We start from the raw sequence: 60,948 nt of genomic DNA, 5'->3' as shown, positions 1-60,948 counted from the left end.
GTGTGTGTGTGTGTGTGTGTGTCGTGTCCGCTGGATGCCTGGGATTAACAGCAAAACAATAACTCATGCTAGATGTTAATTTGTACTTTTCCACATTGATACTCAATAAATAAACCTGGGAAATGAGGAACTGCCTGACTCGACTGATGAAATTGTAAAACGACTTGTTTGCAGATTGTATATCGCTCGCTTACTGCTTTTTATCTCTCCAAGTACAATAATAAACATTCTCCACAAAGGAGAAGTAAAAGGGGGAGGTCCCATATTTAAACCTCGACCTATCTCACCATCCTTTCACATTACTTCATCAGCAATAATAATCCAATAATATAGTATATAGCAATATTAAAACACACCAGGGTCCATTTGACTGTATTATGAGTACTTTTCTTTCTATAACCTCATACTTGTACATTTTGATGTCCATTGACTCGTGTGTTTGAGAGTTATGTGGTGAATTAGCAAATTATTTGTGCTTTGTGTGTGGTGACATATGAGGATCATGTTCTGAGATCCCAAACAGCTGTCTGAGACAAAGTTCACAGTGAAACGTTGTCACAGGGGGCTCTCAAAATAACCGCCCTAGTTATTCCACTTTGTACCGACTAGACAGGCTGAACTAAAAAAAAAAGAAGCACAGAACATTCTCTGCACTTATCAAAAGAACGTTTCCACACAGGTCTGTGAATCCAGTGGTAACTTTTATTCAAACTTCAACTTAATGACAAAAGACGATGTTACAGTGATTTGACAGACATAAAAGAGCTCGTGAACACAATCGAACGTGTTTGTCTCACAGCGAGGCAGCATGATGAAACAGAATCAACGCATCCTACGCAAAAAAAACAACAAATCACAGCAAAAAGGTACAGAACATGCCCGATTTCCTAAAACAACAAACGTGCTTGTTATTTCGAACACCACATAGTTATTCAAAATTAGACAAAAATGATGTAGAAGTTAGAAACTTTTTTTGTGTGTCAATGATAACATGACAGTAGCAAAGGGATATTAACAGGGTAGTATCATTAGAGTGAGGTGTGCAGTGTATTCAAATGTAACTTTGCACAAGTACTTATAAATGCAGCTTTTAATTACCAAAACCCTGATGGTCTCATAGATACAAATGCAAATAAATAAGTCAATAAATAAAGTCTTTTTAAACTTACATCAGGAAGCCTTCGGTTTTTGTTTTCACAGTTGTTTGTCGTGAAGTATGAAACTTACTGGACTTTCCAATGTTTTCACTTTCCACCTAAAGATTCTTATTTCCTTTATGGCCTTATTTGACTTTAATCGTGGTCTTCCTGATTACACGTGCTTTCTGTGTGTCACTTCACATCAAACTGCTCAAGTGCATCCACAGATAATCACTCCATCCTCCGCCCGTTCCCCGACCGTCCTCTCTCTGCGGCTTTACTTCCCCACTAACCAAAAACCCTCTGGCCTGGTTTCTCAGTGGCAGGCCCACACGCCATCCAGCTGCTGTCTCTACCACCAGAACTGAAGACCGTCATAGGAGATGGCTACAATAATACGACAAAATAGAGTAGTGCTACAATACTAAGAAGGAAAATAATTCCTTCATTCAGAGAGCTTACCGCAGCACTCGAGGCCGAAGCGCATTAAGAGCTATTTGTGTCAGAGTTGCTTTACGCTGTAAGTGCATTGATTGTTTCCGTTTGGCAGCCATGTACCAGCAGGCTTTTTGTGGTACCTCAAGCCACCTTAAAGTGTTTCTGTTTTCTGAAGGCAGTGAGATGAAGGCAGATCTGAGCAGCTGTCCCTTTAAGCCTGATAATAAACAACAGAGACGAAAAATGCAATTTTGTCAATGTAATTTTCTTGTGATTCAACCACCGCCGTTAGTCTTTGTAAACACAACATAACATGGCTCAATTGTGCATTTTCCAATCGGATGTTTGTCACATGACTTTTGTCAGTGCTGGCATGTCGTTTACATCAGTCGGTGGCTTATAGAAAGAAGGAAAAAGCGGGATTGAAGCTCAGAGCTCCATTGAGCTTGAAACTTAAACTCTCCTGTCTGTCGTGTGCAAATGAAGCGTCTATGCAGCAGAACTGTAGTCAGATTTGCTCAAAATGTGATTCGGCCTCTCTAGCAACCCAGCTCATTGACGACATCGCTTCCCTAACAACCCCTGATCTCAGCTAAAATATATTCCTCAGGTCAAAGTAAAAAAATCTACCACCAAGCCCTCAACCCTAACATGATGACCGTCACAGGAAAACATTCAGACAAATACATTCAAAGCTTGACCTCCCAAACCTCAAACAAGCGCTTCGCCGACATACTTCCTGCCACCGCAGGCCGAACTCCGCAGCACACCAAGCTCCGATCCCTCGTCCCAAAATCTCCACCTACACCTCACACCTTGAAAAAACACAAAACCTAAAACTAAATCCAAATCCTCCTTGTCCTGGAGCGGTGGTCTAGGAGCTGATGATCTGACCTGACCAGGTCTCGTGCTTGGTGACTGGATTCAGGTGAGTGAGCACCACCTCCACGGCCTGGATCTTCTGGTTCTTGGGAGGGATGGGGCACACCTTGTACGTGACCTCGTCCCCTTCCATAGGCACGTACTCTCCATCAATGCTGTCCAAGAAACACAGACACCAGATGATCTCACCTACACACAGAAGGCCAACTTCCACAAAGACAAGTCGATGTCGTGAACAAAACAAATCCACTCACTCGGAGATGTGGACGAAGATGTCCTCTCCTCCGTGGGAGGGGCGAATGAATCCATGACCCTGAGACCTGGAGAAGTTTTTACACACCCCTTTATATACCGGACTTGATTTGGCTCGCACTGTCCTGCAGAGAAAGAGCGACATACATGGAATCAGAGGGAGAGAGCGGAACGTCTAGGATTAGTTTGAAGCTTTTGTATCTCCGGATTCTGGTTGTGGGCATTTATGAACTCTTAAACTATCACACGTAAATGTAATTGAACACCATTTTATTTTTTAAAGGATATAATGGCTTGCATCTCCACTCACGCTGAGTATGTGCGGGTGCGCTTGGTGGGCAGCGGGCTGGGCAGCTCTCCGGGCTGCGGCGGTTTCCTCTCCCTCTCCCAAACCCGACTGCCCTCCCTCAGGAAGGGGAAGGAGAGCTGCAGGGGGGTTCGCGGGGAGGTGAGCGGCAGTGGGCGGTCTGCCGTCGAGGAGGCAGCGGGGTCTGACATCTTGACTGGTTACAGGTTCTTTTTTTCTATTTCAGGTCTCCTCCGATGGAGCACAGGGAAGAGGAGCGAGGAGGGTTACGCCTCCGGCATGGCAAAGAGTGTGTGAGAGGGCGGAGGAGACGTTCAGAGGGGAGGACTTATAGGTGGAGCAACGATACCCTGCAATGAAGGAGCAAGGGAGGAAAGGAAGAGAATTATTGTATTAATTAATGTATTAATTAACAGTTGAACTGTGTGCTTGGTGCTTGTCTCATTTATTACCTGTCCTGTCTTACTGTCACACACTCCCCTCTTCCCAAACGCCTGCAGTAACTCAAAGAGATAAGTGAATTATTACACCGGAAACGTAGAGAATGTGGTGATGAAAGCTTTCTGTAGGCTTTCTGTTGGTTCGACCGAAGGTTTAGTGAATACAAAAAAGGGAAAACTGGCTCCCTTCAATCATCGCGGGAGGAATTAGAAATGCGCTTCGGGTCAGATGGTTTTTTTTTGCCAACACACACACACAAGCTCCTTTATAGTGGCTGTCCACTGCAATCTCCAAATATGGTGACTTTGAACATTCCAGATCAACAGAAGGATTAAATGCTCCTTCATAAGTTCAGACAAATCTCTTCCTTCAGAAATAAATAAACCATTCAAAAAAATGCATTTTCATAAAGCTGAAGTAGTTGATTGACAAATAATGTATGTGGATGACACCCTAATTGAGAGTCGAACTCAAAATACAGCTTGTCACCTGACTGCTTTGCACTCAATGCACTTTGAGACACGTCAGTGCATCTTGTACAGTCGATTTCATCACTGTGTGAATGTTGGTGCGAAATAGTGAGCCTGGAAAAGACGCCTGTGCTGCTTTTGAATTCAAAGGTTTTCAGACAGACTTGTTGAAAGTGAATCAATGAATCAGAAACCGACCCAGACGTGAGCTCTGAAAATAACTAATAGCTGATTTCCACCAGTGTAGAAGTGTTTCAGGGTGTTTTTTTTGTTTTTTTCATGAAAAACAAGCCGTACAAACAGCTGGAAGCTGCTGTGAGAGAAACGAGACTCAAAGCAACTTGATTTCCGAGCGCCAGACTGCTCTGGCTTTGAAAAGGTCCCAAGATTATGTCAATAACAATCCTGGCCCCCGGAGGGCCTCGGCTCAGCTCGGCTCATCACACTCTATTAAAAATTCCCCACTCGCACAAGACTGACATCCATTACAGGGCCGCTCTCTGCTGTGTGTAATCAAGCAACAAGCTGCTCTCTGAAGCGATTCCGACCAGTACAATACAGATGTGGGTGGATGTGTTATTGGGGTTATGAGCAGCCACATGTTAGGATTGATGTCACATCTACGGGCTGAATGTTTGACAAAGACTGATGAATTCAGTGTGTGTCAGACTGAATCCCACAGGCTCCATTCAATATCACACTCTGTCAGTCTAAATATAGCATGTGTGTGTGTGTGTGTGTGTGTGTGTGTGTGTGTGCGCGAGAGGTGGGACCTGTCTTTCATGCTGGACAGCGGGGTCACAAGCTGGAGGCTTTAAAGCTTCCCGAGGCCCCTGATGCTTCCTGCATTGGGACGTGTACACACTTCATATCGTCAGTGCAATCCTTCACTTTCCCTCCGTGTTGTTTTCAGAAATCGAACCCTCGTCTGTCTCCTCATTGGTTCAGCCTCCACCTGCTGGGCTGCAATGATTCTCAGTGAACGCGACTGTCAGCTGATGACTCGTATCTAATTGTAAGATTTGTCCCCCCCCCTCTCTTTATTGAGGTTGGCTTCAGGCTCGTCCAAATAGTACAAGTGTCCAAAGGTCCCCAGCATTACCACAGGAGATCTTTAATCTCTCCAGTTTACGAGATCATTTGGAAGAACGTTTCTGCAAATGGCTGATGATTGATAAGCAGGGCTTTTATCCTCCTGGTATCATGCAGAGTAACGATGAACACATCTGCCATCATGGTGGCACTGGGGAGAGGACTGACAACATGACTGATGGATGACAAGGCATACATATGTAGCCTAAATCATTCAGCAACCTGCCTGGTTGAGCTCCTATTTCATTGGACTTCCTCAGTGAGTCTGCACTGCTTCCGTGTCAGATGAGTTTGTTTTTTTAAAACATTGTAATCGGGAGGGTGAGAGACAAACAAACAAAAACAAAAAAAAGAGGTCAGACTGGACTTGGGAACGGAAGAGCGCTTTGAAAAGACAGACAAAAGGCCAAAAGCAGCTCCCTGTGAAACCAGGGCACTGTGGCTGTCTGTGCTCCTCTCTGCATCAGCATGGGAGGCACGTCGACTCCTCCACACACACACACACACACACACACACACACACACACACGCACACACACATACACCCCCCCCCCCACACACACACACACACACACAGCCTGTCTTTAAACTTTAAATTAGCCTTATTGCTTTGTTTTATGGTATAATTAGTTTGAAAGTGAAAGTGAGGCCGGCAGATCCTAAATAATTCACCACAAAATAAAACCCCTGCAGGCGGGTTGTTTCCAGAACATTCTCATGCTGTGGCAGCTTGATGCTCAACTGATGCCAAAAAAAAGGTGACGCCAAAAAATGCGCCTCGACATGAATATGGGCTAGAAGAATCCATTTAAAAAAAAAAAAAAAAAAAGAGATGACGGGTGAGATTGTAAATCTGCGCTCAGAGTTACAGACCGACACCCCGACATTTCACCACAATGCTGCCTTGAACCGACGTCCGTCTGACGGACAGAGAGAATAAAAGGCTTGGATGTGAGCCACGCTACAAATCACCCACAAAAAAACAACAACCCATCTCGACCGAGCGATTACTTACCGTAAAAAGCGCCGATCAGCTGTCGGTCAGACGCGATGTGTTGGCCCCGTGTTTTCGAAGGCGCTACCAGCTCAATTGTGTTGTTACATCCGGTGAAAGCTGCGAGGAGCATGTGGAGAATAAAGTCAGAGGATCTTGGTATGGATGCGGCGCACACAGGCGGGATGAAAAGAGCAGCAAATGAAAAGAAGGCAGTGGAGACGGGGCGGGGGTTACTACGCTATGAACAACAGCGGGCTTCAGCACAACACAATCAACTCTTTGTTCTCCTCGTGGATGGGAACGCTTCTTAATGCCTTTTTTTTTTTATTAGACCATTGAGATTTAAATTAACGTTGAATGGACTGTATTCGATTTACTTATATTGTGCTCTATGCTCAATGTCTAGTATAATTTCTGAATTTTTTTCACTGTTGGCTTATACATATTATTATGCATTTTTCAATTATTATTATTATTATTATTAGCCTCCCGCTCAATTAACTGTAAAAAAAAAAAGTCTGATCCATGCAGTGCACCAGCACTGATGAACCCACATTACTCCAAACCATTTTACTTGTTTGCTGAAAAACAAGGATTTGCAAATGCTGTCCTGACGAAACAAAAAAAGGTGAGCATGAACACAACTGGACCCAACAGTCGAGAAATGCCGCCCTGCTCCAGGACTGGCAGTCACTGCTCATGCTTATTGGAAGGCCTCGACGATTACCAGGGGCCATGCCCCTGGTAATCGTGTACACAGGCCGCGTGCATCTTCTCGCCTTGCTCACTGCACCAGTGAGCAAGGTTGCAACCAGTGATTTACAAACCTGTAGCTCTGCCTGCTGAAGTGCATGTAGTTTGACACTAGATGGCGACAGAGACTGTGCAGGGGATGTGTGTAGTTTATTTGCCTATATGCCTATATATATATATACTTTATTTTATCTTTCTTTAAGTTAAACGCTGTACATATTTTATTGGAGACACAGTATTGGGTATGATATATGCGGACTTGCGTGGCGGTATTACCTCATGTTACAAAATAATAATAGTAAAATGGTCGTAAAGGTGTTGTGAAGGAAGTGGGTCTTTGCGTCCCACGTAGAGGAGGGTTTTCCGGTTAAAGTTTCCTTTGTGACTCGGAAGTGTTGGTGGTATGCCAGCGCCGTGTATCCCTGCAGACACAACACAAAAGTGGCGACCATGAAAAGTAAGCGTAAATGCACACAGTAAACACGTAGCGTCACGGCATTAGCTAACGTTAGCTGAACAGCGGACCGCTGGCTAGTGGCAACGCTAGTGCTTGGCAGATATGGCATGCTAACGGTAGCTATAGCTAACTCGGTGTGTCTGACTGTCTGCAGTCAGCGGGGATGTAGCCAGCACCAACAATAAGGACGCCATCCATTCTGCAGTTGGTAACAGTCATGCTCGTTGTGTCGTGTGTGTGCAATTGTAAACAGTAGCCTCACTTTAACTTGGGTTTAGACTGTTCAGGTTAACTCCCACCCAGACAGGCTAACAATAGCTTAGCTAGCTTGTCTGTGTTTTGGACAGTGACAGCAGTAGGCTGCTGCCCCATGGCATCTGTGGAGAGGCCTCCTGCAACGTGGATTCGTCTCGCCCCCATTATCAGCAACGTTACGCATTTTACTTTTTAACTTCATGTACTCCACGAGGGCCTTTTTGCACATTATACTCTGATACTGCCACTTAGCATCATAATCCGTTGAATACGGGACCAGAGTAGAGAAAAAGGGGTTTTGCAGCGGAAAGATATCCGTTATTCTCTATTAATTATTTTCTTTATTATTTGTCTTCAACAGAACCGTTCAAAGCTCCGTCCTGCTGAAATGGGAAAACGCCCCTTCAAGATTGAGTAAAACAGGTAAGCAACAACCCACGTTCCCAGGTGGGGGAACAACGCGTCCTCGTTACCTTTGAGTGTTGCTAACTGAACGGGTACGGTACTTCTTGGCGGTAGTTTTCCTGTGTCTGTCAGGACGTGTGCCTCTGTGTTTACTTGGGAAATAGTGATTCATATCTGAAAGGCTAGTGGGGGCAAGTAGAGAGGAATGCTGGAGTCTACAGAAAGAGCAACAGTGCACGGTGCGTGTTTGAACAGCAGCCCTCCTCTGGGAAAGTAAGGATGAGGCAACTGCTTCGTCTCAGTGCGATCAAATGTGTTTTTATAGAAGTATATGTCAATATAGGAGTATTGTGGTGTCATTGTGTGTGTCACACTAATGTTTTTTATTGTATAAAACTGATCAGAATTTCTGAAGACCGGAAATAAGCATCTCAAAGTGATGTGTTGCGCTATAATTTCTCGCTGTCAAATCGCGGTATCTTGCACCGTTAATACGCACACAGTTTGTCCCGCTGGAGTTGTGAGTAATGCATTGTCCAGTGTTGGACAAGGTACTGGCTTGCCTAATTTCTCTGCAGAAATGGTTTGCAGCTGTCTGACCCTTAATTCTTGATCGAATGCAGGATTTTAGTGCCGCTGAAGTTCACCGGCATGCTATTTCCTTCCCTTTCTAAACCAGTTTCCTGGTTTGTTTTTCTCCGTCTGAGTGGAAAGGCTTGTGACTCCCTTAGCTAGGCTTGTTTTGGTTTATTAACATCTGTAACATGTGATTTCAAAGTGGTAATAATTCCAATCAGGCTGAAATGTACACGCTAAACTCATTTCTGCACATTCATGTCATGGCAGGTTGGTTGCGAAGTCTTTCACCACAGGATGTCAGGGGAGGGGGACGAACGATTTCTATGACATGTTGTCTAATATTACAGTTGTTTTGTTATCAGAATCTTATCTTTATAATCTATCAAGATCTATTTCATTCCGTACAGAATCACTCTCAAATACGTACGACAATATGACACCTCATTAGTTGAGGAAGAACAATTTTATGACTCAAACCAGTTCACAGGGGTATTGCGTATTGAACCTCAATACTTGTTTTGTCCTTCGTGTAGCATCGAGTACAAAATGGTATCAAGTTGGTACGATATCAGATGTCGAGAACTGTTTGAAATCATAAAGTTTCCAACTGTAAGTTGCGTATTATTCAGGGTACAGTTCTTATATGGCTATATTAAACTTTGTCTTTTTTGTTGAGTAAAAACAAAAAGAGCTTTTTAATAAAAACGTCACTAGTATCCAAAAAGGTCGATGATGTTTTTAATGTGACATGATCAAACTCACAGACACGCCGAGCGCGTGGCGCGTCATGTGGTTAGTGCGCCGCTATTCAGACGGTTGATTGTGAGCGACAACAGTGACGTCTCAGACAACGCTGCCTCATTGTTGTCAGGCTCGCTGTGCAGTAACGGCAGAACCCCCATCACAACCCCACGGCTTGAAAACACACATTATGCAGAGAGATTTCAACACACACAAGCCAGCAGCAGGCCTGCCTTTTGTAAATCACAATTAGCAATGTGCTGCCCAAGTTACTGGGCCTGTTCTGGGCCTGGTCAGAGGAGTGCTCAAACTCAACCTCAGTTGTCTCCAATGAGGAAATGTGTTGATTTCGTCGATGCGACACAGAACAGACACAAACATGCACATCTTTTATAGCTTCCTTTATTGGAAGACCTTTAGCTCCGAGGGTGAGCTGTCACACGGTTTAAATGTATGGAAATCACCCTGAGGTTGTTAAGAAGTAGAAGAAGAACAACAAACCATAAACAGTTGCTGCCTTTCTAAAGCAGCGGCCACAGCAACAGTTTTAAAAGCGCAAACATGCAAATTCTTCCCTGATGGCTGATTTAATCAGGCGACTCTGTTTAATACAGCAGGTGTAAATAAATTAGACCTTTTCCCCCGCCGCGCTAGTCTAAGCTCGGACAGGTACCTGCCCGTCTGAAGCGCGGCGCTGTTGACACATTCTGGGGATAAACTGCATTGCAACACATCTCAAAAGTCTGACACATTTGGTGTCATTTTCATGTTTCGTAAGTAGGGCTGGGCGTTTAATCAGAAATTAAACGCATGTTATTGCTCAACAGCTTCCTTTCCTCTGAATTAATACCAGGCCTTTCTCACAGAAGACATTTTGACTTGTCACAGCAGTAAAAGCACGTTAAATGAACGATGGCTGAATTCCATTTAGCTGCTTCAGCTTCAGGGTCCTGCTGCTGTGCATGCTGGGTCACCCTCACGGTACATAGAAAGGAGCCGATGTAAATGTTGTTCGTGACTCCTGTGCTCTCCTGCTGTGACGAGGCAAAACTGTGTGCTGTGATCGGGCCGATTCTGGGAAGGCTATTATGTAAAACCGATATTTAGTTATGGAAATCTGTGTTTGACACGTACACAAAGCTCGATCAGTCTTTCAGTCTGTCTTTTTAGTAACAGTAGAGCACAGTTTTATTGCCTTGAACATCAGTCCATGTATGATTTTGCAGATACGTCGGATAGTAACAGCGGAAGATATCATTGTTAATATTGGGATAATATGGCGGTGGCTTTGTCTTTATATATTTGTGAAATGTGCTGCTGTGTGACCGTCAACATTGAAACTTAGTCTGAACAGTAAACCCCCATTCCAACTTTCAACTCTGCTTTAAACTCAACCTCAGTTGTCCACAATGAGGAAATGTGTTGATTTCGTAGAAACAGACACAAACATGCACATCTTTCATAGCTCCCTTTATTGGAAAAGCCTCTAGCTCTGAGGCTGAGCTGTCACACGGTTTAAATGTATGGAAATCACCCTGAGGTTGTTAAGAAGAAGAAAAACAATCCGTAAACAGAGGTCTGCCTTTCTGAAGCAGCGGCCACAGCAACAGTTGTAAAAGCTCAAACATGCAAATTCTTCGCCGATGGCTGATTTAATCCTCTGGTCTACAGTCCTGCAGAGAGCTGCTCGCTTTCCTCGGACTAGCCTGTAGTCTTGTTGCAGCCTGTAAATTACCCCAAGTATCATTTATCTATATTGTTTTTATTTCATGGCTTTCCGGATACATAACACCAATGACTAGGACTTCAGAAAATAGACCCACGGGCATGTTTACTAAACGTTAACACATTTTACACGTAAAAGTTCAGTAGTCCTGCGCAAACTGACTCAGGTGTGGTGGGGCCACATTGCTCAAGCAAAAAGTAAAATCTGAGACTTAATTTTCTAGGTCCATCTATGTATTTCATGCCTGCGCATAGAAATGTATAGAAAGACACAATGAGAATACCACAGGATGTCTGTGAAGTGATGCTGTGATGACTTGATGTTTTGCATCAAAGACGAACACCAGCCAGCCAGCTTCTACGCTCCATAGCTGGATCATAAGCTTTTATTGTTTATTTTTGTCAGAGAGCCAGTTCATAAAATTCATAATTCCAGTCCATTCCTGGCAGTAGTTGTCTTAATATGAATGAATGAATGAAATTTATTTATAGAGCGCTTTTCACAGACATGACATCACAAAGTGCTTAACAGCAGAAATTTAAAAACATAAAAAACCACAATGTGACCCTAGGGTCAATAAATTCCATACACAGAATAAAATAAAAAAAATAATAATAATATCACACTTTTGATTCGTCCTTGAACATTAATTAATGTCCTATTTTATTTGCCACAGGTCTCTCTCCGTCACCCTGGCATCGCTACACCCACAGACAGGGCAGCAGCTGAGTCCGGGTAGCATGGAAGTCTCCGGGGCGCCGGGCCTGGTCCCGAGCCCTCAGAGCGAGGCGGTGACCACCGAGCTTCAGGAGCTGTCCCTTCAGCCCGGACCCGTCCCAGCCCGGCCTCTGCAGGAGAGAAAGAACGGTGAGTCCTGTGTATTCATCGACTTTACTCTGCGCTCTTGAATTTAGGGTGGGGGGGGAGGACCACTTATCTGAGAGGCAGAAGTTAAATGTCAGATGTGTCTGGACGTCTTGTTCACTGTTCAAGAAACACCAGACATGGAGATTCAAGTGCTCAGCTGTGTGTGTGGGAAGAAGGGAGTGAAGAAGCTGCTGTACCTAATTGGCTTGCTCCTCTGCTCCGACCTCTCGTTACAGTAGATTAGACCGGGCTGCACCGTTGCTGTGTAGACTTAAGACTCTGGTTTGTGCCTGCAGGTAGCTCAGAGCTGCAGAAGCCTCCTTTTGGTTTGAATCATGGTGGAAACGCTGACTTTGCTGCAATCATGTATTTGGTTTGTTTTAGGTCCACACAACCAAACACAAGTGAATCAGAGTGTATGAATGAATCCAGTATTTGTAAATTGAGCTTAATATCCTGGAGTAACAGCTGAATATGCATGGGCCCACAGAGCTGAACCGATTAATCAGTTTAGTCGAGCAGCTATAACTATTTAGCGACACCACATTAATTGTTTAAGTCTTTTTTGCAGTTGCAGTTCGTCTATGGTTTGTGTTCTCATGTTGTTTGTTTCCCAAGCACAACTAATTGCTGGGTTGCAGATGTGAATATCTGTCTCCGTTTATACCGGTACCCATAAAACCTGATTCAAGGTTGTTTCCTCTTTGTCATTTCTAAAGACGAGGTTGGTAAAGATCAAGACGAGCAGCTTCAGTCGACTTGGTGCAGCTATGGAGTAGCTCGTGAGATCAAATGGCATATTTCTCTCCTGACCTAGTTCTACTAAACTGGTGGGAATGCACCCTCAGGTTTAAGCCAAAACTAAGGCGTAGTATTGCACGCATGTAAAAGTAGTTACACATTGGCATGAACTAGGTCAATAACACAAAGCTTCCAAATGTTACTTCCACACATGTGTAGCAGTTGCGTACTCTCCGTTGCGTTGTGTTTAATTCAGGACACGATATCTTTTGATGGCTCCAACCAGACGTTTCTTCATCGGACAGAATATAGCTGGTAAAAGACAGAACAGCTTCAGTGACTCTCATCGACAACGTTGTGGTCACAAGCTCCGGGACACTGTTAAATCAAAAGGGACAAATACTTAAGCTAACTGTGGTTAGCATGTTACTCATGCTAAATGCTAAATCAGTTAAAACCATTTGCTCTAGAAATTATAAATTAAAACAATTATACGAACAAAAAGGGACTTCTAGACATCTCTATATATATATATCTCTCTACATATATATGTATATATATATGTACATCAGACATCGAATGAGATGTTTCACAACGGAGCTTGTCACAGGTCAACCTACCATGAAAACAGCTTCAGACTAGTTCATGAAAGCTGGGCGCACCACTAGAGTCTGCAAGCAGCCAGCAGAGGGCGCTGTTACACACAACCCACTTGTCTCCATGGGGAACTAATGATACGTTGTAAATGATATTTAAACAAGGAAATAATATGAAAATGATAAGGATTAGCAATAACTTAAATAATATAGTAATACTAGCAACCAATGGCCAGTGATGGCAAGTGGAATCATTAACTCTGTTACACATGCACGCACCTTGCTTTGTCAGAATAGTCGGCCACATTGTCCATTGTGCCTAGCTGGGCGTTGGCCTCTCGGTTTCATGGAGTCCCAGTAGGTTGACCTGCTGCTCGTCAGACGGGGTTGGACCAGTAAATGATTTACCATCTTTAAGAGGACCCAGCAGTGGCAGACCGTCGTACAACACAAATCAACGTTGGTAAAAGAATCTGAGACGCAGTACAGCTAGCTTTAACCACAGCCTACGATGGGATGGACACAAACACACGGGAGACTTTCTATATTTCACACGAATATTTCAAGTTCCGTCATTTCAGAAGTGTTGTCATGGTCCTGTGACGAGCAGTTCACCTCACAGAGACGACGCACACAAAGACGGGGACTCTCCCACTCAGCCCAAGGCCACCACTCCCGGATTTTAACAACCCCTGCTCTTGTTGGCCGACACGTTTCATTATGCTAGCCAGAAGCAGACGTGTTGCTGCAGGCACTCCTGCAGCCGGTCGCACATGAAGATGCTTTTCAGCGCGCTGGCGAGATGCGTTGCATGTGACTACATGTTCGTTTCCACGTGCATGCATTTGTGCTAAGGGCAAGAGAATGCAATGCCCACATAGTGACGCTTATCTAAGCTTAATCTCTGACACCAGGTTATGCAATGAGTTTACTGCACAGGGTTGCTTCCTCAGTCACGGACCAGCGCAGGGAGATTCATTGATAAACACATGTGTGTGTTTGTATATGTAGAGGTTCCATGTTTTTCAGGATGAGGATCAGACAGATGTTCATACACACGTGTGTGTGTGTGTGTGAGTGAAAGAGAGTCAGCTTCAAGACATTAAAAGGCTGACATAACAGAACGGCCATAAAAGCAATTTACATTCCCCGTCATGTGCTCCCATCACAAAGTTGCCTCTGAACTGTTCCAGAGCAAACCGAGGCGGCCACGCTACGTTAACGTCACCGAGAGAAGCGAGAGTGGGAGTGTGGGCCGCAGCAGCAGCAGGAGGAAAGGGAAGAAGAGAGGAGGGGGGAGGTCGCGTCTGAAATGGCAGCATTGCATAACTTCTCAGAGAGGGAACAGAAGGAAAGCGAAGGGGAAATGCAAAGCAAGGGAGGAGGAAGTGTGTTACTGGTACTTGTGGATGTGAGGCTTGGCACCGGCTTGTTTTTTGGGTTCTTTTCCAATTTTGTACTTTATAACTGGCTGAGAGAGTTGCAGAGGAGTGACTGAAAGTTTTTTTTTTTTTTTTTTTAAGTACATGGGAGCAGGAGCGAAACAAAGGTGTTGCAACGGAGAGATCGGAAACCTCTGGGTGGACCTTGTTGTTATCCCAGGAGCACAAAGGGGCAGACACACAGACCTACACACACGCCCTCTCCTTCGGGGCGTGCACACACTTGTAGACAGACACAACCCAGAGAAAGGGAATGTGAGGTGCACTGCTACCTGTGGAGTACCAGCTGCCGGTGAGAAGGAAAAACCTGTTTTTAATGTGGCTTTCCTCTTGCTGGACTTTTTTTCAGCCTTCTGCCACTGTTGTGTGTGTGTGTTTATTTTTTTCCCCACACTATTCCTTGTGCTTGTTTTGGGAGTATGAATCTTTGATCTTGCCGGGTGGATGAAGCCTCCCCTCAGCGTGGTGCAGAGGAAAATGACTGTCACGTCAGGTAAAGTTCATTTGAGTGTGCGCCGTATTCTGTCTGTGTGTGCGTGTGTGTGTACGTGTGTGTGTGTGTATGTGTGTGTGTGTGTGAGAGAGAGTGTGAGAAAAGTGATGACAGTTACTTGTGGAGTGTGCCTTAAGCTGAGCTTTGCTTACTACAGGCGTGTGGTGTGAGCGCATGCTTGGGGCAGTAAATGTTGGGTGAATTGACACTGCAGCTTTAAGAGTTGGTTTACTGTACCTGTTGGTATGAGACTGGCTGCTCTGCATCGACGGCTGCAAACAAATATACTTACTAACTTTTAAACATTCTTTTCTGCACTCGCATACCATTTTAAATCACTTCTTAAAACACAGTTTTAGGTTGGCTTTTATGAGATGTCGTCGCTTTTCTGTTTTATTTCTGTTTAATTTTATTTGTTGATTTTACAAAATTATTTTACAATTTTTTTATTTATTTCTAATTTTATTTTTATCGTATCGACTGTCTCACTGAGCTTTCTGGTATTATTATTATTATTATTATTATTATTATTATTATTATTGCCTTGCTTCTTTGTCTGTCAAAGCACTTTGTAAACTCTGTTTTTAAAGGTTAAATATATATAAATAACGTTATTATTTATTACTATCACCCAAACATACCGGTAATAGTATGTTGGAAACTGATAATCTTGATCACGGTTTCATTGGAAGCGTGCATAATGAGGTTTAGATTGTAACAGCAAATTTCTATGAAAAGAAGAAATGAACTGCAAATGTCATCAATGTTGTAGAGCCGGTGCAGTGTAAAAGCAGTCCCTTTATCTGTCTGAGTTAGTGGCAAACTGACCAAACACCATGTAGTGTGTGAATGTAGTTTCAGGGTTTTACCTCAGAGTGGACCAGGCGGGGTCCCTTTTTGTTATGTGTGTAAATCCGGTGAGGCCAGATTTGCGGGGAACACTCCAGAGCTGAAGTGGGTGGATGAGGGGTCAAAAGGTGCGTTGATGAATTCTTCTTTTCTCAGAAAGTGAACTTCCCCGAGGACTGACTGCAGGCTGTCCAGGACCCAGACGGGGCTGGAGAGTTTGGGTTTAGCTGAGGGAGAAGGAAGAATTAACTCAGCCCGGGTTAGTCACAGACGACTCATTTCAGTCAGAACAGATTGTTCCCGGTCATGTCACGGACTACGGCTACTACTACTACTACCACAACAGAGACTAGAGTGGATTGTGAAGGATGAATGCAACATGACAGTTTCTCTGGTATGTGCCAGGCAGCCCTGTCCTCGGGAAGCCTGAGCAGTGATTTTTAATCATGTGCCACTGCGGCTTGAGAGTCTGCAGGTTTTTTGTTCCAACCAACCTTTACGTCAGCTGATTTCACTGATTATTGCACCTTATGTACAAAACGGTTGAAGGGACTCATCAAAGAAGTTGTCTGCTTCAGTGTGTGGCTTGAATTGAAACACCTGCAGACTCGTGTGATGCAGAAACAACGGCAAGTTTAAAATCAACTGGTCCAGGCTCTGAATACGAGATCCTGGCTGTGAGTTTTTAATTTTATTGACTTGAAATGCGAACAGAGAATTGTGTGGCGAAATGATGATGGTGGTGAGGAGCTAGTCGACTTTGGGATTTGTCTGATTACATCATCCAGACTTGTAAACATAAGGAGATAAAGATCACGTCCTCCGTCGTCCCCACCCTTGCATAATGACAATAGATGGGCCGTAGCTTTCCCTGCCGTGTTGTGTCATCAGTGCTGGGCTCTGCTCGACGGGAGACGCAAGCGATCCGTTTGCCGTGAGAAATCAACGTTAAAGAAATCTGAGCACCACAGAGACGGAGGATTTTCTGCTGGGGCAGTACTTAAGATGCATAGCCGGGCCGAGGCTAGCCTAGCCCAGCAGTGATACTGGTGGTACTGTTATGTGACAGATTGGGAGGCTGCCAGCAGCAGAGGCCCAACGGCACTCTGTCAGGCTGAGAGTAGGAGCGGAGAGGAGAGGGAAGACTGAGACAGAGGGACTGATGGATAGCAAGAAAGAGGAGAGAAGGAACGCGAACCAGGAAATGTAAAGAAGACTTGAAAAATAACACCATAAAAAGCGCTGTACTACACGGGGAGGGAAGGAAGGGGAGGTGTGTTCCAGTCTCATCCAAACACAGCAGCTGCAGCAAACGTAATCCAGCTGCCTGTCACTCTGTCGTGGCATTAGATAATCTCCATGTCCCCAAAACAATCAAAAACATGTAATGACGGCAGCATATTGTTGACCCATCGTATCCAGTTTGAGTACATACATCGTTATGTGTATTGTATGATGAGAGAATGTCTGCGTGTCGGACCATGTTAAACTGCAGCTCAAATCTCAGCTCTCCAGTGACATTACAAAACAGTCTGAATCCAAACAGGAGAGAAAATGTCGTAGGTTTCGGAGAATGTAAACAGTCTTCAGTCTAATAAACATGCGCGCAACATATTTATGCAACTGAGGCAAGTTCTGCGTGAGGCTTAAGTCTTAAATGTGTCCAGCATTCCACACACACACCCACAGACTACGCATGACTCACCAGTGCACACAGACGCACACAAACACACACACTTCACAACTCATGTCGCCGCTGAGACCTGGACATGCACTCACAGGCTTTTGGTAGCCTTCCATTTTCACAGTGTGCCCTGACTGCACGGCATTGCAACAAGCACTATCGGACTCGCGTCTTTCGATTTGTGATCCGGTAAAATTCCTCGGCGATAATGAGGAGTGAGCGAGCGCACACCGACCGGCCTCGGATCTGTAGCCCAAAGCTAAAGAATAGCGCTTAATCAGCTTCGTAGGTCTGCTAGTAGCAACAGGAACGTGGTGCCTGCACCACCCACAGGTAGTACAAGCCCACTCATGTAGCTCAGTGATCTTTAAAGACACACACACAAGCACACACACTTATTGTTTTAACATGCAAGCAGCAGTCTTAACACATTCAGCATGGAGCAGCTGAGCATGCAAACACACATGCATCAGATATCACACTGCGTGCTTTTCTACTTTTGCGTATAACACCCGTAATACTAATTTTTGTAAATTCAGCCGTGTTTTGGTGGGTGGTTCGGGCACAGCTGCAGCACACACACAGATATGCACATTAATCATCAGTGTTAAATGGAAATTCATGCATCATCCTGTGCAGACAACATGCTACAACATGATGTTTTGAAACCCCCGCAGTCGTCTTGCATTGCATTGTAACGGACGCAGCACAAGTTGTAATGCTACCGCATGTTTTTTATTGAAAAAGCACTGGATTTACCTTCACCGTTTTGCTTTTAACAAAGAGTTAGTCGCATGAATCTAAATACTTTACTACTCTGCTGTTAAACCAACGTAACCCAACACTATCCACTACAAACCTTCTACTTGTATAACGTGTGAACGAGAGTGTCTCGCAGTTAAAAGTTCCTTCTGTGACAGGTACACACCAACTTAGCGTTAGCTGATGAATGAAGCAGAGCTCACTGTGAGCCTGTTGTGTGTCGTTGGAGTGACTCAGAGGCCAAGCCATGTGCACAAGAAAATTCTGTGATGACAGCATGAGGGGAATGCAACGCGGTCAAGTCGTACTTTATTTGGGCTACATGTGAGACATATAGTCAAATTCAAAATCCTTGGAAAATAGTTTGATGTCCCAAGTAAGCGTGCGAATGGAGCGCCGTCTCTCGCCCACAAACGGGAAACTTTGTTGATAACAGTAGATAGCATCACCGGTGTCACCAGAGATTCCAGGCAAACAACGTGTGTGTGTGTGTGTGTGTGTGTCCGCTGTCAGAGCACACTAAAGATCACAGCGGTGTGTGCTTGCATTGAGATGCTCGTGGTCATCAGGGACTCGTACTCATTCTCGTGTTCACGTACTCTTTTGTTTTTAGCTTCAGTAATGCGACGGTAGCTCTGTAGAAACAAGCCAACCTCCGTGTTTTGTGTCGTTAACGGGGGTCACTGAGGACAGCCTGTAACAAATAGGATAAGTTGTCCGTCAGATGCATCAGTAAGTGATTTTTATCAGCAATTAACCAGATCTACAAGCGCCACACATGACAAATCGTCCGATAGGGAACAAAAGTTAACCAAAAGTACCTTGATCAGATTGATTTTGAGTAGATTCATGGGGAGAAACGATGAGCATGGCGGAAGGGAAAGAAGAACCTTTTCCTTTATTTCTGCGACATCTTGTCTCATATACACGTCATTTAACGTCAGCATCTCACTTAATCGCTCACATAAAAAATGAAACCTGTGTGGCCATTAAAGGTCGCTGTCTAATAAAAACCCTGCCATTTTGGTCGCTGGAGCAAATTCACTGCCAGGCTTATATTAGATGTTGTATACAGAAAGAGGAGAGGAGGGGACGGCAGGAAGAAGAAGAGGCCTATAAAACCCCAAAGAGCAACCGGAAGGAAAACACACACACATACAGTGTAAGAGAGACTCTCACATCCAGGCCAAAACAACACACACTCAGTACACATGTTCTCACCCTCACTTTGGTTTTGTAGTATTTGTCTTTTCCGTCGTGCTAGTTGGCTTTGGCCTGATTTTAATTTTTATTTATTTTTTGTCTGCTCAGGAGTCTGTTGTTGTAGGACTGAAATGTAAACCAGTCGTAAAAGAGAAAAGAAATCAGTGTTTCCTCTCTAAGTGGGGCAGGAGGTTAGGAGGTTTGTTCCAATAAAGAGGATTTTCAGATGTTCCAGTCTGTGCAAAGCCGTCATCATCTCTGAACAGGGAACACTCCTCTCCGGCTCAGTTTTCCTTCTCTCTCATCCTTTATTCCTCTCTGAAAATCTGTCTTTTGATGACCATCCTCTTACCCCCCCCCCCCCCCCCCCCCTCCCATTCCTTCCTTTCTGGTTTACTAGGAAGGTTTATGTTACCAGATGCTAACAGCTGCCAGCTGGTCTATGCCTCTCCTTTCATTCAACACTTGGGCCCTAATAGATGATTCTCTCTCCTTCAACAGTATACAATTAGGCCATAGTTGGACTACTTTTAAATGACAAGGTGTGACACGGTGACGGGTGCTATTGCAGCACGGTCAATGGCCACTCAACAAAGAACCTTTGACCACGTAGAGGTCTTTCCTCACAACAACATTTAGCAGTATTCATGTGGCTTTAATTTCCCACAGTGCTCTGGGTGTTGTATCCTGTTGTGCAGAAGGCTCCGTTGTTATTGGTGTGCTTGTTTCAAGCTTCTTGAAACCTCACGATCCCTGTGATTCCCCCCCCCCCCCCCTTTAGTACGTCAAATAAAAGCAACAACTGCTTGGTCCAACACTTCACTGCAGTTAGATGACACATAAATTGAGTCAAATATTCAAATCCAAGGTACCGCAGTGTTTCCTTGCACTGCAGCTGGATTCACGGGAATCACATATGCAAAAGAGTTTTATTGACGGATGGTTCATCCAATCACCTCCCAAGTATTGTTTTTGGTAGAATAAAACATAATTCCTCTTGAAAACAAAACTTAAATGTGGCTTTGGGTCAGCGAGGGATTATACATCTGATACCCCAGAAGGACTTGTACAATTGCGTCATCTGCAAACACATGCAGAGTTGGCTTACAAGCTTCTCGCGGTGAGTTTAGAACTCTTCCAGTACAATCACAGAGCATGGTGCAGTAAGTGATTAAGTGCTGGCTTGCTATAGCACCGTTATGTCATGTACATCAGGTTTGTTTCTTTCCCTATGATTACACACATGGCTACCAGTCTCCTTGGTGTGAGCCCCTTACTTCAGATACTATAAACTACATTCCTCAGGCTGTGTCTTTGTGCACTTCAGTGGCTCAACACTGAGAAATCACAGGCCTGATGTCAGTGTTGAGTCACAGCCAAATGCAAACATTGCTGGTCAATTCCACAGAAGGCTGGGGGGGGGGGGACCAGGAAGTAAAGGAAAAAAACACCTTGTTGTTTCCCCCGCTGGATTGTTAATGGCTGATCTGTGGTAGACTGGTACGTCACCCGGTTGGTTTCTCAGCAGTTCACGTTTTGTTTGGTTAGTCTGTTTGACACGTGCTTTATCCATCTTACTCAAGGGTCATCAGTTCAAAACCCACGACATCCTGGGAAAAAATTGAAGTGGGGAGTATTGCTGGGCGTATCGCCAATATGTAACCCAAGTTAAGTTGCTGTACAGATAACAAAACATTCTTTACTGACTCCTTAGTTTGGGTTATATCAATATTTTGAATCCTGAACAGAATATGCCGAACTGCTATATGTATCAGTTAAAAAGAAAACATTTTACGTGTAGCATAAAATTAAAAGTTTCCTCATTTAGATGAGGAAAAATCTGGTCAAAGAACAAGTGTGCCAAAGAACTTTGGATACACTTTTCATGAATAATGCAATGAATAAAATAAATGGTGCTACGATACCAGCACCATGCTGCTGGAAGTAGATTTACTTTTAACTGAATAGTGACATCAAATGCCACGGAGGTAGAAAGAGATATTAAATCATAAACATTCCCAGCTATGACTAGACGAGGAGATTACATGGATCTGGATAGTGTTTTATAGAGCATGTTGTTAAGTTCCAGTGGCAATTATGGACGGAAACAGTTCCTGAAATGATCCTCATGTGTGGTTCACCTGAAACAGGCTTGCCTGGTCTTGTTTTTTAGTGATGACGAGGAGAGTTTTGTAGAAACTACTACGGTAATTGTTGTGGGAAGGTCAATGGAATGTGGTGGGGTAACTGTTTTGGGCAGGTCCTGGCTTAGGACAAGCTGTGCCAAAGAGGATCATGATGTTCCACGCCAAGGGTAGAAAATAGAATTTTTTTGAAGATACAAAAAGCAACTTGAAGGTCATATTTTGATTGGCTATTTCATTTTGCAGCTAATGTTTGGGATGCCACAGCAAGTCGTGGACAAAAAAGTGACGATGCCTTGTGCACGGTTAAACTTGGCATCAAGTCTGACATTCCCAGTCAACCCTTCTCTTTCCATTATCTCCTAATTTATTATACACTGCAGTATGTTCTGATTGGAGAAATGACAAAGCACACAGCCAGTGCTGAAACATTCAGACCAACACTCTGTGGCGGTTGCTTGTATGTTACTCTTGATTTTCACCTGCGACTGTTGTAAAATCTCAATACCAAAAACCAGCATGATTAGATGTCATTTTAACAGAAGACCACCAATGTTTTTGATGTTTATGCCCCCGGGGGTCCAGGTTGCAATGACCGACTGGGAGCTGTGGGGGAGTTTTCCGTTCATTTACCCATCCCTAGGAAGTCTTTGAGTCACTATTTCTGCAAGACATTCAAACAGTAATTATATCCTGTCTGCAGTGTTTTCTTTTTGTTTCATCACCAGAAATGTTTTTCAGACCCAGATAAAGATGTCCAAGGCCAAATAGCCTCACTGGAATGTTCCCAGAGCCAGAACCATGACAGCTAATTTCTCTTGCTAAACGTTAACATCACCGCCCAGTGTAATGGTCCGGACCAGAATACCTAACACAAACAGCACGCTGAAAAAACATCACATAGTAGTAGTACATTTTCAAAATGGCAGACTTCCAGGCAATCGGGCAGTCCTACGTAATAGTTCAGAGTCTTTGTTCTGTTTTCAGCCATGCAAGCAGCTCTATAGATGCCAATGTTGTACAGTTGGTTCACGGCTTTGGTTCCGACTGAAATAATTGAATAACGGTGCCAAGAGGCTGACTAAACATGCTAAACATCACCAAGTTAGAACTATCATTGCGAGCATGTGTTAGGCACAGCTGGGCTTTGAGCTAAATGCTATGTGCGGTCTCACAGAGCCGCTAGCACGGCTGTAGGCTCTAATAGTTTCTAGTTACTAAGTCCTCTAATAGTTCCTACTTCCTTAGTCCTCTAATAGTTCCTAGTTACTTAGTCCTCTAATAGTTCCTAGTTACTTAGTCCTCTAATAGTTCCTAGTTACTTAGTCCTCTAATAGTTCCTAGTTACTTAGTCCTCTAATAGTTCCTAGTTACTTAGTCCTCTAATAGTTCCTAGTTACTGAGTCATCTAATAGTTCCTAGTTACTGAGTCCTCTAATAGTTCCTAGTTACTGAGTCCTCTAATAGTTCCTAGTTACTGAGTCCTCTAATAGTTCCTAGTTACTGAGTCCTCTAATAGTTCCTACTTCCTTAGTCCTCTAATAGTTCCTAGTTACTTAGTCCTCTAATAGTTCCTAGTTACTTAGTCCTCTAATAGTCCCTAGTTACTTAGTCCTCTAATAGTCCCTAGTTACGTAGTCCTCTAATAGTTCCTAGTTACTTAGTCCTCTAATAGTTCCTAGTTACTTAGTCCTCTAATAGTCCCTAGTTACTTAGTCCTCTAATAGTTCCTAGTTACGTAGTCCTCTAATAGTTCCTAGTTACTTAGTCCTCTAATAGTTCCTAGTTACTTAGTCCTCTAATAGTCCCTAGTTACTTAGTCCTCTAATAGTTCCTAGTTACGTAGTCCTCTAATAGTTCCTAGTTACTTAGTCCTCTAATAGTTCCTAGTTACTTAGTCCTCTAATAGTCCCTAGTTACTTAGTCCTCTAATAGTTCCTAGTTACTTAGTCCTCTAATAGTTCCTACTTCCTTAGTCCTCTAATAGTTCCTACTTCCTTAGTCCTCTAATAGTGCCTAAGTAGTTAGTCCTCCATCCACACAAAGTACTGATTTCAGTGTGGTCAAGTCATGGGAAAGAACATAACTGTACTTCCCACACACTTTGACCATTAAGCCCTAAAACCATAAAACTCCCCTGAAAACTGCTGCTTCACTCACTGGTCAAGGTTACAATTATCAAAGAACACAGAATGTACATGTTCCTGTTGTTGTCCTCTCGTGATGTTTATATTGCCACGGGAATCAGGACCCTGTATGCTTTATGTAGAAAACACAGATTTAATCACAAAATCGGAGTTGAAAAATTTCACTTGCGGGGAAACGACCGCAAGTGGGAATGTATTTGAAGCCACGAGGATGAAAACAAACGCATGTTTGACATGTCGTGTGTCAGTTGATGATGTGTGCATGTGTGTTGCTGGGATTGGCTCAACCCACGCGGCGACATCCTAATCCCTGTATGTGTGTTGTCATCTCTGTGTTTCCTGCCCAGACTGTGAATCATACAGCAGGTGGACTTTAATCACACGCTCATAACAGACCGTTATTGCAGATAGCAGTCACCGTTTGTTCAAGGTGTCGTCTGTGTCTTCAGGTGCACTGCGGTCATGTGTGTGATGGAGGTGTTCTGTACTGGTCAGCCACGATGTCACATAGTGTGCTGAGTTTTCACATTCGATATTCATACCCAGGCCTTTTGTTTTATTAATAGGTTGACTCCTCTCTGTGCTGTACGTATAGCGAAATGAAAGGTAGGAAAGCAATGTATCCTTTTGTGTCACGGCTCATAAAACATTGATTCAGTCCGGGGCAATGCGGCTTAAAAGTTTGCGTGTGTGTGTATTTGCAGGCAGAGATGTGTGGGTGTGCCTCAAAGTAACCTTACCCTGCGAGTGCACAGGTGATACCAAGCTGAATATAGCCCCCTTATGGCCAGCTGGCCTTGCTATTTAAAACAGAGCGGAGAGAGGGGGAGGGGGTGCGACAGGATTAAGATGCTTTAGCTTTGATTCTCCGGTCGCACCGGTGCTTTTCTCATTCCTTCTCAAAAAATGTGTCGTAGTGTCCCAGTCTGAATGAGACACCTTTCCTCAAGGGCAGACTGCTGAAATAAAACATTTCGAAATTGCAGTGGCGGTTGGGTATCAATCAATAACTTTAAAAATGTGTGTGTGTGTGTGTGTGCGCGCGCGCGCTTCATCACAGTATCAGATTTACCCAAGTATCTCTGACAAAGGTCGATTATGTTGGATGAGGTCATCTCTGAAAACAGTTGGTGCTGTTTCCACTCAGCCAACATGAGCTCTTCATAGATTTAATGAGGCACCATCTTTGAGAGCAAACTTGTGTCGTCTAGAAAGTGATCAGAAGGGATTCTTTCCTTGGTGATTTGATTGATCCCTATGATGTGTATGTCTTTGACAGGGAGGAGTTAGCATGTGGCAGCCCCCCCCCCCCCCCCCCCCTCCTCTCAGTCTGTAACAGTGAATGAATGGCAACAGCTGAGCAGGATAACTTTATCGGCAGCACTCCCTGCCCGTGTGTGTGTGTGTGTGTGTGTGTGTGTGTGTGAGAGAGAGAGAATCAGGAGGAGCTGCAACCAGAGCAGTCTCTCTGCCGCGCTCACTACCGTTCTCTCGTCCTCCACCACTGTCCTATTTTCAGTTCCCTCGCCTCTGCTCCCTTATTGTTTTTTTTTTCATCCACGTCTCGCCCGGAGGATTTCTTTCCCCGTCTCTCTGGGCAGAGCAGGGCTGTCGTGACTCGTCGGCTTCCACTGCAACGGAAGGAGAGAGCAGCAGGAAGAAGAAGAGAGAGAGAGAGTCTGAGACGGACCAATCGATTCCTCTGATACAGAAGAGCGAGGCGTTTGGAGAGAAGAAGAGAGGCGGTAGCAGCATTTTTCCTTCACGTTTTGGTTCAAGAGGAGATTTTCTTTGGCTTGTACGGGGGTCATCCGACGCATTTGATTCACGTCCTTCCCTGGGAAGGAGAGGACAACCAATTGAAGGGACAGCTGTTGCAGTTAGGACACATCAAGGACTCTTCTTTCCTCCCCTCTTCAGCCAAAGCAGCCAACATTTAGCACTTGGGAGGAGGACCGCTTTTATAGGAGAAGTTCAATGTTTACAAAATAATTTATCTCCTTTCTGAATGACAATGCTGGACACCAACCATTGCCTGTCCTTTGAGCCCTCCCCCCCGGCCTCTCCTCCAATGGGAGAAGACCTGGACAAGGCAGGACTGATAATGGACCACGACAGACTTGTCTATCACAGCCTGAAAGAAGGTGGGCGATCCGGACCTGCACATAGTCAGTAGAGACGATTCGATTTGTGTTTTATGTGATTCATTCTACAGGTTCATATCAGGACTTTATGGCTTCACATAAATAGTTTATGGGGCTTTTCTAAAGTTAAGCAACTTGGTTAACTGGCCCGTGTAGGAAGGAAGTAGAAGTGGTTAAATGTTCTCTCTGATGAACCTGTTGAGTAGACTGACCGATGACCTATGAAGTGGTGAAGTCGGTGTGTAAATGACTGTGATGTGTAAATGACTGATGTTAAAGTCACATCTCGCATTACTTCAGTCTTAAAGGTGCCCTGTGGATTTTAATGTTTATTCCCCCAAGCTCATTGTGTGCATCCTTGAGACCTAAAGAACCTGTTGAATGCAGCTCCTTCCTCCCTAAAACATTTGCAAAACTTTTTTTAGTTTTTATTTTGAAACCTCCATCGTGCGCCCCATTTCACATGGCAGCAGTCGTCTACTTTGCTGGCTCGGTGATGCATTTCTTAGCACATTACGGCCACGTGTACATCAGTGGAAGAGTGTGAGACCGTAGGAGGGATCGTATTTGTGGCTTCACTCAACAAAATAGGGACCCGCTCACATAAACATTGCTTTAAGTTATGACCCAACTAGCTACTAATATTTCATACTTGTAAAATCTCATTTTCAGCTAAATTGGAAGTTGCTGCTTTTATTTTTTTTCAGTTTGAGTAGAAGTTGCAGTTGTGTATTTTAGGCTCTATCAAATGTGATGGTGTGGCACTCACCGCCTCTGTGCACGTGGTTTGGAAACGTCTGAAATAAAAAATGAAAGGAAAACAAATGCTGTCCGAGGGGAGAGACAAAAACATATTTTCCCATTGAAAGGCAAAACTCGAGACAGCCAACAGTGAAATAATATCAAATACAAGCCTAATACAGCCTAATTTGGAATTGTTTGCAGTCAGTGCAGCAGTAAAATAAACTTCAGTTTGTTTATAGCCAACATAACAAGAGTCCTAGAGGACTGACTACAGCTGATGCTATGAAGCCTATGAGGCTCAAGTGATTGAAGAGAAAAGTGAGGGGAACGAATTCAAAAGCATTTACACGTAGCACCCTACAGCACCGTAGAACCAGCTGATGTGTTGCAGTGCCACTGCAGACATGACACTACAGCCGTCGGTTATGATTGCAGGTGCTTTGGCTAAACGCTAACCTTTGCTAAATTCGTCAAAGGAGCCACGCATCATGCCTAGCGAAAGTGTGAGTGACAGAAACTGCACAAAGCTCTGAAATTGACTCGTCCGTCTTGAACTGTAAGATAAGTAATGTCGGTAATATTCACCGCGGCCCCTCTGCCTTCTAAGCAGTGCGGCCCTGCGAAGGCAGTAGGAGTGATTCCGAGGTGTGAATGGCCTTGAACTTGTATTGGTCCTGCCCTCTAGCCTCTTTCCGTTCTCACTGATGTGTGAAACATTTGCTGTGGTGAGCCACTGCGTTCAACAGATGCGGTCACGCTGCAACGGTGCGACCGTTGAGCTCACGCAGAAGGACGTTAACGGGCTTTCCAACGCCAATGCCAAGCGTGAAGTTTGGCGCAGAGTGTCATCGCGACTCGTGTTCGCTAGCTGGGTGTGTGGTCGTGTGGCTCGTGTGTGTTTCCACCCTCGTGCCCACTATTTCACCCGGTGTGGGCACGGAGCGTTCTACCTTTCTGCTGGTCTTCGGGGACGGTGGCGAACTCGGACAGACCTAGCGACCAATGAGCACAGCAGCATTGGCCCAGTTGGCCACCAAGAACGTGGCTCTACCTCGCTGACCTCTTCCCTCGCTGACGCCCCACATCAGCCTACGGTTTTACCACCACTGCAGCATTTCACACTTGGCACCTTGGTTAGAATGTACGAGGTGTGACTGTGAGACTTCTGCACATTTTTCAAACCACGACGGAAAATGATGGCTGATGCTGATGCTTTCTTATTTCTAGAGTCTTTTTATTTTTTTTATGTGTACAAACTGTCTCTACTTAACAATTAATTCGGTCGATAAACTGGTGACATAAGCCATTATCTCCTGCCGGAGAAGAGGAATACAGAGAGGAGGGAGTGCAGCAGAGAATAAATAAGTTGACTGGAGTGTCCTGTGACCGTCTGTGTGAGAGAATACAAGAAGAGGAGCATGTGAGGCTGGGATAGAGGGAAAGTGTAAGATTCTCTTTCCCAGAATAAACCTCTTCCCCGGAAGTGCCAAGTGCAGTTTCAGGCAACACGTTGACTCCTAAGCGTTTGCCCGTGTGTTTGGCGCTGTGGCGGAAACAAAATGACCTCTTAGCTGCCGACATATACGTGAACTTGCCTGGCTGTGTTTAGCTCTCTGTGTTTAAACCTCTGACATGTTGTTGCTTGCGGAGGAGAGTCTCTAGTCCCTCGCCATGTCGAGCATGCACTCTTGTACGTATAACAGAGGCAACGCACGACATTTAGTCGCACAGGCTCTGACGTTAATTTATGGAACTTGCGTGGCGTTCGTGGCCAGGCCTGGAATGTTGGTCACAACAGAGGGCTAACTCAGCAGCAGCTATGCAGGACGGCTAGCTGGTTAGCTAGCCTGCGAGCACGAATGATGTCACTTTGTTGGGAAGGAACAGGTGCTGCTTGTGACACAACCCCACCGGTGTGTTACCCTTCGTACGCACATAGCCCTTCACCAGGGACAGCTGGGACACATAAAACTGGAGCTAAGCTGAATGTCTGTCGGGGGGGAAATAGTATTTGGAATAATAATAACAAACTCATCCCATCCTCCGATTCTATGACGCACCGTAAACTTAAAACCAATATGAACAGTAAGTGTGTCACACATTTATTTCAAAGACGCAGAGTGGAAGTATAGTGCACTATCAGTTACTTACCGACCTCAGGACAAACATCCGACCGCTAGCGAGTGTCGGCAGTGACCCTGTAGCTGTTCTCGACATTGTTGTCGTGGTCGGTGATGTGCTTGTAGTAGATTAGTGTTCTGTGTGACTGACTGGAGGGTCACTTCCCTAAATTCTTACTGTGTTGTCGTGAAACTGTCAGTTGCAGCTGTCCATATATAATTGTTGTTTTTGTTCTTTAAATTTATATATTTATTTGCATTTTGTTACTAGAAATGCATCACGTCACCCTCATCCCACCCCTTCTCCCTCTGTCCACGATCTTTGCTCCAAGCTATCCAAAAATAAAACGGATGAGATAGAAAATAGCAGCAATAATAAAATGATCATAGATTTATTTTAGTAAACCAGGTCAATAGATACCCTCAAAAAAAAAATGCGTATGATGATTGTAATCAAAAATGGAATCTGGAATCTCAGCGTACATACCAAGAAGACACAGTTTTGGACATTGTGGTAGTTTGGCTGCAGTTATTTGTGATTATACGTCATGTGCATTTTTCCAAAATTCTTGAAACAGTGTGCCCCGATATCAACATTGCATTTCACACATTGATCTGGATTGTTGGCATACAAATGGTGTAATCGGGGCGGAGTTACATTGGTGCACATTCTCCATTTGTGTTGCAGGACTCTAAATGTGGTGGTGATACCGTGCGCCGGGGCTTCATCGCTATATTCACATTCTTCTTTTGTTATCTCTGTTTCCCAAAAGAAAAACTCGAGCAAGTTGTCTTCACTCTGAGGACTCCTTTTCATTTCGTCGTAGATTAAAGATACTTCACCACTTTTTCCAACATGGAAAGTGGTGGATATAGAAGTGAGTGATTTTGTGATGTATAACTTCGAAGCTGCAGATACGTTTTAGTTCATGAACAATTTGTTTCCAATTTAACATAAAAATAGGATTATGAGGCGAGAATGAGCTTTAAGGTACCGAGATGAGAGCGACGGGGCGACACAATGAACTGAAACTTTGTGTACGCCGAGGGTCAAACATGGTCCGACTCCTTTTGTCCACCGCCGTGTTCCTTAAAACTCTCCGTGTTATGTAACAAGCGCTTCCTGTTTTTGGTGCGATCATATTTCTTTCTCCAATGGAGGCTGCTCTTGTTGCAGTCTTCATTCTAACGGTTCCTTTTCTGGTTTGTCTCATCTCATGCTTTTCTTGCAGTTTTATTTTTTACAAATACTTCTAATAATAGTTTTTTTCATTTTCAGAAATCTTTTTTTTTTCTTTTTTTGAAAAGTGAAGAAACAGGAAGTGTGTAGAAGCCCGCCTCCAAGCTTTAACAAAAAAAAAAAGCACAAAAGAAGGGGGAAATGAGAGGATGAATGTGGTGTCAGAGAGTGCAGGTCCTCTTCATGTCCAAATGCATTTAGGTTCTCGTGCATGGTTACGGATGTAAACGTAGCAGACGGACCGCTGATCAGTGGCCAATAAGAGACGATAAGGAAGCGTCAAGAGCTCAGACCTCCATCGCTGCAGTTTCTTCTTCTCGCCGGCCGTCACTGACTCTTCTCTTCTCTCTGCCCCCTCACCTCTCCCGTCTCCATGCAGTCCTCCAGCTCAAACTCCAGCAGAGACGTACAAGAGAGGAGCTGGTCAGCCAAGGGATCATGCCACGTAAGTCTCAGCTCAGAGTTCAAATTTACCGTTTTCTGCAAATGTCCATAGTGTATGCTCAAAGTTGCTAGTTCCATGCTAACGTATAGATACATAAGGCATCGTGTTACATCTCCGGTCATCTGCAGGGATGCACATGCTCTACACACGCCACTGAAATACTCCCCTAAAGCTTTAGTGGTGTGTGTAGTGCAGCAACGTAGTTTTATTTAGCATGTGGAGGGGCTTAATATTATGATGCTTGATAGAAACTTCGTCGATAGCTTTGCGAGCTAAATGTGCTACCTGATTATCCTCATCGGCCAGGCCGGATGTGTTTGAATTGTGACTTTTCTTTGTGGGGTTGACATCAACGTCTCTTCAGTCAACACTACATTATGGAGGTTGAGATGTTGCATCCAGGTTTTTGCTGAAAATGTCTGCCCTTATTTACAGGTGTTAATGGTACAAGTGTGTGCGTTCTGCATGTGTCGGTGTCTTTGCACCACTTTGTGTTATCAAATGGAGCAGCTTCCTCTTCTCTCTCCACTTCCTGTTTTAGAGTTCCGCACATAAGGCAGATACTTTTTTTGTATTTTCTTGTGTGGAACATTTATGAGCAGTAAGTACCAGGCTTTTAAAAGGGAACAAACAATGCCACCTGGGGACTTACACCCCTGGAAATATGAACTTAACGACCCTAATATATGGTTTAGAATGTATTAAGGGCACACAGATTCATTACCGATAATTGGACAGAGACGCGTTTCGTAAAATGAACATAATATTTATTAAAGGATTCAATGAAAATCATCAAAACATGCAGAACAAAACCAAAACATGCAAAGCAAAACAAGTAAAACGGAGCCAAAACAAGCAGGCAAAACGGAGGCAGCAAAACAGCAGCAGGTGAAGCTACAAATGATAAACAGATTAAAAGGGCACACCATGCTGCAAAATAATACAAGTTAAGATTGTGACTACTTACCACCTCAACAAGGGGTAAGTATAGTCCGACAGCAACAAGAGGAGGAATATGTCTGAAACTCACCACAGCACCAAGACAGGGGCCAAAAAGGAGTGAGGCCAGGACCACAGGTGCCTTATAAATGCTGGTACTAATTTAGGGGGAGGAGCCTAGCCTGAGGGCTGCGTTCACAACCCTACACTTCCTTCTCTGAGGAGCGTTCCCCACTACGCACTCAATATTCAAGGTGAGTCTGAAGACGGGAAGATGGAGAGGTTATATGCAAATGTCCAAAAATGAAAAAAGTCGCTGTGCTTGAAAACAATTTATTTTCTGGATCCCGTGTCACTCGTTGCGGTGGCCGGTGGAGAAACCAAAAAGTGCTGCAGGTCCTCAAAAGTGAGACGTTTGTCAGCTGTTGTATTTCAGCTGTCGTATTCCACCACTGCTGTTGGTTAGTGGTAATATAACCCTGGACTAATTAGTCGACGTATCAGCCTACTAACAATGCACTTAAAATAGCTAACCTGGCTCCGCTTGCATTTAGTAGCATGGGTTGGGCATGAAAGAACGCAGCAGAGTGGACACCAGGTCCTTGTTTGAGGAGTCCAGCATGGAGTCTCACACGCAACCTTTTAGCGTTTACATTAAATTTCAGTTTCCTACTCATACAACAGGCCTTAACGTTTGACCTGCCAGAGGATTTGTTACACGGAACCATCTTAGAAGCCGTCTTTGTAAACTTTTTTTGAAAAGGGGCAGGCACTTAAAAAAAAAAATACCTGGCAGGTGATTGGATGAACCATCTGTCAATCAAACGTCTTTTTTCATCAAAAAAAGCTTTCAGTGCCGTTCTTTGCGCTAGTACTTTTCAGTTGTGATATAACTGATGCTATTGAGCTGCTCCGCTAACCTCTCCAGCTGTCACTGTTGCTGGCTGTTCAGCTGTCATGTATGATATGCTGACGACCGCGTCGCCCCGCTGTAGAGGACACGGAGAGTGCTGGGAACTGACGAAGGGTCAGTGTTGCCGTGGGATCAAAACCTCACACTGGTTTTGCAAATGTAGGTGGTGTGAATGAGTAACTTATCACCCTCCCTCCTCTCAGTAACAGCTGCTGAGTGTTGTTGAGCAAGGCACTTGAACTCCTACTTGCTGCAGTGATGCTCCTAAGTTGCTGTTGTTGCACTGTGTTAATATGTGAAGCAGGGTGTTACAAGACATTGTGCTAGATTAGGAGAGGTTAAATGCATAGTGTTCTTCACATGGTGTAGTAATTCAACAAGAAACCTGAGTGTATCTGAGCTTCTGGCTGATACGTTTGACAATTTGAAAGTTGACCGTTTCTTCTTCAACACCGGAGATGTTTTGTAGAGATTGCGGGGTCTGTGTCTGGGACGTGGTCCCGTTCATGAAAACTGATTTGAAAAAGCTCCGTCTTTGTCAAATGATTCAGTTCCACTTTGCACGTTAAGGTCATTATCTGAAATTGTGCATTAAGAGCAGCATCTCGTAAGGAGCGTTGTTGAATCAACAGTTCATATTGAGAAACGTGTCCAGTTACTGGTCCTGCTCTTCGGCCTGAGTCTCTGTTCTGTTGTCTTTGACTCCATTGCTTCTTCAGTGTTTCAGCACAAGACAGATGGTGTTTTAATGTTGTTTCTGTGAAATTACAAGTATAAAATCGTGATTGATTGGGCAGTCATGAAGGCCAGCAGTTCAGACATTCAATTACATTTCATTCTCGCTGCTGAAACATAAAGTGTCAATTAGAGCTCCGTTATGAGAGGGATTAATTCTGTCAGTGCAGTCGTGGGGGGGGGACTCTACGGCTCGTTGCTGCCCAAGAGTTCTGTTTTTAAATGATGTCACATTTTCCACTGCAGCGAACAAGGTGACTGAAGGCCGATACGAGTCTGATTCATGGACAAACGTCTATCAGCCAACCTCTTATTTCATGAGCGAGCATTGTGTTGACTTTCAGCAGACGGGAGTTCCAGGCTCAGCTGATCAGTTTGTCTGCTGTTCTGTTGTGACCTTAACCGTTAACTGGTATAAAGGTCTTCATCAAACGTCAGGAGTTGTGACATGAGCGATGCCACCCCACCCAGTCATATGTGGCACACGTACAGTTGAGGCCCCACTGTAGCCAGAATGTCCACACTCCATTGGCAGGCAATTTCACCAGCTGTTGACCAATCCGATGAATGCCATGTTGCATCACAGCAACTGCCATTGACCTCCCAATATCCTTCCCCAAATACAGATGGCATCTTTGTTTTTGCCTGTTTGGATGCTCTCGCTGTACAGGTCTTACTCGTAAAAATCCTTTGAGTTTAGCTCGTTATGATATTAAATTGGAAACTAATTACAACTAAACACTAACTGACAAATAACTAATAGTTGTCAATACGTGTTTCCACTCACACCCCATCGACGCCCACGCTCCCACCTATAGACTCGGTACATTAGACAGTCATGGCTGAGTGCAGTGATGAATGTAGATTTTCTTGATGTGCAGCAGTCGATCCATCACTCCGCACTCTCCTCCGTCTCCTTTTTTTAACGATCCACTCCAGACTATGAGTCATCAAGAATTCATGCCCCCCAAACTCGCATTTCCTGTCCATCTCTCAGGCGCTTGACCTTTCAGAGAGTTTTAGAAGCCGGCTATCCACAAGTCTCAAAATGCACCATGAAAGTCGGCGCACATCAGCAGCGTTTTCTGTTGAAGATGGCCGTAAAACCATCATGACGCAGGTCTTTTGTGCCGATTCATGAAAAAGAATATATGCGCGAGTATTTGGCACGCAAAAGGTTTTGCTAGCTTGATGAGGTTGTGTGTGTTGGAGGTTTGAGATTCACCCAAACATCAAAAAGTGCCTCTTTTCAATGTGGCAACTTATTTTCTCCGTTCAAACTAAAATAAAGAACACATGGAACAACTGTATGGACTAACTGGGCCCCCCTAGAAGGCAGTCTGGTTACATTTAGGCTTGTGAAATTGGTTGCAGGTACAATTGTCTGTGATTGCTCAGGTGGCTTTTACTGCAGATAATTGTGCTTCAGTCCTGCACACACCGCATGCTGCAGTGGCCCATCAGCCCACTGAGCTATCATCAGAGTGTGTGGTTAGAATAGCACTCCTGACCTTTGTGTCTTGCAGCCACTTCTGCTTTGAGACTGTCTTCCTCTGTGGCTGTATCTGTTCTCACATTGTCACTTGCTAACAGGAGCAACACGTCTATCATCAAGAGTCCCTGTGAGCTGCATTCATCTCCCCTTCATCCATCCCTCTCTCTCTCTCTCCATGCAGCACTGAAGAGCCCAGCAGCCTTTCACGAGCAGCGGAGGAGTCTGGAGCGAGCAAGGGTGAGCGTCTCAAGTACTGTGAGCTTTCTCAGGGGACTCGCTTTGTTGAAGCTTTGCGGGGCAAAACCTTCACAGCATGTATGAATGGCAAATCAATATTGGTCATTGAATTCTACTGTCATTATTGACACTTGAAAAGCTTCAGGTACCATACAAAAAGTAGTACGGTAGCACTCTTTAGGTAAAGAGCGGCACAAAGCAGCTGCTCAGCATTAACAGCATGTTTGTGTTTCCGCTCTCCTGTCCTCTTCGTCTTCCACCGCTCTCTTCCCTGTCGCTCATCCTTTTGTGATCCTCCGTCTTACGTCTGCCACCCGCCGACAATGTGTTTTCCCCAGACCGAGGACTATCTGAAGAGGAAGATCCGGAGTCGTCCTGAGCGCTCTGAGCTGGTCAGGATGCACATTCTGGAGGGTGAGTTTTTATGCAGATCATAGAAGAATTCTCTTAGTGAAGGTTTAAGTTGGGGGGGGTAAACATGAAACTGTATGAAAAGGGAAGCGTACGGTAAACAAAACTGAACCAATTCCATGCGATACGGTTCATTTATAGTTCCTATTTTATTTTATGTATGTTCTGAATTTCTAAAAACTGTCATTTCTTAGAATTTGACAAAAATATAACTTCCTGTCTTCATAGATCTGCTCAAAAACACATAAAGGAACAAAATGCCTGTATGCCTCTTGTGTTTACATAGCATGTACCTGGTAGTGTCTTGCCGATCAAAATGAATCACTCTATGAATAAATTTGCACGCATATTGTTCTGCTGTGTCCTCCGCAGAGACGTCGGCAGAGCCGTCCCTGCAGGCCAAGCAGCTGCAGCTGAAGCGAGCGCGGCTGGCCGACGACCTCAACGACAAGCTCTCCCACCGACCGGGCCCCATCGAACTGGTTCACAAGAACATCCTGTCTGTCGACTGCCCGAACTCACCGCTGGGTAACTACACACACACACACACACACACACACACACGCACACACACGCGTCTCCAAACAATGCACCCATTTAATTCAGTCATTCATTCAGTCATCGCTTCATTAACTCACAATATGGTCCCACACATGGACACTAAGGAACAATCAATAACCCTCAGCTCCTTTAAATCAAGATTGCAGACTTTTCTGTTTGCTGTTGCCTTTAATTGAACCACATTCAATTAATATATTAATCAATTTCCTGCATTTCTGCATTTTACTACTGTATTTTATTTCTTGCACTGTTTTTTAATGTTTTAATTAATGTTCTTAATTGTTTTTAAATCTCCTTTTCTTTTCCCTTGTGTTTTGATGCTTTTAATGGTTTTATGTGAATCACTTTGAATTACCTTGTTGTTGAAATGTGCTCTACAAATAAACTTGCCTTGCCATACAGACAGTATAAACACACTCAAGCATTTTAAAATGCATCCACATTACAGCTGTTTTACCGCTGACTTTGTGTGCACTTGCACCACCTCTAAAATCTAAATTGCGTTGCCTCTGAACACACCTTCAGCTGTGTAATTACAACATCCAGGTATCTACACACACTTATAAATGTAATACAGTGTTTTAAGGGTGATGTACAAACACACACACACTTCTTTGTAATTACAGGTGGCATCATCCTGCGGGATGGATTCAAACTAAACCACACAACCTTTGCCTAACAACTCTGTTACAGAAATGACACAATAACTGTTTGGACATCGTGCTGTTTTGAAACGTGCGATATCGAGTGTTGTATAACTTCTCTAAAGTGAGTCATCGCTGCTCAGCAGTCTGATGAACAGCGATGACTGTGTTCATCCAGGAATTGAGTAGGTTTTGCCCTCAGGACGCCGTTCATACGCCGTTTTCACCAGTTTACTGGCCACAGAAATGTATAATAAACCGCCGCGAGCTCCCATGATTACCTTGTTTCGCTGACTCTGAAAATATTTTGTTCTCCGTCACAGATTCTCAGAAGGGAGAGAGCTCGTCTCTAGACGAAGACAGCAGCGATGCTCTGTCACCAGACCAGCTGACCAATCACGACTCTCCCCTGAGTGCCGCCCCTCAGCTGTCCCCGTCTGACGCGCTCACCCAGAACGGGGACATGTCCCCCACACAGGTACCATTGCAGGACGTCATTTCAATCGAATCAAGAGAACCGAAAGCTGATCGCTCGAACTTGGAAGTAATTCAAACAAAGAGAATTTCAGTTGGATGAACTTTCCATAGTCGGTCATCAAACAAAGCGGGTTATGATAAACTCGATCGCTATAGTAACCAGAGTAATATCTCCTCAGTTCATCACACAGTGCCCTCCTCCACCACCACCTCCTCCACCACCTCCTCCCCAGGTGAATGGGTCCGACTTCTCCCCATTCCCAAGAGTGAAAAACGGAGCGATGGTGATCCTAGCAAGCTCCCGCGCCTCTACTGGACACGCCAAGGTGCGGGTAATGCCGGTTATTCCTGTTTCAAGTTCAACATCCTGCCGATGTGATGACTTGTGAATAACTCCGACCTTAATCTCTATTTGTGCCGCAGCAATAACTGGCTAACTCTCCCTGATCTCTTCATTTTCTTTACTTCCTCCTCCCCCGACCCCGTTTCTCACGCTTTGTGTCAGCAGTCTCAGACTAAGACGAGTTCAGACCGTCCCTCGCAGAGACCTAAGAAACCAAAGGACAGCAAACCCAAGGTCTGCAAGCTCTTTGTCTCGTTTTCATGTGAACTGATGATTACGGTTTGATCGAGTGCAACAGATTGTCAGCTTTAACCGAGGTGTTTATCACTCATCTAGTCCACCAAGGCGCTCTCCCTGTGGGTTTGTTCTCTCAGAGGAGAGCCAGGGCTTCTCTCTCGGCTCAACGTTTTGACATCTAACAATCATAAGAGGAGAAATCCATCGTAGCAGAGCATCCGCTATATCCTCAACACACCAGAATGCAGACTTTGTTTTTTTATGATCTGGAAATAATTGCTCTTTGACGGTAGTTGTGTTTATAACTGTTGATTGTTCCGCCTACATGCACTGAATGCACAAGTTTTATTCAGAGATTTCAAGATGTTTTTTGAATGTCAGCAGTCAGTGAATGATTTGGACCGAGAGTCACACACTGATGATGTCTAATAGTTTAAGTTTCAGTAAAAGTTTTAAAGAGTTGAGTTGCCTCTGAACCCTTTCGTCTCCTCGGTGTAGGTGAAGAAGCTGAAGTACCACCAGTACATCCCTCCGGACCAGAAGGCAGATAAAGAGCGTCCGCCCCAGATGGACTCGTCCTACGCGAAGCTCCTCCACCAGCAACAGCTTTTCCTGCAGCTGCAGATCCTCAACCAGCAACAGCAGCACTATAACTACCACACCATCCTGCCCGCCCCCCCCAAGTGAGTGGCGAGCATGACGGTGCGGCGTGGAAGTGAGGCTGGCTGACTGCAGGGGTTTTATTCAAAGAGTCAACGAGTTTGCCACTCTCCTTTTTTATTTCCCATATTAAAGCTGGTAGTTCACTTTACAGCACAGCTGGCAGGCAGGTTTCATTATTACTGTCCGTCTGTCTGCTGGTGTCTGTTCCTTCCACGTCAGTGGTTTCGGAGTGACACGATAGAGCCTGGAACTTAAAGCAGAGGGGATTTTAAATGTCTGTCCCAGCTCCAGTGGTTTGACAATGATGAGTGATGGATAATTGATGTGACTTATCAAATGAAACCTACGTATATGTTTTACAGCTTTTGTTTTTTTTAAAGGATTAGACGGCGTCGGGTACAGAAAATACATATGATGTGAAATAATTGGTTTGTACAGAAAGTGATCTAGGAAAATTGACTTTGCAATTAGAAATTATATATTTCTAAAGTTCTGTATGTCATTTTTAAAATGATCAATCAATATATGTCCTATTTATTCTGGCCTCAGTCACAACGTTCCCTGCTTTGTTCAAGAAGAACAAGCGAAATTCATACTTTACCGTTTTCTGCCTCCTCTCAGGCCTCCAACCGAGCAGCATCCTACAACCAACTCTGGCCCTTCTCCCTCCCGAAGTGTTCCCACGTCGACCACCCCCAACCCCACCAATCAGAGCGGGACTGCCCGTCAGAGCCAAACTGCACTGGGAGGAGCCCGACCGAGCACTCTGCCCGCCAACCTGGACGAGTTCAAAGTAAGTTAAACACACAGCTTTACCCAGTCTCTTACGTGTGAGTTATTCTGTTCGCTTTCCCTCTGAGTCGAAGCCGACTAAGTGAGATACTGCTCTGCTTTCTCATCCTCCAGGTCGCCGAGTTAAAACAGGAACTGAAATTGCGTGGTTTGACCGTCTCTGGCACCAAGAACGATCTTATCGAGAGGCTCCGCAACTACCAGGAGCAAAATGTTGGCACAGCAGCGGTTTCCAGAAATGGTAACCCGCAGGGCGCCATCTCAGCTGCTGGCCCCATCGCATCCTCTGACCACCAAATGGGAGAGGGTGGGTTTAAGTTAGATTTGTCATCGCTGCCTCAGGTGATTCCGGGGCGGGTCATGCGATTCGGCAGCACCGGCTCCAGCCCTCCGATGTCACCTACTCCCTCCGAGAGGTCATTGGCCGGGATGAGTCCAGATGAGACGAGCTGTAATGGAGACATGTTTGGAGAGATGGTGAGAGCTAGATGTAAAGCAAGTAGCCTGTTTATTGGCTGACATTATGTTAAAGTACTGTCTTTTTGTTAAGAAAACTGGCAAATATTTGAAACGTTTCCCTAACATTCTCTTCTTGGTTCGTCGTCCTTCAGGTGAGCTCTCCCCTGACCCAGCTCACCCTGCAACACTCTCCTCAGCACCCGTCAAACATCTCTCCGCTCTCCAAGGTGAAAGAGGAGATGCAGAGCTCATGCAGCCTCTCCAGGCCTTCAGCCGCCTCATGTCAGCCTCCAGAGCCCCTGTCTGGAGTAGCCATGGACACGTCCTGTTTGGACAAGGACCAGATGCTCCATGAGAAGGACAAACGGATCGAGGAGTTGACCAGGATGCTGAGGCAGAAGCAGAGGCTGGTGGAGACCCTCAGGTGCCAGCTGGAGCAGGGCAAGGTGACGGGCGGAGTGGTGTTGAAGAGGGAAGAAAGTGAGAAGAGCAGAACTTCAGAGGTTAAACCTCAAACTTTGATAAAAGCCTCCGCCATTCAGCCCCCCACTCTGCCCAACGGCATCGTGGTGAAGGTGAAGAAGGAGGTGGAGCCTGAGGAGGGAATGGAGGGAGTAACGGAGGCGCTCCAGGCAAAGAAAGCAGCGCAGCCGATGCAGTGCTCCCAGGAGACTCTACTCCGGCTGCAGCAGATTCATCGGCTGCAGATCCAACAAGCCGAGCATCAGAAACAGACGCTGCAGCAGAGCCAGGAGCAACTGCAGAAAGCGGCAGACGCTATGTCGAACCCTCAGAAACTACAGCAGCAGACGAAAGAAGCCCAAATTCTGCTCCATCAGCAGCAGCAGCTGCAGCAACTTATCATACAGCAAACCCAACAGAAACAGCTCCAGGCACAGCAGAAACTCAGCCAACAGAGGCTGGTGCAGCAGAACCAGCTCAAAGAAACTCAAGGGCCAGTTCAACAAAGCCATCAGAAGAACCAGGTCCAGCTGAAGCAAGTTCAGGTGCAGATCCAGAGGCCTGCAGTGAGCCAAACCCAGCAGAGGAAGCAGCTGAGGGCTCAGCAGCGGCAGCAGGAGAGGCAACAAACGGCAGCTGTCACCAGCCAACAGGTAACGTCCAAGCAGCTCTAGATAAGGAAAACATCACCAACCCTTTAATATGTGGACGTTTTCATTTTTGTAAAATGTAAAAAAGTCCCAGCTGTGAACACGCTGTTTGTTTTCCATTTCCAGGTGACCCCAGTCTTCATCAACCAGCAGAACGGCACTCAGATCCAAACTCAGGCTCTTTCGTTAGACCTCCTCAAGGCAAATGGCACACCGACGCTGGTCACCGACAGCAACGGCAACCACTACCTGATCGCTCTCACCAGTCACACCACAGACGCACAGAACGGAGTGTCCTCATTGGCCAAAGCCAACGGGCGCATCACACTGCAGGTACGGCGAATCGACTGTTCGTTGGTGGGACTGCACAGGGTTAATGATCTGTGACGTAATATTCATCTGAGACTTTCGCTTCTCGTCTTCTTTTAGAGGTTGCAGTCAACTCCAAGTAAACTCCCCAGCACCGACAACCAATCAAAGGAGCCGCCAGAGGCCGAGCCAACCAAAAAGGTACAATATAGACTCATTATTAATAATCATTTATCTCATTTATATTTATTTGTATCGAGAAAACACATTTATGTTTTAAATCTTTTGATTCTTCTCTCGCTTTTACTTGATTTTTGAATGCCTCCTCTGCAAAGTGCTTTATACTGAGTACACACAGATACAGAATCAATTCAAAGTTTGAGAACTGGTTATTACAAAGGCCATCCATAACTGAGGAAATTGGTGAAAAAATGTACGCAGCTGTTATTGTTATCCCCAGCTTCTTTTGTCATACTCTAGTGAAGCAGTACTGTCTGCATCTGCCAAGCAGTAACCTCTTCCTGCCACAAGGTGGCACCACTAACAGTTTAAAATCATCACAAAATGTGAACCAGCAGTCTGTTACTCAGACGACACTAGCCAATCGCAGCTGAGTATTCAACATAACGGTTTCTGCTGTTGTGCGTACTAAATACGTCTGCCTCCCTCTCTCCACTCAGGGACAGAAGGCCGGGCTGCACCTGGACACCGACGGCGTACCTCAACCCGGCCTGGCGGTCACTGCGCCGCCCAGTCTGCAGCCCTTCTTTGAAGACATGTCAGACAGTGAAAGCCAAAGCAGCCTAATCTCATCCCTGAAGGTAACACAGCCCACTCGTTCGCTCCCGTAGTTCCAGTCGTCGCGTCGGGAGCTTCATTAACTTCTTCTCCTTGTTTCTTCCTTTTATCTTTTCATCACGTCATCCTTGCAGAGAGAGGAGGTGTGTCCGCCTTATGACCGGCACACACTGTTCACCCCTCCCTCTCCCAAACCCAACACCTCCCTTCCTACGCAACGCTCCAAAGTACGTCTTCCAGCACGTCTTTCTTTCCATCCGTCTTTCAGTGCTTTTCTGTCTCCGTCTGTCCCTCCGTTTCCCGTCTCTCGGCGTCTCACACTGAGCGGTGTGCTCGTGTTACTGAACTGAAGGCAGTTCATGACGTTTTTGGGGCTGAGGGTTGGGAGTGGTGTTGGCTGGGATTCACTGTGTGATTGTGCTCGACTGTGAATAGGTTTTCCATTCGTGTCTGACTTAAAGGAACGTCTGCTGACGTTTAGGGTTCTACAGGAATGGATTTGGAAGCGTTATGGGAAACGCGTCTATGTATTCTGAGAGTGGTTGTAAACTTGCATTCAGATGCGGGACATCAGCAGGTGGAAAAGATGACCGGTGGGTCAGTCAGGTGTTTCAAGGAATGAGAAAGTGAGAACCATACTCAAACCACAACACATTGTCTGTCGAGACTTCACAAAGCACGTCGCTTTGCTGTAGATTCTGTTTTAGTTTCATTCGCTGACAGGCTATATATCAACATAAAACCACACGGCAGAAGTGAAATTTTAACCTTTTAGATCCGTGGTTCCCAAACTGGGTTCTGCCAGATTGAATACAATGTCTTTCACTGTATATTAACTGGAGTACATTTTATCACATTTTTATATGTATATTTCTTTAGCCAACAAATGTATTCAATATTGAAGAGACTGACACTGTGACTACACGTAGCATTAGCAGCATGTTAGCAGAGCAGCAGCTCTAACCCTCCATCCACACTGCTGCGTTTCCATTTAAAACGCATGTTTAGCTACTTTTACGCCGAGCGTCCACACTGATCCGGAGGTTTAGCGCCCCGAAAACGGAGGTGTTTTCCTGAAGAAAACAAACAGCCAGGACTACCAGTGATTCCTTTCAACATGGATAACCTTGTTGTCTCTGCCAGCAGCTGTTCTGCAGTGAAATTTAGCATTTACTAATGTTACTACTGCCTACATGCGGAGGAAGCAGCTGTTATTGGAGCGATTAGCGAGAGGCGTGTCCAGCGGCGTTATCAGCCCGACGGAGCAGACGTCTAAAGTCACGGTTGGCGGCTTTGAGAACGATGGACACGATGCTTATTTTGTTTTGCACAACTATTGTTAAGTCCACACAGAAACTGTAAACGAACAAAAGTATAAATGCTCTCTAGTACAACAGGGACTTCAGCTACTACACGAAACCATGTGAAGAGAAAACTACCCGTGTGTTTTAGTGCATGTTTGTGTATTGTGGAGAAGCCAGCGGTGTGTTTACATGTGTGATTGGTGGCTGACTGAAAAATAAATCGTCTCTGTTAGCAGGAGAACGGCGTCAACAGTCAGCAAATGGACGACCTGTTTGACATCCTGCTCAAGAGTGGAGGTAATAAACTCCGTTACCAACATTAATGAGAGCAATGCAACAAGTTTCCTCTTTTACTGATGACGCTTTTTCTTCTTCTCTGTCCTCCTTCAGAGATCCCCGGCTTTAAGGCCAACCCGGACCCTTCCCTCGCCACGCTCCACTCTGACCCACCCTCCCTATCCTCTCCCCTCCACCTCCACCTCTCCCCTCCCACCCCTACAGACCCTCTCATCTCCCCTCAGCCTTCTGTGGGAGAGCCCTGCGCGGGCAGCGGACGCCTGGAGGACTTCCTGGAGAGCACCGCGGGCGCCCCGCTGCTGGGCGCGGAGCCCGGCGGCGGCCTGACGCTGATCGACGATCTTCACAGCCAAATGCTGAGCACGCCCAGCATCCTGGACCACTCTTCCACCCCCATGGACACGTCCGACCTCGGCTTCTCCCCTCACTCCACGGGGCTGGATTTTGGCGACCCCACCCTGGACAGCATGGACTGGCTGGATATTTCCATGGTGGGGAGTGCCAGCGGTGGGAGTGGGGGCAGCGGCGGAGGAGGGGGAACCGGCGACGGAGACGGGGGAACGAGCCTGGCCCCGCTGGTGCCGCACACTCCGCCGAGCGTCTTCTCGGCCGATTTTCTGGACAGCACGGACCTGCAGCTGCACTGGGAGTCGTGTCTGTAGCCCCGCACTGCCCTGGACACGCTCACACTGTGCACAGGCGCCGTCTATGTTTCACGCACATGTAGAAATCTTTTCTATGCTGTCTCTACCACTGTGGGAGGGGGGGGGGGGGGTCACTGGCACATGCAAACACACACTTTTACACAGTTTGCCTTGTCTTACACTGGCTGTTACCTTATGCAGGATGAGGCGAAATAAGAGAGAAACATCGAAGTTAAATTCAGAGGAAGGACTTGAACTTGGTAGAACTGAAGTGGACTTTTTGAAATGTAGTTCTATGGGGAACCATACAGCAGACTGTTCACATCCAAGCTGATGAAATCCCATTTCCCGTGTCCCGACCTGCATTGTTACCAGATTAAAGAGACCTAGCTGGGAACTGTAGGTCTCTGTAATGCAACATTTCAACCCTTGGAAACGGTTTGACAGAGTAGCGCTGGGGGGGGGGGGGCGACGTTTACCCGGGCTCCTCCACATAGCAGAGTGCGTCAGTGCCTCCTAAACTTTGCACTTATGCTGAATCTGATTGGTTTAAAGGGGGGGTGCTCAGGTCAACAGCCGAGTCATAATGCTGTCTGAGGCTGAGTGAAAGCCGACATGTGTTAATCAGCTAAAGTGTGACCGAGTCACCTCACTGAACCTGGAACCCATCCTCGCTTGTCAAAAATCACAACAGTCACGTAGAAGTTGTGAGTTGCTTTTGAAATGAACCATATCAGTGGCAACAGTTTGAATTGAAGCCTCATAGGAGGTTGCGTATTCTTGGTAACATTATGGTAGACCACTGTGTATTGCTGTATATGGGGTGTATATTATCAATCGTCCATGTGACTATTTTTCTTCGCTGGTTGCTTTAAGAGTCGAGCTAGCCAGCTGGGGAACATGGGGAGAGGCAGGGCTTCCAAAACACTTGGACCTCGTCTTTCTTTTTTAAGGAAAAAAAAGTGTAAAAAAAATAAATATATTATAAAATCACAATGGATGTGTCTGTTCTTCTTTTACGTTTTCACAACAGATGAACAACGAAGTGTCCCATATCAGTAAAAAGCCAGTTAGTTAACAAAGAACTACATCTGAGCTTTATTCTTTACTTCCTTGTGTCTTTAGTGAGCTGCTGGCTTTGTGGTCCTTGTGACCACAAGAGGGAGCCGTTGTAAAGAATCCTGCTGTATTGAACCAACATGTACAAGCCATCTGGATGCCAGCATGTTGGATGGTTGTTTTTTTAAATTATGCTCGTAAAAAATGCAAATAAACAGATGGGCAGATAGTTGACATCAGTGAATTTACCGTGCTTGTGCATTATGTTTTCAGTGAACACAATATCTCAGGAACACATTGAAGGAATTTCAAATTAGGCACAAACGTCCAACTGGACTGAACGGTGTAATGTTTAGATTTTGGTAGTATTACGTCAAAAGGTACTATGATATCACAGTATAGTATGTGGAAAAAAAGTCATTAAAACGTCATTGTATAGAATGTCAAAAATGTACTTTAAATAGTAATACAATGTTTTTAAAAATTAATATGAAAGTCATAGTACAGTATGTCGAAAAAAGTAATCTAGTATTTTGAAACAAGTCATAAAAAAGTCATAGTCTAGCACGTTGATAAACGTCATAGCATAGTACCTTGAAAAACAGTCGGAGTATAGTATATGTAGTATCAGGTCATAGTACAGTGTGTCGGAAAAAAGTCAAAACCAGTATTTTGGTGGAAATCTGACATATACAGTGACATGTGAATGAGTTTTACAGTTACCTGAGAAAATGTAAAATGGGGCATATGTTACCCACATGCTCCCAAATGGCCAATTCTAAGATACCAGGACCTCTCAACTGGCATCAGTCTGCACAGGTAATGTTCAAATTTTGTGATATGGTTTATGACTTCAACTGCATCATTCCAAAGGGATATTCACTGTAAAACGGTGGAAATGAATTGCCTTTACTTTGATACGGAGACCATTCAAAAAGACCTTGTATTTTGCGGAGACAGACTGTTCATTTTGGGCATGTCATTTTCAAGCAGGGCCCGGGTCCGAGGCCTACTGTCGGGTTCAGCTTGACTTTCCTTTGTCTCTTCTCTGCTGACTGACTGTTCACTGTAATGATTCTTATTATACTCAGTTATGGAGGTGATTGTGATGTGTAGTGAAGCATAGAACTGCAGTCGAAGAAAAGTAAGTGCTCCAAAACATTACTTGTAAAGTAAACTAAAACCTCCTTAAATACAGAATCAAGTGATCATTTTCCTTCACCGGCAAATAGACAAATAATATCCTGTGGCAGACAGGTATGCACCTGTATGGTTTGCTCACTCTCTTGCTGTTGGCTTGCACTATTTGGTCATCTTTTTATCTATTTCTTACACCCGTACTCTTCAGCTTCATCATTATCCGCTGGGGCTTTTCACACTGACACTGACTTAAAAACGCTGGATTCAGAATGCGTCAGTTCATGTTGAAAGAAAATCTTCAGAGTATTTTATTTTTTTTATTTTTTTTATCTTATATTATATACAAGAAAAAGCCAAACCCACCCAAGCGTTGTTATATTTTCTATGTAACGCTCCCCATCACTCATAAAAACACCCTGCAGTGTCCTCCCATCACTATAGAAATACATTGTAAAGCATAAATAATAGACCCTCTCCTGCTCTTCCACAAAAGTTACACGACCCGCACTTCTGCAAATAAGTGAAATCAAATTTCCTCTTCCTTGTTTTCTAGGCTGTCATCGTGACATATTTCCTGCAGGTATTCGAGCAGAAAGCTTCTCAGTGATCTAACACATCAGAGGTGAATGTCTGGGTTGGAATCAAACAGCAAGAGCTTCTATAGTACCACCATGCTCCTGCAGGGAGAAGTCCCTCAATGAAAAGAGGCACTTTGACAGACCACAATTAAGGGGAGACGTGTTGGTAATTAGAGAGCTTTTCTTTTGAACAGTGAGGGTAAAGTGACCTCTTCTTCATCCCCTCTGTCTCGTCTCTGCAACACCGCACTGACTCAAGCCGTGTGTGTGTGTGTGTGTGTGTGTGTAGCCTAGCTCTCTCTCTAAGTTAAAAAAAATACATTTCTGTTGTGATACCATCAGACAAAAGATATAAGTCAACGTGAGATGAAGTGCATTGTGTGTAGTCACCGTCTTGACTGCCTTTGTTGGTGCGTAATTGATGCTGGTAATGACAGAAACAATGGTTTGAAATGCGAAGCTGTTGATGAGCAGCTCTGTACCTTCCTTGTGTCCGCTGGGATCAATCAGACCCGTGTTTCAGGGTGTGACACCGGATGATGTGAGAGGAGCAGTCAGATTCGGGTGGATCCTGCTGCGACTGAGGAGCCTTTGATAGCAGAGGATGTGAAGGCTGACATTTGCAGTGGGGGGGGGGGGGGGGGGGTTCTACACCTGTTCGTTTGAAAGACAAGAGAGTAAGTGGGCAAAAAAGACAGAGAGCGAGACAGTTTCAGAGGAGGGCGTGCAAATAGTACAGCCGGAACACAGTCCCGTTGAGCTCGCAAACTAACTGATTGATCCATTCTCTGAATATCATTCAGTTATTACTGTCCCCTGTCTGTTGTGACAGTTTGTGATGTGACTGTTCGGAGGAGGAATACCATCAACAACTTACAACAAACAGCTCCAGAACAATAAAACCTTCAAAGCATCACAGAGTTGAATCAATGCCTCTTTGAGACTGCCTTCAAGTAGCAGTGCTACTGATGAATACACTGTGTGCCGTGTGAAAAGGGTGACTTCTTAGTGATCAGAGGATAATTATCTGACTCATGCAATTCCCTTCAGGTCTTTGGAGCATTTTAGTGTCTCTCAGCGAGTTGTTTTGGTTTTTACGGCCCACGACGTTCACTCTCACAGCTCTCATCGACACACTTTGTTTTTCCTCAATGAGAGGGTCCGAGGACAGAGGATGTCGTGTAATATACAGATTGTAAAGCCCTATTGATTTGTGATATTGGGCGATACGAATACAATTTGAATTGAATGGTCACAGCAGGCAGAAGTTGTCAGCAGAAACGATCTGATAACACTTGCACTACCTGCTTTGATTTGATGTGTTTTTGGTGACATCATTTCATTTAATTCGATTTTTAATTCACTTTATCCTGATCAGCCTGATCAGTCAACCTGTGTGGGATCATACTGGCCTTTGGGAGGGGCGGCTGCACTCACGGCCGTCCAGTCATGATGCAATCGAGGTCTTTGAACCTCGGGACTAACTGTGTTAGGGAGAGTTACGCAATGCACCCATTTTGGCCTGGTTTAGAGGATTTGGGTTTGGGCCTCCACCTGGAGCAAAAGTGGGGGAAATCAAGAGACAAATTATAGTTTGTCTGTTTAAATTATGTGCAACATTGCAGATTCGGGGAGTCAAGAGCCTCAGAAGAAGTTTGTAAAAAAAAAAAGAAAGTATGTTGACTGTGAAGCATGAATGTCGAGCTAGACACAATGGCTCTATGTGTCAACTTCATTCTACATCAGTGGATCTGCATTAGCATACTCGAGGTGTCGGACAGTTTGACATGTAGCGTGGGCCCTTTGGAGCCAAGGAGATTCATCACACGGATATTAGACAAGAGATTAGAAACTTCACAAACAACGTAAAAAGAAAAAAACTATTTCTGATTATCTAACTAGAAAATTCCTGAAGAAATTTTGACAGTGTGGCTTCTACTGCCCGTCGCAATATACACACGGCAATGTTACCGGTAGTGTCATTCAGGCTCAATTGAGATAGTGCTACTCTTTTTCTGCATTTTAGATTCATACTCTTGGATTGAATCTTGTATTTGTGGGGCTTTTATTTTGAAAGGGTGGGACTGGGTGAGTGAGAGAGGGGGAGAGGAGACCGAATCATAATGTCTGACACTAAAATGAGAGGCGTCATCACAAGCTTTTTGGCCAAAATGGTGTTTCAAGAGTAAAAATTGTGGGAGCTGGAGCGATTTGTTTGGAAAAATCACAGAATATTTTCCTGCTCACTCTGACAGTTATGCTCTCACTCTAGCTCTTAACGAGCTGCGTAATACACACCCATCATAAAATCTGAAACAGACCCAAAATGTTCCTGAAACTTAATCTGTGACTTCATGAAAACTGTGCTAGCTATCAAAATGTCCCTTTGGCTCAATAAAGTCCAGCGTTTTGTCTCCGTTTTAAACTTTGAATCATGTTTTTACAAAGTAACTAAAAAAGTAACTTTTTACAAAGTAACTAAAAAGTAACTTTTTTTTACAAAGTAACTAAAAAAGTAACTTTTTTTACAAAGTAACTAAAAAGTAACTTAACAAATAAAGTAACTAAAAAAACATGCTATAAATATATTTTGTGCCCAAAGTTAAGTGTTTTTTTAGTGTTTTTTTAGCAAACTTTTGGATAAACCTGATTATTATTATTAAGCCTGGTGGATAATATACAGTGTGCTTTGCCACACAAAGCCACACTGAATTATTAGATTCGGTGGTTCATGTTTCTGTGTCATTGGTCTGATAGGGGTTTCAGTGCCTAATACTCAATGGACATGATGAGTGCACAACATGAAAGTAGGTTCATCACAATGGAAGCATCAATAAATTGACCGCTTCAGCCCAAACAGCTCTGAGCTCTCGGTTTAATTGGTTTAATCTCAGACATCTTCATACAAAGATGTTCAAAATGGTTGCTGTGTGAATACGATCAAAACTACTGGTGATGAAGAGAGAGCGAAGCAGAGGCAGTTTAAAATCGATTGTTTTAGGATTAGTGGGGGAAAGACGGCTCTTGCATGCAGCCAACATAATGGCATTCAACCTCAACAGCCCCGAGAGACTCCTGGACCAAGTGAGAAAAGTGGGAAAAAAGCATAGAGGAGCGAGAGATGTGAAGGAGATGTAGGTTAAAAATACAAAACAAGGAGCAGCAGCGAGAGAAGTCGAGAGCGGAGCCAGAAGAAAAGACCCCAGAGAGGAGGAGAGAGGAGCTGCAGCATTGTGGTGTGTTGTTCTGTGTGATTAACTCCAGAGAAAGAAGCCTGCTGGAGGACTTACCGAAATAGCTGCTCCCTATTAAAATCAACTGGTGAGACTGCCACTCACCTGCTGCTGCTTAGCATTGCAAATGTCCACGACAAGACGGTACATCACGGCATCTACAGGAAGAATCTGTCCTTGTTCCAGTGAGGTGGGGAACGCAAAGGTGAACATGCTCCATCTTTGATTTAAAGGTGACATATGTAGAATATTCACGGTGATCTGTCACGAGACTCATCTCCAGTCATTAGTGTCCATAGCTGAGAAAAAAAGACTTCTGTTCAGCCTCTATCTGTTGCTGCGTTTTACATTGTCAACCAGTCTTTCGGTGAGAATCTGTGGCAAATCATAAAAATAATAAAAAGATCGTATTAATGAGCCTCTGCGAGTCAAGAAACAGCAGTGTTTGTGGGAATGTGGTCTTAAAGGCCAGATCTCTTGTTTAATGGAGATGTGGAAAAAACAAAAAGATCTCACGCTGAGGTTGGTTGGAAAAGGACTCTAATGTCTCTAATCCTTCCCACTGTTCATATTGGCTGTGAATGAATCCCTTCATGACATGAATCCTATATCAGTGAGTTCTGTGTAAAAATGAATTGCTAAGCTCATCTGAAGCTCATAACAGTCTGAGTTAGACGAATCAAGGAGGTATCACCCAGCATCCCAGTCTTTATAGTGCAAAAGTCCCTCTTGTTGTTTCCCCTAACAGGGTTTTTCACACACACACACACGGCGTGAATATATTTCTGCACAGGTTATGTTCTCTGAGTTTTAGACAGAAGCATAAAATCTCTCGGCTGGAGTTTCTGCAGGTTGTGAGCTTCCTGCTTCTTCACTTTTTTACTCGTCATCACAATGTGCTCCGTCACAGATATCAAAGCTTTGCATTCCACTAAGCCATCTCTCATTCCTCTGCTGTATTTTCTCTCACACACCGAATGTCTCGACTCTGCCGTGTCGGTGCGGTCCTTAAAACAAACAACATTGTTCTACTCTGACAAAAAGAAGCCCCGTTATTGGCTGATGTAATTGCGATGGTTGACACTCTGACCTTTTACAGCCACAGGTTAGGAAAGTCTCTGGCTGAGTGGAAATCGATGGCTTGACTTCATCAATGGATTTTGTGTCTCGTGTTGTAAGGTTGACCCCCCCCCCGCCCCCCTCTGACATTCAAGAATCAACTTCTGTTGATCCATGTGGGGAAACTCAGCAGTTTAAACAGCATCTAACTTTATTTATCTGTCTGTCCCACACACACAGATATACAGCTCAATTACATCATTGAATATGTGTACTGTGTGGTGTGTGTGTGTGTGTGTGTGTGTGATAACAATATATTTGCAGCAGAACTGTTAAGTAACTGTAATGCAACACCCAACTTCCATAACAGCACCATACACTTCACAGCCGATGAATCCTCGCAGCTGATTCAAATGTATTTTTAGCTCAAGGACATACACACACGTTCACACACACACGTTCACACACACACACACACACACACACACACACACACACACACACACACACACACACACACACACACACACACCTGACTATATGTTTGCTGGCTTTTATCCCACTGTTCTTGTCATCCTCTTGCTGTATGTACATGTATTGTCTGTTATCTCTCAATAAAAAAAGAAAAATTATAATAAATTTTAAAAATGCGTTAACGCGCGATAAAATAATTGTCGGCGTTAATTAATGAATGCGTTAACGCGAAATTAACACGTTAATTTGCCCAGCACGACATTTTATACATTTTTTAAACTATAAATTGACAAGAGTGGCAATTTACCAGAAATAGTATGTATCATACACGGTATCAAATGGGGACATGCTGCTGTTAGGATTGGTTAATTAAGTTTTGTTGAACACAAGATGAAGACAAAGCATGGCAAACTGATGAAATGTAATAACTTTAATGATTCTTTAACGTTTCATTTAGCTTCACTGTTAGGTCAAAAATGTAAATTTGTCCAACACGTGATCAAATACCTGCTAAACTACAGACATTCCCATCAGCCTCAGCTGTATTTAATCCCATCGCTCACAATAATGACCAGTTATGAGTATGTTTCAATGCATTTCCAGCAAATATTGAAATATTAAAGTGGCCAGCTGATATGTGCAGTGTCACATCTGTAAATGGTCACATGACCAGAGCTGTTTACCTCCTGGCTGCACCATGACAAGAGGATGGCTGCATTAAAGCTCCCAAAATTAAAGATAGGATGAAATTATTGATTCTTATCATCGAGCCGAACATACAAATGTAAAGCAGGAAACGCTCCGTCAAAGTCAATGATACAGGGTATTATGCACATCCTTGGTGTTCATATTCAAATGTCGGTGATGCAGGTGTTGATTATGTAGATTTATGATGGTGTAATAGACGAGTTGAATTTCTAGTGCTATGCGATGGTCATTGTGACTGTGGCCTTATAGGACAGCATTATGTTCAGCGCAAATTCAAACTTGTAGGTAAGGTTATGATTACCTGCTGTAATTCATTTTTACCTGCATTTGCCAGGTCTTATGTTCCAATCCTGGTTACGATACAGTTATTACACTAAGGTGGCATCGTTGAAATCTTCCGCTTGTGCATTAGAATGACTAAAGATGCGAGCGGCACCTTGACAGTCACAGCGTTATCTTTTGAAGTACATGCCATTAAATGAGTAATCAGGTCGTCATACGTGTTGTTCCAAATAACAGCGGTGTGAAAGCTGTGAGCGATGAGAGAGAAACAGGGCGGGGCGGGGAGACCCAAAGACTGTTGGGAAATGAGATTCAGTACAATTCTCTCCAGAATTGGTGCCGGTAATGAATGGCAGCGTCAGGGCCGATTTGTATCTGCTGAGGAGAATCGAGGCTGGGGGGCCGAGGGCCCTCAAGACTGACAGCTATTCTCACCGGATGTCTGCGCAGACCTCATTCACTATACGCCGCTGTGTGGAGTTGTAATCGGCCCAAATGAAGCTGGATATCTGCATCTCATTAGATTTGGTAAAGGTCACTACTGACAGGGAGGTCCAGGGGGACAGTGCAGAGAGACACACGCACATGGAGACAATGCTGCTACTCTTTGCTTCCTTTGCGTCTAAATCATCCAAACTGAGACACAATTCCCTTCTTTCTCTTTTATCCTCTTTGTGCTTTTCAGTTTCCAAATAGCAGACACTAATACTGTTTGTGTGTGTATCGGGGGATGTTGTGGGTGGTAGTCCTGCTCTCTGATTCAGGCCCTCTGGGCTCTGCTGCCCTCTTTGTCTTTGCTTTTCTAATTGGCTGACTGCATGTAGCCAAATAGTCAGAGGAACATCACTAATCATTCACCTAACCGACTAATAACTCTGCCGTCCCTCTCTGGCACTGTGTCTCATTCGACACTTTTTTTTCTGTCTTTCAGGGCATGTAGGGACACTCTGGTCGCCATGATGGAAAGAAGAGGTTTCTAATTGGCCATATAAAGAATGCATGGAAAATGAACCTGCATGAATGTGATTGGATGTTACGAGTCAGCTGGCAGCCACACATCCTGCCACTGCTCTGCCTGAATTATCATTTGACTTAATTCATAACCTCAGTCCTAAAATGAATGAGAAGAGCCCCCATTTAACAACAAAGTCTTGATCATTTCAGATGTCAAATTGCATGAGTTTATCAGTAAACTCAACTCTGGAAATATGTGTTTGCCAAGCACACTGGATTGTTGTGTTCCATTCAAACTGACTCAGAAAAAAACGGTTTAGAATGAAAACATATATAATGTTGCCTTTCTTGTGCACAGAAGGTCCGATTGTCCTACATGCAGGTGACATGTTCTCCTTTTCGTAGCCTTGAATAATCATCTGCGGGGCACAGAGAAGTGACCAGTGTCCAAAATACTGTACATTTGGTAAAGATGACAACGCGCGAATGTGACGCTTTTTGTAAGTTGCAGCTCGGCAAACAGCTCGGCAAACACTGTCTTCATTTTCACGGACTCCTACAACAACAAACTTTACTTTTGGTGCAATCGTTCACCTCAAGTTGCCCTTATTTAAGCAACAGCCACCACATGACCTTACATGTTCTCTGCTGCGTTAATGCATGAGCGAACAGACAGCGACAGAGGGAGAGATTTAAATTATTCTCCAGGCAAAGTAAATGTAACCGGAGCAAACATTTCCTCTAAATGTCTGTCACATTCTCTGCTGTGTTGTTGTGTGTTGGATTTGGAGTCAAACGGGTTCAGTCCTGCAGCATCGGAAACATCAGACTCGCTCATTAGCTTTGTGCTGTGAACTCGCAACGTGGGTTGCCAGGGTACACACACACACACACATATATATATACAGAAGCACATCGACTGTGTGAGGAGATAAGAGATGAAGGGTTGACAGCTGATGACTCAAAATCAAGCATTTACTGTATGCCAACGCAAGAGAGACAAGAGAAAGAACCTCAAACGTCACAACGATGCAGCATCACCACAACACTGCAAGTCATGCCATTTCATCTCCGACCAAGTCTGTTTCTGGATGTGTGTTTGCACGCATGCACACAATGCCTCACAATGTCATTTGTAATTACCTTTTTCCAGCTCCCTGGAGTATAAAGGCTTCATATTAGAATGTGGTCCATTGAAACCTGCACTAATGAGAGCGCGCACACACACACACACACATGTAGGCACACGCTGCACAATAAGAAAAAGCCAGACCCCAGTGTGCACTCGTGATCGTGTTAATGCAGATAAAGCATTGCCCCAATTAACGTATTGGTATTCACTCGCATGAGCAAAGGCTTTCTCAAACTGAGTTCATTAGAATACCGACGTTGGAGTTGTAGTTTTACGGAGCAGTGAAATGAGCCCTCTGCAGGTGAATTTAGCTCTCGTTGCTTATTGAAGACACCATTCACTAAATATTACAAATATATTGGTATTTAACAGAAACAGATCGACGGAGAGCTTCTGTTTTTACATGTTGACACTGGCTGAGCTTCAGGCGACCACAGATGATGTGTTCCATCGTCTCCCCCTTTTTATTTGATATTACTGTTGTGGAGCCACAGTGCAGCAACAGAACAGCAGCTTTGTTAAGAAAAGGACTTTAATGATCAGATCTAGATGAGCTAGATCAGTAGATCTGTTTATGGTGCACGATGCTGGCTAACTCTCTGCGTAACCTTTGAGTTTCATGCTGTGTTCGTGCACACACACGTGGAGACCCGGCCGTGTTACTCACCTGTATGTCTCGGAATGCTCAATGGTCACTCATGCAATAAAAAAAGAAATGCCAACGAGTGCCTGAGACAGTCACAGAGAGGCACTTTGGGTTGACCTGTGCATTCTTTGGTTGGGTAATACTAATAATATGAGAGGTAGTGATAAACAGAATAAAAGCAAGAGAAGGAACTTTTTCTCTGAGCCAAAAATGACCAAAGTTGTGTCTAATAATTTACTCGAAATGTACAGTAACATGCTGCCAGGCTGCACTGCCCCTTCTGCAGTGATCGATCTGGAGCGGGGCCTCTAGAAAAGAGGCTGACTTTTATCGTTGATGCTTCCGTTGTTACTCCGTCTCTGCTTGTCCGCGAAGGCGAAAAGCTTAACAAAAAGGACCGCAAACTGCCAAGTATAGGCTACGCCACTGATGTGAACATATGTTTTAGGATTAGGATTTTCACATTAACACGTGTCAGTGGAAGCACACAAAACCAAAGTATGAATATTCATAGACGCCGTGAAATCATCAAATGAAATATTCAACATGTTCGGGATATTCAAAGTGTCTCCTAATGAATGTGGCAACACTGCTCGAGTAAAGCACAGACCTGCAGGCTCTTTGTGAATCTCGTTCAAGATGAACATTAATTCAACCGGATTATTTAGAATTCATGGGGTGACAACAGCCGCTCCGCGTGCAAAACCGTACCAACACTCGCACGCATCGTCTTCATTTTCCTGATTCTATTCAATGTTGGACAAAAACGCGCCGCGCTTCCTCGTTTAGACACCTTCGGCCTCCGTCTCCCTGAGGGCCAAAACAGAAATGCAACGGTGACATTTTCATTGGAGGCAACTTGTCTTTTGCGTGCTCACCATTTAAAAAAGTGAGAAAGCAATTTGTGCATGTAACTATATGACGATTTCTATTGTATTTCTATTGTACGATTTCTATTGTACACTGCCACAAATCAAGACAGTGCAGCAAATGCAAAGAGGTCAAAGCATCTGCACACTCATATTGCAGACGCTCAATTTATTTTTGTGAGCTTTTCTGGTCACCTGCGTCAGAGCCGGGGACACAAAACACACCTCTCCATAAAGGGAGGTTCGGTCCTGAATTATCAATAGGAACACCTGACGATATAGAGGACCACACACACACACACACACCTTGTCTTCAACAATCAAGAAATGCCACAGAGCATTAGATATTAATATGCACACTCCATGCAAATCCAAATGTTTCTTGGACAGATAATGCAGCACTCTGGGAATATTATTAGCTGAGTTTCAGAAGAGAAATCATTGCAAACGGGTCGTGGAGTTTGAAAGACACAGGTGTATACTAGGCAGCGAGGGTGTGATGAAAGACACTATCCAGTTGCATTCTGGGAAATGTAGAGAGAGAACGTGTCATGGATGTTCTGTCAAAGAAGACACTGATGCATTTAAAGAATACAGAGATTATTGTTGATCAATAATATGGGTATGCAGTGCATAGCTGTCAAATTGATGCATACCTACACACTGTACTACATATTTCCACACACTTGAAATTGCTATTCTGAGGATGACGGAAATTTGCGAAGGACCTAAAAAAACATCTTGCAGCTGCTTTCAGCTCGAGACGGTTTTAATAACGGTCCGATCAATACTCGCTGCTCATCCTTACATCACGTACATCTGTGTGGTTACACTGCATGTACACTCTGAATTACACATCACAAAGAGTCACATCAGCGTCAGATGGTGAAGAAAATTGAAATGACCCATTTTGTTTCATTTGCTTTTCCCTTCATCACCCCTACACCCCCCCCCCCCCATGTCAACTCCAAATCATCCCTTCTTTCTGATCATCTCTCCCTTCATTCCTCCACCCTGTAGTCTACCTCTCTGCTCCGAAATACTCATCCCCAAAATCTCTCTCTCCCTCCGACTTTTCTCTAAACCCGTCTCTCTCTCTCACCTCACTCTCTATCGCTCTCTCTTCCTGTCAGTGAGCTTCTCCCCTCTCATCTTTGGTCCTCGGCCAATCGTCTCTCCTCCACTGTTCCACCTCTTCCTCCCCCACTTCCTTCCTTTCTTTCCCTCTTTTCTTGTCAGGCCTCCTCCCCACTGCCCTACATTCACTCCCTTCCTTTCATTCTCTCTATTACACTTTCCCTCGCCCTGCCTCTCTTCCTCGCTGATATCCAGCATGCAATAGAGTGAAAATCAGAGGAAAGTGGAGGAAGCGTTGAGTTTGCTCCGGAATGGCAAGACATAAAGGGGGATTTTGGGAGAGGCGATTAGCGGAAAGCAAAACAAAAAGCCCCTTGTCAATCTGGCTTATAATTCCATTAAAAGTTGTACATGTGGTAGTTTACTTTGAGAAAAGCTCTTATAATTGGCCTCAGCAGTGGCATCTGTTGGTGTGTGTGTGTGTGTGGGGGGGGGGGGGGGGGGGGGGGGAAGGAAGTTGCACAAATAAGCAGGTGTTTATCTGCAGTTTTTTCCATGCACATGTTCAGCTTTCTGTCTCTGTGTGTGTGTGTGTGTGTGTGTGTGTGTGTGTGTGTGTGTGTGTGTGTGTGTGTGTGTGTGTGTCCATGGGCTGCTGTGTGTGCCAGTCTCCTGGTTTTGGCATCACCTGCGCAGGTTGCGATTTAAACAAAAGAAGGTGGCAAAGCTGGAGTTGGACCCCGCTGACTCCTGAATCTTTCTGACGCACACACACACACACACACTTTCATACGTGCCCATACCCGACACGGAAATCTGCAAACAAGTATGTTATCGAAGCCAAAGGCACAAGGGGAGGGCGGGGAAGACGCGATAAGAGACGGGAGAAGAAAGGATGGTGTGGAAGTGGGAGATGGGGGATTGGGAGGTGGGGGAGAGAGCGGAGGGGTGGGAGGGTTGATGATGCTTCAGCGTGCGCTTGTGTGTGTGTGTGTGTGTGTGTGTGTGTGGTGAAGGGAGATGCAGGAAACAGGCGGTACGGGGAGAGCAATAAGTAGATGATGAGCAGGAGTGACCGCAGCAGCTGTTGACTGTCCTCCGCCACGCAACCACAGTCGACATACAGTAACACACACACACACACACACACACACACACAAAACAGCCTTGTTTTCATAACTTTTGGGGACAATACATTGACTTACATTTCTTAGACCTACTCTAACTCTTACCCTATAACCCCACAATGTGACTTTGTTATCAGATTTATGTCCCCACAACATGGTTGGGGACATAGATCTCTCTCCAACACACACACTCAAACAAACCAAGAAACAGGGATGGAAACAGAATGATGTTTTTGTTTTTTAAGTGTCACTAATCACTCAGTTACAGTCCACATTCAGCTTTTTTACCCCCATCTCTCTCCTCCCCATTTTTTCTTTCCTCTGGGGATGATGGGAGATGCAGCTGGATATAACTCCCCCCTCTGCCACACACACACACACACACACACACTCTCTCTCTCTCTCTCTCTCTCTGCCATACTCTCCCAATCATATCTGGCACTGAGGAGAGGTAAACAGAGGAGGAGATCTCATCTGGTTCCTGAACTGTTGCAGCGCTCAGTACAGCCACACACACACACACACACACACACACACACACACACACACACACACACACACACACACACATACTCTCTCTCTTGTTAAATTTTTATCATACACACACACACGCGCGCGCACACACACGGCACACAGGGGTCCTGGCAGCAGAAGAGCCTAACAGTCCTGGACCAGTCTGGACGTACGCCTGCCAGCGCAGACTGAGCAGCGCTTACAGAAGAAGTGAAGAAGAAGAAAAGAGGATAAGAGGAGCTTGTCGTTTCGTGTTTGTTGAATCCCCCCGATCGAGCCCCCAGCTGACGATGGAGAAGACATGAGGAAGAGAGAGAGATCTGCGGGGGCACTCAGGGGGAAAGATGCTGCTGAGTAAAGTTTGTGGATATTTCTAGAGGGAATTATTATCCCTTGAACTTTGGGGAAGAGTCGCAGAGGACGGACGGCTGTGTGCAGATTGCAAAGAGGAAACGGTGAGAACGCATTCAGTGATTTTCAACACAAAATCCCCAATGACTTTAATTTGTTGTTTGTGTATCGCACTGTTTAAAAAGAAAATAAGGAATTGTGATCACTTATTTTGAAGGTAAAAGCATGTTGGGCTATTTTTGATGCTTACTTTTCCATGATTAGGTTTCTCACTTAAAGCGCAAATAATCGACAAAATTATTTTTTAGAAGACAGACGATTCTGGACATTTCATTTGCAATGAGCTGCTCTTTTGAATCTGAAAGGTTGGGCATTGATCACGTCTCACTGTATGGTAACAGTCCCAATCGGGATTCTGACTGACCTGTTTAAAACGTCCTCTACCCTCTACCCTTGTAAGATCAATAGAAACATCGTTTGTTGAATGATTCTGGCTAAAAATCCATTTTCTGAGTTTCTACATAACGTGCAGTAAATCTGTTTGCTTGTTTTCGTGAGTGTGTTCTCGGCGTAAGTGCATCTTCAAAACTCAAGATTGATTTGAAGTATCATCACGAAATAACTTCTACCCTATAACAGTAAAATAAATGCATCTGAAAGTCATTTTCTTCATCTCTTCTTCTTTGTCTCCAAACTTCTCTGTTTCCCGTCCAGAGCCTGCAGGTGGGAGGTTGGACAGGCGGGCTCTACCGGCAAGTATGGCGGACACCAACCCTTCCTCCTGCCACCTTCTCCTCTTCTTCCTCTTCTCCTTCATTATCACTCATCCTGCCCTCACCCAGGACCCATCCGTCACCACGGTGACGGTACCCGAAGGCGACTCGTTAATCGTCCCCACCACGGTGGCCAAACAGACGGCTCCGAGCTACGTGGAGACCACCCAGAACTCTCCTCTGGAGACAGGGGTGTCCACTTCCAGCAGCGGCGGGGATTCGGACGATGAGGACGTCCTTCCCAACGGCGGGACCCGTTGCCAGGGTTACTACGACGTGATGGGCCAATGGGACCCGCCGTTCAACTGCAACGCCGGCGTCTTTCTGTTCTGCTGCGGCACCTGCTTCTACCGCTTCTGCTGCGGGTTCCGGCAGCAGCGGCTGGACCAGAACATCTGCTCCAACTACGACACGCCCATCTGGGCCAACACCGGCAAGCCTGTGGCCACCATCACCGAGGGCCAGGACGACCAGGACCGGGACCGCACGCACCTCATCGTCTACATCATCTGCGGCGTGGTGGCCATCATGGTGCTGGTGGGCATCTTCACCAAGCTGGGCCTGGAGAAGAGCCGCGGAGGGAGTGGAGGAGGAGGAGCGGGGGCGGGGCAAGCTGACCTCAACTCCAGGTGAGTAGCATCAGGCTGTGTGTGTGTGTGTGGGGGGGTCTGTGCGTCAACACATAGAGCATAGATTTAAGAAGATAGTGTGTGCGTGTGTGTGCGTGTACATGCATGTATTTATGTCTGTGTGTGTTTGTGAATCCATGTATATGTGTGTATATGCATGTGGTTATTTTATGGTATTTTAAGATAAGCGTGTAAAGCGCTGTGATTTATGAAACATGTCATTCTCTGAGTCGCTGATCCGGTTGTGAATGAGACCATACCTGTAAGGTGTCTATACACACCTACATGCTGCATATATCGCACCCTTATTTTTGCTTTTTCTCATAATTTTTTAATACGTCTCTAATTTTGGATTTGTCTTTGTTTTCTATTTTTTTCTGCCTGTTTCTTTCTTTCTCATCTTTTCCATTTTCTTTTTC

General features: G+C 44.7%; 3 protein-coding genes across 16 annotated transcripts in view; 2 read left to right on the top strand and 1 right to left on the bottom strand.

The window, feature by feature from the left end:
* Positions 1-688: 688 nt before the first annotated feature.
* On the bottom strand, positions 689-6,177 carry csdc2a (cold shock domain containing C2, RNA binding a). Its single transcript, XM_079293722.1, has 4 exons — positions 6,037-6,177; positions 3,022-3,368; positions 2,714-2,836; positions 689-2,614 (listed from the first exon to the last, which is right to left on the bottom strand). Exons 2-4 carry the CDS (start codon positions 3,207-3,209, stop codon positions 2,452-2,454), a joined length of 474 nt encoding a protein of 157 aa, XP_079149848.1. The 5' UTR covers positions 3,210-3,368; positions 6,037-6,177; the 3' UTR covers positions 689-2,451.
* Positions 6,178-7,143: 966 nt separating this feature from the next.
* Positions 7,144-44,912, top strand: mrtfab (myocardin related transcription factor Ab). 14 transcript variants are annotated; one of them, XM_079293529.1, is made up of 20 exons: positions 7,144-7,228; positions 7,845-7,906; positions 11,611-11,801; positions 30,490-30,555; positions 34,819-34,874; positions 35,213-35,288; positions 35,658-35,813; positions 36,814-36,968; positions 37,147-37,299; positions 37,473-37,544; positions 38,046-38,230; positions 38,832-39,003; positions 39,117-39,479; positions 39,614-40,576; positions 40,700-40,906; positions 41,003-41,083; positions 41,563-41,703; positions 41,815-41,907; positions 43,218-43,281; positions 43,375-44,912. In XM_079293529.1, exons 3-20 carry the CDS (start codon positions 11,675-11,677, stop codon positions 43,941-43,943), a joined length of 3,699 nt encoding a protein of 1,232 aa, XP_079149655.1. In that variant the 5' UTR covers positions 7,144-7,228; positions 7,845-7,906; positions 11,611-11,674; the 3' UTR covers positions 43,944-44,912. The 14 variants fall into 14 exon arrangements, with proteins under 14 accessions (XP_079149655.1, XP_079149652.1, XP_079149650.1 ...); XM_079293526.1 differs by lacking the exons at positions 7,144-7,228; positions 7,845-7,906 and having other exon boundaries at positions 11,458-11,801; positions 37,147-37,293; positions 37,476-37,544; XM_079293524.1 differs by lacking the exons at positions 7,144-7,228; positions 7,845-7,906 and having other exon boundaries at positions 11,458-11,801; positions 37,476-37,544.
* A 14,973-nt stretch (positions 44,913-59,885) lies between these two features.
* The window catches only part of shisa8b (shisa family member 8b), a gene marked incomplete at both ends in the record, with an annotated part of 16,431 nt that continues 15,368 nt past the window's right edge, over positions 59,886-60,948 (top strand). The window contains one exon of the mRNA XM_079293963.1: positions 59,886-60,529. Coding sequence (XP_079150089.1) covers positions 59,886-60,529 — 644 coding nt within the window. The remainder of the gene's footprint in view (positions 60,530-60,948) is intronic.

Source organism: Melanostigma gelatinosum (assembly GCF_949748355.1).
Source record: "Melanostigma gelatinosum genome assembly, chromosome: 21".
NCBI lineage: Eukaryota > Metazoa > Chordata > Actinopteri > Perciformes > Zoarcidae > Melanostigma > Melanostigma gelatinosum.
The sequence above is the reverse complement of the archived record's forward strand: the minus strand, read 5'-3'. Positions and strand labels throughout refer to the sequence as shown.

Coding starts and splice junctions, on each gene's coding strand:
- csdc2a (XM_079293722.1), bottom strand. CDS start 3,209: ATGTCAGACCCCGCTGCCTCCTCGACGGCAGACCGCCCACTGCCGCTC. Junction 2,837..3,021: donor CGCACCCGCACATACTCAGC/GTGAGTGGAGAT, acceptor CTTTCTCTGCAG/GACAGTGCGAGCCAAATCAA. Junction 2,615..2,713: donor ATCTTCGTCCACATCTCCGA/GTGAGTGGATTT, acceptor TTTCTTGGACAG/CATTGATGGAGAGTACGTGC.
- mrtfab (XM_079293518.1), top strand. CDS start 11,588: ATGTCCTATTTTATTTGCCACAGGTCTCTCTCCGTCACCCTGGCATCG. Junction 30,556..34,818: donor CAGCCAAGGGATCATGCCAC/GTAAGTCTCAGC, acceptor CTCTCCATGCAG/CACTGAAGAGCCCAGCAGCC. Junction 43,282..43,374: donor CATCCTGCTCAAGAGTGGAG/GTAATAAACTCC, acceptor GTCCTCCTTCAG/AGATCCCCGGCTTTAAGGCC.